This window comes from Pygocentrus nattereri, chromosome 30, assembly GCF_015220715.1.
Source record: "Pygocentrus nattereri isolate fPygNat1 chromosome 30, fPygNat1.pri, whole genome shotgun sequence".
NCBI lineage: Eukaryota > Metazoa > Chordata > Actinopteri > Characiformes > Serrasalmidae > Pygocentrus > Pygocentrus nattereri.
The window spans coordinates 17895691-17967779 of record NC_051240.1 but is presented as its reverse complement, the minus strand read 5'-3'; the positions used below and the strand labels follow the sequence as shown (position 1 = coordinate 17967779).

The window sequence follows — 72089 nt, the reverse complement described above, 5'->3', positions numbered from 1 at the left end:
GGCCTACTAATATAATAAAATGGAATGGATAGGTGGTGAATCAGCACAGAAGAAGACTGTACATACCAAAGATTTGAGTCACATGTCAACTATCACAAGACAACTATCTCGTGACTCTGTTTCGAGACTAAGGTCTTGTGGAACTTGAGCCTGAGAAGAAAAAAAACAAAACAGATTTACCCTTGTGTGGTGTTGATGTGTTTGCAACTCAGTGGTCTGGTGGACCCACCGCATTACTGGTTAAGTCCATACAGCCATAAGAAATATGTAAAAATTCCAGATGTTTAAAATATCTCAATTGGCCAGCGTGGGGTTCTCCTTTAGCAGCTGTAGCCAGTCAGCAGCCTGTCCATTTTGTCCACCCTCACACAGTTACACACTAATAGCTGGCCATGTAGGAGGAGAACAGAGTGAAGGACACAGCACCTCCACACTTTTACTCCCCATGGGTTCAGCCCAACACCACATGTGTAGTATAAATGTGTGGGGAGTGAACAGAGTGAAGACACAGAAAATGAGAAAAATGAGAAAAAGGCCACACAACACCACACAAGGGTCAAATCAGGACCACCAACATGATTACAGTAACATTATTGAGTTTGTCTGTCAGCTTTGCTAGGGTCATGTGCTGTTATTACTGCAAAGCTGTTCTCCAGCAGTTTGTGATTCAGATTTGGCTTCAAATGACCTTTATAGAAAAAACATCTATAAAGACTGAAGTGCTGTGTGCAGTAAAAGTGTGGAGTTTAAAGGGAAAGCGGCAAAACAACTTAAACCGGGTGGCAAGTAGTTAGTTTGGTTAGCAAGTATGACCGACAGTGCAAAACTGAAGTTTTGGTGAGTTACAGGTCACATTGCTTTTAAACGTACTACAGATTCAGCTGGACTAGCTGTTACACCACCTAGCTAGCAGAGTTGCTCTACAAGCTACAGACTAATAAACTGGTTTTCTTGTAAACACAGCATGTAGCGTTTCAGTTCTGTCCTTCAGACTGAAGGTTTTCCTAGAATGAAAGGCTTGAAGTCGTGTTAAACGTGCCAGGCCTTAGCCGTGTTTACTTCTGACGCTTCAAGACCTGCAGCTAATAATGAGACTAAACTAAAATTCTCTGTTAAAAACTCTACACTCAATTTGCACCCCAGCAGCTTGAGACTCAACCTGGATTCCAAAATTGACCTAATATTTAGTTTATCAAATCTCAGGGCCGATAACTTGATACGTGTAAAAAGATAACGATTGTACATTATTATTATCTAATAACTTCTTGGTCCAAAATCACTCAGCATTTTGAATAAAACATCTAAAAATTTATGTTGTGTATGCTCATCAAATAGCAAGAATAATTCAAAGGAAAAGTATGAGGTTATTCCACACTTTTGATTGACCCCTGTCTATATGAGGGCACTGACAGTAATGTGGCAGGGCTTCAATTTGGGAAACTCATCAGAGAATACTTCATTCCCTGGCCACTTTCTCAGAAACCCCAACACCCCTTGTACATTTCTAGAGCCAGTTTCAGGCCATAGAACCACTGTCTGGTTATTATTTTTCCATTTTGGACTCTCACACTGTCAGTGTCACTGCTGTGGTGAGAATGGTCCACCACCGATCTGATCAATGGCAGAGGGTGATTGACCAAATATACAGCAGCAATCTGTACATCAATATAAAGACCTATAAGGTAGGTGTTTCTAATAAAGTGGCCAGTAAGTGGAAGTACAAGGTGGGTGTTTCTAATAAAGCGGCCAGTAAGTGGAAGTAAAAGGTGGGTGTTTCTAATAAAGTGGCCAGTGAGTGAAAGTATAGGGTAGGTGTTTCTAATAAAGTGGCCAGTGAGTGGAAGTATAAGGTGGGTGTTTCTAATAAAGGACAGTACAAGCACAGAGCATTCTTACAAGAACCTGCCTGTCTGTCTGTCTCTTTCCTTTTCTTGCACTGTGTAAGCACAGTAGCAGTAAGGTGGCTCAAGCTGTGCTGATGTGTGGCTCTAATGATGAAGCGTTTACTAAACTAATTTAAATTATACAAACCAACCACCAGAGTGCAGTATTGCTTTAGATCTTGTGAAATGTACTGCAAGGAAAAGTCCCTGAGACTTGTTTCCATCTATGATTTCTGTTAGTAAGCGGTTGTTGAAGCTGTGCAGAAAAATAAAAGTTAATTCTATCAGCATATGTAGCTTAAAAGATCAGAGTTGATTAACAGAATAAAACCTAATCAAACCGGTACATTTTGTTCTCCAGACACTGATAATACCAGTTCTGTTTACTCATGTACTGCAGTTGTAGTTAGATCACATGCAGCTACCGCAACAATGTTGATGAATCGGTCCATTTCTGAGTATTTTTTAAATGATAAGACTTTTATTCATACTACAGTTTTACTCATTTCCATTTTATGCTCAATTCCTAATCATCCAGTTTTTGTTATGGTATCATTTTATGGTCAGAAGACTCCCAAAAAGAGAAGAATAGAGCCTAAAAACATTCACTTCCCATACTGATGGATGCTGGATGTACTAAGAAGTTGCGATGCAGTTCTACAGCACTGTGCAAAAGTAAGAGACCACTCCTCTTTTAATTTTTGGACAAAGCAGGCATTAAGAACAAGCTACACATTTTCCAAGAGATGATTAGACATAACATAATCCACTTGCATTAGGAAGAGGGAAGAATAGGAAAATAACTGAAAAAACAAAACCTTCTGAAACTGGAATTACAATGTTACTTATTTAAAAATATAGAGAAAACAGGAACTCCAAACACCACGCGAGACACAGGAGACCACCAAAACCGTCATCATCAGATAAACATTACATAAAGTCTTCATCTTTGAGAAGCAGGAGAAAATCTATATTCACTCTTGCTTCAGATCTGGAAAACTCCTTTTCTAAGGGCACAGCCAGGAATACTGAGCTGCTGGCTCATGTCTGCTGCTACTAGGTATTTCTGTTCATCCTTCCACTCTGAGAAGACCACATAATACAATGGGTCTGAAAGGATGTGTAGCTGTAAATAAGCCATTACTGAGAAAAGGACATAGACAAGAAAGAAGAACAGTTGCAAACAAACACAGACGTTCTCAGAACAATGGAGTTCAGACCAGCATCACTGAATGTGTGTGAGATCAACTGGATCAAGAAACTGTATCACTGCGCTGAGACACCGTTGCTAAGCAACGACTCTGACAGCTGTAGGAGACGCTCGAGTCATCTGAGCGTTTTCACTTCTTACTTTGCCACAAACAGAAAACGGACGCTGTTAAGATCACATCTGACCGACAGCCGATTTGGTCCGACTCTGAAGACGAGACGACGCTAAATTCCCAAACTGTCGTCACCACTGAGCAGCTTTTCAGTCGGCAGCTGTGACAGAAGAACAGCTGAACAACCTGGAATCAGCCAGAAATGAACCCAACACCATTCGCCAAACTAAACGGGCTGTAAGAAGCTTTACAGACCGGCTGGAACAAAACAACATTAATACTGATCTAGAAAATCTGACCACACTGAGCTGAACCTGATATTGGGTCAGTTTTACGGCTCAGTCCGATTTGTTCCGACTCTGAAGATCAGACACGTTTGGCGAATGGTGTTGGGTTAATTTCTGGCTGATTCCAGGTTGTTTAGCCAAATCACAGCCGTGATGTTATTTTGCGATAACACACTTCGTCTAGTGTTCTATTGCATTAAGTTGAGGTTCTGTGTAGTTATGCATTAAATATATGTTTTCACCCTTTTTTTCTAAAGGCTAAAAAGAAGAACTTGAGCTTCAAGGACTTTTTGACTGTAAACTAAGTAAAGGATCTGATTTTTGTGAAGTATTGTAAAAGGAATGCAGTCCTTGATGAGGAGTGTGTTTTTCTTCTCCAGTTGTTCTCAGCAGCTACTTACGGAGCCCCTATGGGGCCATGTTTAAAAAAAATCACATTGCATTCCCTCACAAAATATGCGGTCCCTCTCAAATGTTTTGTATTACGATGCAAATGGTTTGCATTCGTTTGCGAAAGCTGTGCTTTGCTTAAACTCAGAGATGGAGCAGCTGAATTTACGTTGATCTCGGACTGAAATGTACAGACATAGCGTCGCTTCTGAAAACCAATATTATTACGCGATAGGTGAGCACAACCTGAAACTGAGACCGAGTGTCCTCGTACAGTAAAAGCTACATTTACAGAGACTGTAGAGAGCAAAGCTGAACAAACTCAACCAAAGCGAAACTGGGAAAAGGAGCTTTTAACGTCAGCTAGGCTAAAAACAAAGCGCTAATGTAGGGAATGTCGTCGGGCACCTCTGGTCCTACGTCGGCTTGCTGTCTGACCAGCACATATTTTGCGAGGGAACCATTTTTTTTGTGAGGGAACGTGAAAGATTTGCGAGGGAACATAAAACATTTGCGAGGGAACGCAATACCACTAACTTTTTTTTTTACCACGGCCCCTTAGGGTCTCGGTAGCTACATTCACTTCGACGTGGCACTTTACTTCATTGAAAAATCTGACATCAATGTGGTTCTAGGCTTCTCCAGCCACCTTTGACTAATTCACCCAACCCCCCTCAAAAATTAGGCTTTTCCTGAAAATAATCTGTATATGTTCACACTAACTGGGAAAGGCAAACAGCCCTGAAAGATGCAGAGACGTGGGCCGAGTTTGAACGGGAGGTCTAAATGATGGGTCCCAACAGTGCGCAGCTCTCTCTAACGTCTGCATTTGTTCTCCTCCTCCTCCTCCTCCTCTCAGCCTGTAACTCCACCTGAACCTGTCACATTCACTTTCTCCACTGCCGCCGACTTAAACATCTCTGTCAGTCCCACCCTCGTCGCACCCCTGGAACGAATTGATGTTTTAAGGTAGATTTTAATGAATACGGCGAGTCGTATTCAGTCATATCTCTCAGATTCAATTTTTTCCCCTCTCTTTTCCATGGTGTGGAATCTGTTGGCAGATTCATTACCAGTTCATGCCCTTCCCCTCCCCCCAACTCCGCTCCCCCATCCTTCTCGCTGCTCCATTGCCACCCACGTTGCAGCTCCCCTCATCACCAGGGTCTTTGTCCCAGAGAGATGGAACTGTCCAGAACAATTACCTCAGGAGCTTTAACGACACACCGCACAGGCCTTTTAATCTTCTCATTGTTCCTCCAGGAGATACCATTAGGAGAGTTGACAAAGCTCAAAATATCTGTCACTACGACGAGCCTGAGGAAAAATAAACATTTTTTTGCCCCCTGCAGCCTTAAACATAGTTTTCTGCTTTCTTTTGTCCTTTCTTTTGGTCACACAGCGGTGGGAAAAAACAAAGTTAGCCTCATTTAATCTTCTCTTCTTCTCAGTTTCTCCAAAAAGTACCGTTAAAGGGTTGAAGCTCAAAATATCTGTCAAGATAAACTTTCTTTGTGCCCCCTACGCTCTTAAAAACTGCTTCACACGATTAAAAAAGGTAAAAAGGCTGAGTACGGTTCTCGGCTGGTCACATAACTTGTGATACAAAGGTGAATTTAAAAGCATTGTTTTAAATATGTCAAAGTTTGAAATGTGCTTGATTGAAATATTGAACCACCTTTGTGCAAAATGCACACAGTTCATTTAAAGCTTGCTTGGTGTTGGTGTTGCTGGGTGATGTAGTACCTAATATTAAATTCTCTTATATTTATATTCTATTTATAACTTATTTTGCTGACATGGTTTTATTACAGGACCCCACATACAATGAGTTACTGGTCTCAGATTGAAAAATAAAGCATAAGAAAGAGTCAGAGAACAAAAACGAGCGTCACTAATGTCTGAGGCTTTGCTTATGGATGGTGTTCAAATATTCATATATTTTTGTATTTAATATATAAACACTAAATTTATATTTTGTATTTAATATTTTGGTCTAAATACTTATATACTTTAAAATGTGGTGTAGTATGACCTCACGGTAAATTAGTTTCTGGTCTCAGGTGGGTTTTTCTGAAAGAATAATAAGTATAAATAGTGAAGAATTCGATTAAAAGTGCGTCACTGTGTTGACGTTTGAGATTCTGTTTGGGTAAAAAAAACAGTAAAATTACTGCATTACAATTAATAACAATGCATTACAATTAACAATAAAAGTATGTTTTTTCTTAATGATGGTAAAAAAAAACTGTAGAATTACATCATTTAGTTTATTAGAAATAAGGTGTTATTTCATTTTTTGTGAATTTACTGTCTACTTCTGTAGATTAACAGTAGCTGTGTTAAAATACAGTATATGTATGGTTTACATTGTTTACACTGCAGTGCTATTTCAAGACCCCACTCCAAACAAGTTATTGGTCTTAGATGTGCTTTGATGAAAGAATAACCTATCAATAAAACCATCAGCTAAAAAAAGAAGCGTGTCACAAAATCAGAGGCTTTGGTCGTGGATGGTGTTATTACAGTAATTCAGAGATAATTGTCATTTTTTATTAGCTTTGTCAGAGTTAACATGTTACTACATTATGATGTTAATGTGACAACCAGTAACTTACTAATGCCACATATTTTTAAATGCATTTTCCTGATTTGACCCTTCTAGCCATCCATAGTGTCAAGCTGAAGCCTCGGTGATCATGCACTATGGCTGTGACTCCACGGCTGTTTTTCTCCCTTTGAATAAGTTTTAATTTTCATTATAGTTTTCTTGATAAAACCTATTTTTAGCTGTTGTCATGCTGTGAATCTGTTTATCACTGAAGTACGCTGAGTGTAAAGTATGGGACGCACAGACTAGTGGACTCTAGATGGCGCTTTGAGCTGATCAAGTGATTATGATACTAACAACATGGGTGCTTTAGAGAGGACAACAAGTAAGGAGTCTGGTGATTTCTGGTTCCTGAAGGCTAGCAACGTCTACCAAAATGTGGAGGTTGGCTTCATTCTAACATTCATCTGCTGATCTACAGTGTTTCAAATATTCCGTTATCTCTCTTTTCCTTCTTTTGGGCTGCAGGAGCCTCTCCCAGTAGTCATTGGGCAGAAGGCAGGAAACACCCTGGAAAGGCAGACATATACATTTATATACACACACACACACACACACACACACACACACACACACACACACACACCTAGTTTAGCATGTCCAACTGGCCTGACTGCACGTCTTTGGACTGTGGGAGGAAACCCACACAGACACAGGGAGAACATGCAGACACCACACAGAGAGGACCCTGGTTACCCGGCTGGGGAATCGAACCCAGGACTTCTTGCTGTGAGGCGACAGCGCTTCGCATGTGTCATTGGAAAGGGGGCATAATGCCCTATAATCGTGTAAACTTTGAAGTTAGTTACCTTTATTTTTACTGTATTATGGTGTTCTAAATTAGTCTGGCTCTACCACAAATGAGCGTCTCGGCAAGGCGCCTAGGATGCATCTAAGTCGGGACCAATTTTGTGAGATTCCCGGTTCTGTAACACTGAGCCTAGCAATGAGATCCTCGTGGGAAAGGACATGTGATGCTCTACTGACCGGTGGAGTTCGTTGCAGCTTTGTTAAGTCAGATTTTTAGTCGCTTGTTGCAAAATATTCCCTTCGCCTGTGGTTTTTTCATGACATCATCAGTGATTAATCAACATCAACTTGACTTTCACCACATAACTGCCGACTTTTTAGTAATTTGCCAAACTACGCTGGACAGTGCTCACGGGAGAGAAACTAATAAAAACAATCGCAAAGTGGAAAATACAGTTTAGCCATAACATCATAGTGTGATGATCCCAGAGGAGCTGGAACATCCAGCCAATACTGCTTTGACTGGACATGATGAAAAACGGGAAACTGTGTTCAGCTTATTTTCATGTTCAACCTGCATTCACAGCAGTTTCCTGTTCAGATCAGGTGAACCCAGCATCCACACAATGGACATAATGTTACTGAATTACTCAAAGTAATAAATAGAGTCCAGTCAAGCTTATTTAGTCCACTCATAAAGATAGAACACGATGCACTGCCTTTTAAATGCAAACATCCTTCTGTAGGGTCAATTTTGAGCCAATTAGTAGTGAACAGTAACTAAGGAAATGTAATTGGTTTCTGTACTTCAGTATTTTTTGTGTATTTGTAGTTTACTGAAATATTTCCATTTTGGGCGATTTTTACTTTCACTACATTTTGCAAAATCTGTCATTTCTTCTGGTTTATGTGTGTATAAAAACATAAGAAGTCCAGATAAAAGAAGAGTGAAGCAAGAACACTTTTTAGGGTATCATGTTTCTTTTTTCTGAATTTCTACAAACACCATTTCATTTTATAGTAAATGAGTTTGGGCTGGTTTATGTTTATGAACAGACGCCTACAGATCAACATAGTAAAGGAGCTCATCTGTGATCCTGAGTTTAAAGCCAGTTTTTATTCAACTTAAACTTGGAACTAAGTTGTAAATAAATCTGAAACTGAAACTTTGCTTGTGTGTAAAAAGTGATTTCAGAGCCACTCGGTTCTCCCTGATGGAACCTGTTTACCTTCAGTGTTTTGTGCTTCTGATCATTTTAATAGACGTCAGCGTCACTAATTAATGACGTTCTATTAAAAGACTGGTTTACCAAGAGAGACGCTGGAGGACTTTCACCTGAAATGAGTTCATGAAGCCAGTCTGGTTATAAAAATGATAACAGGACATCAGAGCCAGAATTACTCTTTTAGTACTTTTACTTTATACTTAAGTACATTTGAAGGGAAATACTTTAGTACTTTTACTCAAGTGGAGGTCTAAAGGGAGGAACTTCTACTTTTACTGGAGTGATATTTTACCTTGGGGGTCTCTACTTTAACTCAGGTACATGGTTTGTGTACTTCGTCCACCACTGGAGCCAATTAAATATCATTAGTTGTGATGATCTACAAATAAAATGCGCTTTTTATTTTGACCCTTTGACAGCTTATATATATATTTTCAAATGTATATTCTATAGTGTTATTACAGGACTTCACAGCAAATTACTCTCTGGTATCAGACAGTTTTGGTGAAAGAACAAAGAAAGCAGTAGATAAAAAGAGCAGACTGCTGCTGCACTGAAGTTTGAGGCTTTGTTCCTGTTCTGAACAGTCAGGCCCAGCAGCCTCCAGCCCACAGACTGCCAGCTCCAGCCTCATTTGGATGGCACAGTTTGTCCTGAGGAGCTACCCAAGGGGTACAATTACCACACACCCATGCTCAGCCAAGCAGAGGAAATTACACTTTCTGGAATCGGGACCTTCAACCTGGGGACCTGCTGTTGGACCAGTGTCCCTCCAACAATTACGCCACCCCCTCCTCGCAGCCCTCTTTGGACCACCATTTCTGTTTATGAGTAGGCCCTCTGGAGGTCACACTGTGAGACGACGTCTGGACTTCGACTCAAAGGGCCCCTGGCTCTGTGTGCTGTCCCCAGAGCGGCCACTGGTTGACTGCTCTCAGACAAACAGAAGAAAAAAGCAGAAAGAAACGTCTGGATCAAAATGCTATGCAGTCTCATAAACAATATTACTTCCACCTTTATGTGGGGGAATAAATTCAACCTAAGAATGTAATACACAGATCGAACCTACTGAAATGGTTCAAAGTCTGAGCGGAAAGTACGGAAAACAAGCTGAATTGTGGACATAGAGTCAGTAGTGAAGCAGCTCATTTTAAACAGCAGTAAATGGGAACAAAGCAGTCTAGCAGTAACGCTAAAATCCTGTTGTGTTTGAAGGTGTAACGTCAGTGCCGCAGTATTTAACAGCGTAGGTTTAAGTTTTAATAACAGGTATTTAATAGTATTAAACTCGGTGACATAGCGCTGAAATGTCACAGGTCTTCTCATGGACATGCTAACAGAAATGAACATTATTGCACCAGATAAATAAAGGCTAACTGACAAAAGGTTTCCTGCGCCCTTAAAACTGGTACGAGTGGATCAGACACAGCAGTGCTGCTGGAGTTTTTAAACACTGTGTCCACTCACTGTCCACTCTATTAGACACTCCTACCTTGTCGGTCCACCTTGTAGATGTAAAGTCAGAGACGACAGCTCATCTGCTGCTGCGTAGTTTGTGATGGTCATCCTCTAGTCCTTCATCAGTGGTCACAGGACGCTGCCCACAGGACGCTGTCGGCTGGATATTTGTGGTTCTCAGTCCAGCAGTGACACTGAGGTGGTTAAAAACTCCAGCAGCACTGCTGTGTCTGATCCACTCAGACCAGCACAACACACACTAACACACCACCACCACGTCAGTGTTACTGCAGTGCTGAGAATGACCCACCACCCAAATAGTACCTGCTCTGTGAGGGTCCATGGGGGTCCTGACCACTGAAGAACAGGGTAACAGAGTATCAGAGAAACAGATGGAGTACAGTCTGTAACTGTAGAACTACAAGGTGCAGCTATACAGTAAGTGGAGCTGATGAAGTGGGCAATGAGCGTAGAAACAAGCAGGTGGTCAGAATGTTTTGTCGGATGGGTGTAAATGAATAATCAATGTGTTTTGGTACATAAACCAATGCAAATGTTAAGAATGGACCTCAGGGGAAATAAAATGCAACAATAATATATGAAACAGATTAGTGATCAATAAGTTCATTGACCAGATTCTGAAATGTTATGTGCTACAAAGCCTCTTAAACATCAGACCCACCCTAATGGGTGTACCATTTTGAGGGGAAAATGTCGTTGTTGTCCTTTGTCCTGTAATTTTCAGTCATACTAATCACTTCTTTTACTCCCTATTGCTTTATTTCTCTCTCTCTCTCTCTCTCTCTCTCTCTCTCTCTCTGCCCAGCTCTTTTCAGGTCTATAATGAGTTCTGTGATTGCCGTGCGCCCCTGTGCCCCATGCCTCCCCCACCCCGACTCCATGGCAGGTTAATGAATATTGGACAGATCAGCATGCTGCTGTTAAACACGTTACACACACTGAGCTGGTGAACGCAGCCCACATCCACCTCCAGCTCTCAGCCCACTGCTTTGGCATCAACCTGCATATCCAGGGGGCCTTAAACGATACACTGATCCACTCATCCATCTTAAAGAAATCCTCCATCATTTTTCAGCCTGATCTCTATCTGCTGCATCTGTGTTGTTACTGTCGATTAACACAGACAATCACTTGGTCACTCATTTCTGTTTTTACAAACGATCAGAATTAAAAATTCACTTTTAATAGTAGCTAATGGGCAGTTGCTAGATCCTTCGATGAATCATTATAGGCATTTAAAATACTAAAATACTAAAATAAAGGTCTTATGATGAAGCTTCTTATTAAGTTTTATCCAACCTTCAAACACCGAAGGAAACGGGTTGATCTACTGTTAGAAATCTGCAGATGTTTTTTCCACACCTTCAAAAGTTCAGTCTTAGATGTTGGTTGCATTTTCTGTTTCTCACAATCCAAATAATCCCAAACATATTCAATGATGTTGAGGTCTGGACTCTGGGGTCATCACTCCATTGTTCCGAGAACACCAGCAGCTTCTCCAGCATCGCCTCACCCACAAGCTTAGCATGGGCGCAGTCATGGGCTGGAGGTTAGGGAACCAGCCCTGTGACCGGAAGGTTGTGGGTTCGATCCCCTTGGCTGACAGCATGCCCTTCAGAGAGAGAGACACCTAACCCCGAATTCCTCCCTGGGTTCCGTGGATAGGGCTGCCCACCACTCTGGACAAGCGTGCTCACTGCCCCCTGGTGTGTGTGTTCACTTTGATTTGTAATGTCTCTTCCTTTCTATCCATTTCCTTTTCTCAGTGAGGCTTCTTGGAAGCTACACATCCTTTCAGACCCATAGTGTTGAGTTGCCTTCTCACAGTGGAAGGATGGACAGAAACACTTGACAGTTTTGGGGGTCTAGTAAACATTATTGAGCCCCGTTTTCTTTTATGTCTTTTTTTAAATCTAGTTTTGGAATTTTTTATGTTTTCACTTATTTTCATTGAACCATTTGATTGCGGAAGGACGGTCTACTTTGGACTCCAGGCTCCTGGATGGCTAAGGTACTCCCAGGGATTTAATTAATGACATCCTGATTATAGTTGCTATCCTTAGACAGAATTCAGCAACAGCCCAGTGGCTTCTAATACAAGCATGTCAATGAATTTTCTCTTATTGTCTTCAGTAATCAACAGTATCACACAGATGTGGCCGATGTGGAGCATTATTTTCATGCATTTGCCATTATGGCATTAGCATTGCAATCCCACTTGGACAATAAAGTTGAATTCTATTCTATTCTATTATGTAGATCATCATTCAATTTAATTCAGTTTTATGGTCAGAAAATGACAAAGCTTACTCTTTAGACTGTATAGTAGAACATTACTGAAGTGAAGTACAAACAAAGCAAGGTTGAATAGCAAATACACTATATGGACAAAAGTATTGAGACATCCCTCCTAATTCTTGAATTCAAAGCGGGGAGCAACTCCATATTAATGCCTATGGATTTAGAATGGGATTCACAAAAGCCCCCGTACATGTAATGTGTAGGTGTCCCAATACTTTTGTCCATTGTTTTTTTAACCTCATCTCTATCTGCTGCATATGGTTGCTATTTGTAGCATATGGGCGACTAACAATGACAGTGATTTCCAAACATTTCTGTGTACTTCATGAAAAAACAAAAAACTTGTTGAGTTGAGACACACATAGAAAACTATTTGGCTTATATATAATATACGACAAAAAAGTTTTTTATTTTTTCATTAAGTACAGTGAAATTTACATTTGTGGCAATTGGCAAATGCTCTTATTCAGAGTGGCATACAATTTGATTACAGAGATAGTTGAATGCAGCATTTGGAGTCTTGCCCAAGGACTCCTTCTGGCATAGCATGGGGTACTAGCCCAGGTAACTGAACCCCAGTCAAGGTAAAAAGATGTAAAATATGTCCCATAGTCAATCTTTAATTTTTAACGATTTAATATTTTTCTTAAGAACACATTTCTCTAGTTTGGCTCTGGTGTCTCAACGAGGCTTGTGACGTTCCTTGACAAGGACGCTGTGCCAAGAGATAACGACTTTTTTATGCCCATCTCCAATATATCCTACCAGGCCTGTGGTACAAGACTTGGAACTGGACTTTATCGTGAACTGGGCGAAAGGTGACCATTCCGGGAACCTTCAAGGCCTCGGGCTTGACTGATACCGGCTCTAGCTGACATCGTTAAGATGTGCATGAGGGACAATTACCTGTACGGGTCAGACAGACAGAGATTATATTGAAAAAGACTGGAGTATTTCTTTAATTATCCAGTAATGCATTACAAGGCAAACTGGCAGTTATAAAGCATACAATGTGAAATTATACAGGGAGATTCACTTGAAAGAGGTCCCAAAAATTCTGCTGTAACTACCGTTAGGATGAAGCAATCTGAACCAAAAAATTCTACATACCTTGACGTGTGTGTAATCAATTGCATTACATGCGATGCTGGAAGTGATCTCTGTTTTCTGCAAGGTACATGAAGCGATACGGAGGCAAATGGAGGTTAAACGTGACGGCTGGGGCAACACAGGGGCATCCCAGCTTGTTCAAAGCTCCATATACTGAGGAGCAAATTGCACATTGTTTTGTTGAGATTGCTTCACCCTAGCAAGAGTTATTACAGAACATTCGGGGCCTCTTTCGAGTGAATCTCCCTGTACAATGCTATGCAATGCTCTCTTTCTAAACTCCTTGTATCTCCTGTCGCTCTCTCTGCACCCACATAGCTCACCTAAGAGGTCATTGGCTCAGGGGCAAAATACCTTTCTGAGTCTCTTATCTGCACTGAGAGAGCACGGGCCTGGGCAGGAGCGTTGCTAGCTTTTCTTTATCAGCCTCTAAAAGTCCATCCGAATTTCATTAGATTACTGTGTACATTAGGGAGGGCAGGCTGATTATATTCCCCTAGTTTCTCCCACCTCTCTCACCTCCTCTTCCTTCATGATCGGAATAGGCTCTCCGTTTTCCTCCCCCTCGTTCTCCTGCTCGCACGCCTGCGTTTTCACGCTCTTCCCAGAGAAAACCATCAACACAGTGTACTGGAAGAGCAAGCGAGACGGAAAGAAAGATTAAATCCAACTTGCTTTCATCCATGGCTGCTTTCATGTCGTCTTTTTTTTCCCTTCCAAATACACAGAATTATCAGTGCTGCTACTGACGCAGTCTCCTCTAAGGAGCAGAGGAGGGAATGAGTGCTCTAACAGAAAGGCTGAAATGAGTGGAGTGAAAACTTAGGTTTCTAAATGACTACATGTCATTTGACTTTTGACATTTGACGTTTGGTCAAACCCTTAAACTCCAGGCTTATTATTCAGATATTAATCTTAAACCTGAGGAGTCACAGCGATAATAAAAGCATGATGAAATTTGACATCATTCCTTTTTTAGCTCATTGCAGCGAGCAGGGGAATTCTGTCAGAAGTGTGGATTTTAGACTTCTAATTGCTGCCACCCTCTGTTTATATGAGGAGATACTTTATTATGACTTCAATGTTAGTGTTGTGTCTTGTTTCACCGAAAGAAAAAACAGTTTTTGCCACGCTTATATAAAGTTCCTAAGAAGAGGCAGACATTAGAGAATATCTCACCAAGGCTGTCCCTATGATGTTTTATTGACGCTTACGTGCACTCATTAATCTGATCATAACCAGTTTTCTGCAGTTATCTGATGATTCAAACGGTCATGTAAACAGCACATTCTGATTTCTTAGATCAGAGTAAGGTCTAGAAACAGAGTGAAAGAGCTGGATTTCAGCTCAGTGGTCAGATTTCTCAGGGCATGTGAACTCTTACTCTGATTTCTTCCCAATTTCTCCATCTGCGCACGTGCGAAAACAGACTGAGGTACCAGAAATAAGCCAGCAGCGTCGCCGCGAGACGCTAAAACTAACTACATTCTTGACGAAATCAAGGATTTACATTTTCTTCATTTTCTAGATGATGTATGTTCATAGTTTCAGGTAAAGTGGTGCAATTTTTTTTTTGTTTGTATGTTTTGTAAAGAAAAAAAAGCACAAAGTTTGAGTTTTACATTATTTTACATCATGTCTTCTTCTGTGAATTTATTGGCTGGTTGCAAAGCAGAAATCCAACCACTGTCTGACTCATGTAGTTTCCCATTACCTGATTACTCAAGTTCATGTAAACATGTTGATCAGATTACTGACAAAATCTGATTTTCTGCAGCTATTGGATTATTAACACACCCAGATGTCACTGTGTCTTAAGACATCCCAAGACATGGTAATGGCTGGGTATGAACGCCCTCAATGTCTGAACACTGAATCAAATCAAATCAAATCAAATTTATTTGTAGCGCTTTTTACAACTGATGTGGTCACAAAGCAGCTTCACAGAAATCCAGTAAAGACAGAGTTTTAACAAGAAGGTAAAACCCCCAGGTGAGCAAGCCAGGAGCAACAGTGGCAAGGAGAACCTCCCTCAGAGCGAAAGAAAGCTTAGGAGGAACCAAGGCTCACCAGGGGGGACCCGTCCTCCTCTGGTCAGACTACCTACAAGTGATTATACTACTAATATTAATAGCAGTAGTATTAGTAGTAGGAAGTCCAAGAAAACATCAGTGTAGTTTTCCGGGCTGCTAGTCTAAGGCAGGTAGCGGTAGCTGGGGTGTAGGCAGCTGGTCTGAAGTGGATGGCAGGAGAGACACTGGAGCAACACAGTAAAACAGTTTTAGTTACTTTCATTTTCCCTTAGCTTTTCTGGTATCTATGGAATCTAAATTTGGAATTACAAAATTACAAATTCTGCTGATTTTCTTATTGAAGAATTCATTAAATTGGTTTGATTTCAAGAAATTTTGGGTTCACTGAAGGTAAATTTAAAACACAGATTACTGTTCTGATGATTTACAGTTAGAAGTTCATAGTACTTAAGGTACTCAAGATATTGACGCCATGAGGTTGCTTAATTTTTAGGTTAAAACGTCAATCATTTTTTACAGTGTAGAAAACAATGAGATCAGATGGAAAGACAGAGGACAGTTTAGCTGAACGCTGCTCAGATGTTTCTCCTGAGCAAAAGACGCCAGTAATCTAAGGTCTCCTCTTGAGTTCTGGTTAAGACCTGAAGGGGTTCTGAACACCACACTTTGTTTTTAGGGGGCCTATCCAATGGAAGTGGCCACATATAGAACCATCCTGTGAACAATTTCAAAAATTTCCTCAACTTTAATGACGAAGCCGCTTCCTGCATTATGACTAACCAACCAGGAAGCCACCAGCCCAGCCTCATTCTCCTTCACACCTGTGTGTTGTCAGCAGCCATTTTCCTGCATATATAAACCCACCTCTTTCACGTTGTTTCGGCAAAATCTCACCAGTTCTACTCTGTATATTCTCAGCTTTTTTCAGTGTTTTTCTTTATTAGCCAGAGTTTCTGTTATTCCCTTTTGGCTCTTTTGGTAGCCTGTTTGCTGAGTTTGTTTACTCTGCTTGTTTTTCCGAATTGCTGCCTTTTTGCTGTTGGGTTGGCTCACTAATGAGTCCTGCTGCACTGGTATCCAAGCTGCCTCCAGTGTGTGAGGAACTGTTGTTAACTGGTTAATTGGTTATTTGTTGATTGATGAGGGAGGAATTTAAAGATTTCTCAAAATTCTTACAAATTGTTGAAATGTAAACAGAGTCAGACTTTTTAACATGAAACGGTTCATTGCGGAGAAAATGATCGACTCGGACTTCTTTACAGTGGTGGTGATGGGAACCAGGCGTCTCATAGGCTGCAAAGCAAGTAGAGCCGTTCTATTTATTATCCAAAATGACCAGTGATTCTCCACATACTCAGAACTTGTACAGTGATAAATCTGAAAAAGAACAACTTCTTTCTCTATTTTGCCTAACAACACTGCATGCACCTGCCCACCATGGACTTCATATCAATCTCTTGTAACAGCTTCAGGGGGGGGGGATCTTTAAAAGACATTAAACAACGTGTTACATGCTAAGGCTTCAGTGCAAACCGGATGAGCTATTAATAAGTTATAGTATTGTGTAATAAATCTTTGGGGCTGCGAGTTAAAAACTTCAAATGTTTGGTTCCTATCACCACCACTGTACACAATACTGATTGAAATTTCTCTACAATGGAGCATTTCATATCAAAACACTCTGAATGGCTTTTTACATTTAAAATATTTCATTATACAGAACATTTAGTGGAACTCCCCCTCAATCATCCACATTTCCAGTAGAAACAATACTAAAGTGCAGTTTTTGTATGGCCTTAACACAAGCAATACAATGCAAATGGTATGTAATACTACTACTATCCTTGTTTCTGCGCTCATTGTCCATTTTATCAGCTCCACTTACTGTATAGCTGCACTCTGTAGTTCTACAGTTACAGACTGTAGTCCATCTGTTTCTCTGATACTCTGTTACCCTGTTCTTCAGTGGTCAGGACCCCCATGGACCCTCACAGAGCAGGTACTGTTTGGGTGGTGGATCATTCTCAGCACTGTAGTAACACAGACATGGTGGTGGTGTGTTAGTGTGTTGTGCTGGTACGAGTGGATCAGACACAGCAGTTCTGCTGGAGTTTTTAAACACAGTGTCCACTCACTGTCCACTCTATTAGACACTCCTACCTCGTCAGTCCACCTTGTAGATGTAAAGTCAGAGACAACAGCTCATCTGCTGCTGCACAGTTTGTGTTGGTCATCCTCTAGTCCTTCATCAGTGGTCACAGGATGCTACCCACGGATATACCATCACCACATCACATTACTGCAGTGCTGAGAATGATCTACCACCCAAATAGTCCCTGCTCTGTGAGGGTCAATGGGGGTCCTGAACAGGGTAAAAGGAGGTTAACAGAGTATCAGAGAAACAGATGGACTACAGTCTGTAACTGTAGAACTACAGAGTGCAGCTATACAGTAAGTGGAGAAGATAAAGTGGACAATGAGCGTAGAAACAAGGAGGTGGTATCTAATTATGCAATCATGTAACTGCATTTAAACATTATAGTAAAGTACTAACTGTTGAACATCGAATGGCTTAGTCTTATTATTCAGTAACTACTATAAATGATATACTAACTAATAGGTACGTTGTGTAGAGAGTGAGGAACTGAAATGTAGGCCCACAGGGTTTAAGAGATTAATGAAGGATCAGCCAAAGCTTAATATCCCTTTCATTGTTAACGACTGTTTTGTCATTTGGCACAAACTTGATCATCAAATCCTGTTTTAAACAGAAACTCTGATCGAGTCTCATCAGCACTTTCACTCTGAGGGGTCCCACAGAGAACCAGACTCTTTTATATTTGACCTCAATACGAACACAGGGTTTCAATAAAGCCCCCAAAACACAGAGACGGCATTAAAATGCTATTAACACGTCTCAAATTAAAATAATAAGAATAATATTAATAAATAAATAAACACCACCTCCACCTATAGAAAGAACATTCTCAGATATTCTTGGCTCGTCTTCTAATCTCCTGTGTTTGGAGCATGCGTGTGTGTGTGTGTGTGTGTGTGTTTTCTTTTTTTCTTTTTCATTAAATTTGTGTCAGGACTAATTTTGAGGCGAATGAATACAGATGTCAGGGTGCCATCGGATCCCGTGGCAGCCCCTCTTAAATGAGATAACAGGCTTTAGTGGAAGAATTAACACTATTGGAAAAAATGAGATTAGCTGAAAGGACGCGGGTTACGGCTGGAGCGGGGTTTGCTGCGCTGCGACCCGCGCTGCCAAAATCGCAAATCTATTTCCAAACGCTCCGTATTAATTATCAAACTAAAGCCGCTGTTGCATATTGACTCATCGGGCGCGCTCTTGTATTATCTCCCATTAAGCGGGGAGAAAGGGGAGATTATGTGGGCCTTCAGGGGCGTTTTTATGAATTCTGTGAGAGTGTTAAACCATGTCATGGACTTTGGAGGATCACGCCGGCATGCACCCCTGATGCGCCCTCTCTCCTCCTTGTGCTATAAAATGCATCTTTAAGCTGTAAATTTGATTATTTCTCAGTGCTGTTTTTCAATTAACAAGGAGGATATTGGCTCTGGATGTAAGAGACACCAAGTAAATGTGTGTGAGCGTATCGAGGGTATTTGTGTGAGCACTCGGTGAGAAGAAGGCATTCATAGCAGACCATGGCCGTAGATAAGGGGGTCTGGACTCTTCTATAAGGGTTCTTCAATGTATCATTCATGCCATTATAGATGCAACAAAAGCGTTCCTGACTCATTGACTCTAATGAGGAAAGGGACACAATGAACATATCGTGGTTAAACAAGACCTTTGGTTTTACATAGTATGGGCTATTGTGCATATAAGCATTAAGTGGATTATTTCAGCATAATTGCCTGAGACACTTTCGAAAGTTGTAAAATACGCAATATAATTTCATATAATGTTCAACATAAAATGATATGGTAACTGATCACATGGCCTTTCTTAACTTCGCCCAACTCAAATTTCTTAGTTGAGTCAATATTTCTCCCAGAAACCGTTTCTAGATGTGCATCTCAGTTAGATAAACTAAACTGAATGTGTTTTTATACTCTATTTCTCCTCTAGCCAGCGCTCCTTCTATCACATGGTCCCATCTGGCATGTTTCCCTCTTGGACCTCCGAATATGGACATCTGTGGGGTTGCTGGGATTCAAGCTTACAACCTCCTGACAGTTGCGTCACATGAGATGATGCCATGCTTTAAACTTAAAACAAGAAATATTTATAATACACTAACATGGTTTGCTATTCAGTGTCGACCAGAGGAATCTTGGTTCCTCTCAAGTTTCTTCCTCTTACTCTTAGGGAGTTTTTTAAACACACATTAGCCGTGCTTGAGAATAGCAGATATGTGATCTTTGTAGATGTCTAAATCAACAAAACATGTTATTTGACCGGGGTAAGACTTTTGCATATGACCTCACAGTTTACCGAACTGAATTACATTCTTTATTAACACTGTTAAAAAGTAGCATTGGAAAATTGTTCATTTTTAGAAATAAGGGTGACACTAAGGGTTACTGAGTGATCCCTTAGAACAGGGTGCTCAGTCCTGCTTAGTTTGATCAGGTACCAACGCTGACCTAACCCACCTGACCCAAGTAAAAGAGATCCTCAGGGTCTGAACATCAGAACCTGGTGTGCTGGATCTGAACTCGCCAGGGTAGTAGATCTCCAGGACCAGGTCTGAGCCCCTTTACCTTAGAACAGTGGTCACTAATGCTCCTCCTGGAGATCAACTTTCCTGAGTTTAGTTCCAACCTGCATCTAACATTATTGGAGAATCATGATTGGAACTGGTTTTTACAAGAAGATAGATCTCTTGGGACTTGTCCAGGGTGTATCCTGCCTTCCGCCCGAAGACTGCTGGGATAGGCTCCAGCACCCCCCCTGTGACCCTGACGGAGGAGCGGCTTAGAAAATGGATGGATGGATGGATGGATGGATGGATAGATCTCTTGGACCAGGGTTGATGACCACTACCTTAGAACAGTGTTTCTCAACCCTGGTTCTAGTGGTCCACTGTCCTGCACATTTTAGTGCTTGTCTTACCTTAAAAGAACCACTTTAACTCAATAATGAGCTTTTAATAAGCAGACTACTTGGATCGGGTGTGTTGGGAGGCAGGAAAACACTATATAAGTGCAGGGCAGTGTGCCTCCAGGACCAGGGGTGAGACACCAGTTTCCCAGATCCAGATTAATACTAGACAAAAAAGAATTTCCAAATGAGATCCACCATTTGCACTGCAGTTTAGACCAAGACTAGGTTTAATTCATGCACAGTAAACTGGACAATAATCTAAGGGTTCTTTACCAATTTAACAGCTCTTTCTAGAATTTAATGGTAGTGGATGGTAACAGGTACCAGAATGTAACTGCTGCTCAATTTAAGGTGAAATAGAAAATCTGAACAAAAAAGCTGCTGATAAGAACCCAATTTCAGCCTAGAAGAAATTAGCAACATTTTTCCTGGGCCTGTGGAGTTACCATTAGAAAGCAATATTGGCATACCTTTATCCGTATACTATCTTTCCAAAAGCACTCGCTCGTTTGATTTTATCATTGTATTTTTCAAATTCTTTAAAGTATAAAGTCACATGAGGCTGTATATCACAGAGATTTAACTTTGTGTTGCAGCTAGGACCTCTTAACCATGGGAAAATCACTGTAACACGCTGCCCCTCATGGCTCATTCCTTTAATATACTGAAAGGGACAAAACCGGCTTCCTTGGTGGCTACGACAATCAATTTGCATGTAGAACTGTGCGCCAACATAGTCAGTCCTAGATTTTACAACTATATGATTATAAAGGAGTTGCCTACTGTTTATTCAAGGCCTGTGTAGTGAGCGGCAACTTGCTCTACAGCAATGCGATGTTGATGATCCACAGAGCACATAGGGGCCTCTTCATAATCTCCCAGGTAATGATCCCCCCATCCCCACGCTGCTATTTCACACATGGATGCCGCCTGTGATGAGAAGACTGTGTCAGTATTGATAAATAATTATGAGCAATGAGACTTTCTTTCCTGTATTGGAACTCGGCTGAAATGACTTCATATAGTGAGCGGCGCCTGTCATGACAGCATCTTTCGTGCTTTCCGCGCAAATTATGCAGTGTGAAGTCATCTATGGCCGTCCGGTGCGCATCTGACTGGCCGTCCTATGCATTTCTCATCAGATGCGTTCAGGTATGCGCCTGGTGACAGCAGCACCAGTGCATACCTGTTGTAGAGAAATGAAAGAAAGAGAGAGAAAAACAAATACAGAGGAAAAACAAAACAGGTGCGCCTGAAAGAGAAATATGGACAGCGTTGTTTTCGTATGTCGCTGCTGTCGGAACGAAACCTCGCATCTCCGAAATGATAACTTTACAGGAGGAGGAAAAAACATACCTCACTTTTAATGTAAGTCAATGGAACCAGACTTTTTTCCCCCCCAAGTAATTTTGGATCATTTCTTTTGGTCCATTCATAATGAAATGTACACACAATGTATAAGACAACAAGCATTTTTAAATTATGTCAAAAACTGAAAAACGACAAAAAAGGAGATACATGGTTTGGTTCTGACAGCAGCGATATAATAGCATAATAGTCAACATAGGGCATAAAACAGATGCTTTTGGCTGCTGATAGTTCAATACAATACATGGTGGTGAAGTTATTTTCGCTGGAATTTTGTATGCATGTATGTGTAAAATATTCCCTCCCGGAATGAACAGAAATGTTCAGAAGATGCCCCATTCCCAAAAAAAGCACCCCTAGATGGTCATTGTGAGCAGAAAGGGAGCGACTTGAAGACAGGAGAGAAGGAGGTGCGAGAAAGTGAGAGAGAAAATGAGTAAAACAAAAAATAGTAAAGGGTAGGGAAAGAAAGGGAGAGGAAGGTGGTGTTAAAAAAAAAGCAAAAGCGAGAGAGGAGGAGGTTTAAAGAGAGGACAGAAAATAGAAGAGAGAGAGAGAGAGAGAGAGAGAGAGAGAAAGGGTGGAGGGAGGGTTGGGGGTGGGGGTAGGTGGCAAAATGAGACCAAATTTTCTTTGGCAATCTCGCCTCTCCTGCTGCAGGTGTGAGGCTATTTCACTAAAGCAGGCCAGACGCGAATGTCATTAGTTCCTAAGCCCCAGGTGAATTTGCCACTGTTCCACATGATTAACCCAGATAATTGTGTGTTGATAGCGAGCATGGTCGATGGAATACAATTTTCGGGCCGAGATTCCTAAACAAACAGCTCAGCAGAGGGCTGTGGGGAGCGAGGGTGTGTGCATGTGTGCGTTAGCTGTATGGTTAGCAGTGTAAGGGTGGTGACTTGGGATGCTGCTTGCGTCCTGCTGCCTCTGTTGTTGATGGTGTCATGCGTGGTCTGAAGCGACGGAGGAGGACCAGGCCGTTTTAGGAGGAGCAGTTGGCTGCAGCTCTTCAGCCACTTCAGGCCCCGTGGCTTCACACCGCAGCTTGGACGTCTGGTCTTTCACACGGTTTGTGGATCATTCTACAAAACTGGCTCAGAGATCAAACCAGATTACGGACTTTTAACTAACATTGATTCTAGACTAAAATCCTTTTGTTTCGAGTGACTTAATTATGTCTGAACATTCCATTTTGTTACTACCAACACCACCTTAAACCTACTGAAACTTTCCCAAATGTTTCCTTAGTGAGAGTTTTCGGGACGGACAACTGAGCAGAACTCAAAAATATAGCCGATACATGACTAGAAGACACAGCTGGACACAGAAATCATAAACGGTTTCATTAAAACATTAAAATTTACTTGATTGCAGAAAATACTTGTTTCACTGGGGACAATTCTGAATGTTCCACACTGAGTTTCAGACTTTGGGACATATTTACTTCAAAACAATGAGATCCAACTGCTCATCCTGTGGTAATGAGGGACAGGGATGCAGCCTCACTTCTTGCTCTAAATGACAGGGGTGTGGCTAAAATAAGGCTCCACCTATGTACTAAAACCTTTTGTAAGTCAGTAGTTACATGAAAACATGGGACAGCATTTTTTGGTAAATTATCATTATTTTTTAATTTACTTTTTTTCCCCAAAGATTTAATAAGTTTATTATTTTCTTATTAAATAGTTTAATAAATACCTATTTATTACTCTACAATACCTTTATTATGTAAACATGTTTAATTGCCTCAATATTTATTTCAGACATGTACGCCTCCCAAAGTGTAAAAATGCCAAGCTATCCGATAATATACATTACTGTGCAAAAGTCAGAGACCACCTGTCATTTCTTTAATTTCTAATCAAAGTGACCATTAGGTACAAATTATTCCTTTCTCCAGAAATATTACTGGATTATTTCTGAACATTATACCTGAGAATAGATAGATAATGCACTTGCACAGGGAAGAGCTAAGTCAAAGGAAAATGAGTGAAAATGCAGTAGTTTCCAAACTGGAATTCAAAACAGTTATTAAATTATTAATTATTAAAATATATTAAGAAATGGGACTCCTAACAACCATGCAAGACCACCACAACCCTTAGATCAACACAACTGTCACTATCAGATAACCAGTTCTTAAAACTTTCATCTTTGAGAGAGGAGAAAATCAAGCTCCACTCTTTCTCAGTTTTGAGAAAAATCCACAGGTACTTCTGTCTGTGAGAAGACAGCTCAACGGCATGGGTCTGAAAGGATATGTAGCTGTCAAGGCGCCTCACTGAGTAAAGGAAATAGATAAAAAAGAAAGAAGCTGCTGGTGTCCTCAGAAAAATGAAGTGACCACCTCAGAGTCCAGATGTCAACATCACTGAATATGTTTGGGGTTATTTGGATGGTGAGAAGCAGAAAAAGCAACCAACTTCTAAGACTGAACTTTGAAGGTGTGGAAAAATATCCCTGTAGATTTCTTTGAACAACTGAAAGTGAGTCTAAGGAATAATAAGCAACATCAAAAAGTATTTTTTTATACAATCTGATTTCTTCAAATGTCACATGTCACACAGCAACAGACAACACAGAACTTTTATGACATGCTTTTAAGAAAGAGTGAGCAGGATATTGCATCAATAAGAAGACCTCAAGTGACTTTTCACAAATACATATATATATATATATATATATATATATATATAAGTCTTAACAGCTAACGCTTTCAGTATTGTATCCACATTTTGTCTTTATTCTAGCTTCTGCTCTTTTTCACGAGACTTGATAAGACTTCAGATTCAAAGAAATCTGCAGTGATATTCTTCTCTAAAGTTCAGTCTTAGAAGTTGGTTGCATTTTCTACTTTACATGATGCAACTTATCCCAAACACATGCAGTGATGCTGGGGTGTTCAGTCCATTGTTCTGAGAACACCAGCAACGTCTTCGCTTTGTCTTTGTTTTACTTCTATTTCTATTTATTTTCTTAGCAACAGCTTCTTGAGAGCTACACGTCCTTTTCTCAGGTGTGAAGAGTGGAACTGGATTTTCTCCTCACTCAAAGATGAAAGACTCAAGCATCTGATGGCAACAGTTTTGACTGTCTACCAGGTCTTGCGTGGTTGTTAGGAGTCCCACTTTCTCTGTATCTTTTAATCCTTTTTTAAAGTCCACTTTCCCCTTCCTTATGCAATTTATTGAGAATTATTGCACAGCTAACCTCAGAAATGTGTCTTGATGAACTGAACAGCCAATTTGTCTGGAAATTAAATACATGATGGACTTTTGTGTATTATTTTACGGCACTCAAAAATGTGTGAAATTCTAAGAAAACTTTTTGATGAATTGGCCAATAGGAATTACTCAGAATTACTGAATTTAAATGTATTTCCATTCTCCTATAGTTATTATTTTGTCTTATTTTATTGATATTTACTTACATCAACAGACATTCCCTGTAGTTTTTGTACAGGGCAAATTAAAAAAGAAATAAAAAAATGAAACCCTAACCTAAACCTGAGGCTCTGTTTCAGATAAACGCTTGTGCACTCTGTCTGCGCCGAGATTTATGTTTTAAGGGACCGGATGGGAACTACTTATGGTTTCATCATCGTAAGAGAGCAATCCAGCCATCATGAACCGGTGCTCTAGCAATTTGAACCTGGCAGAAGCCATGAATGGTGACACAGTAATGGTAGCAATTTAAATTTCCCTCAGAAATTCATCAGAAGGTGCAGTTCAAGGGTCATAGATTATTAGTGGTGTGCTGTTCATGCATCACTGATGCTGCACTGGATTGACAGTTATGGACTGCAGGGAGCAGAAATCTCTTAGTGGGTCAGAAAAAAAGGACTGTGATTGGATAAAATAACGATTGTTAGAGATTTTATTAAACCGACTTTTGATTGATTTTTGATTTCTGTCTTAATATTTAGGTAAAACGGTGATTTTTCAGCAGTTTAGCATTTCAGTCATTGAGTATTAACAAAGTCACTCAGAATGATCTAATGTGAAATGGTGCACTGCACCACCGACATTAGGGGTATAGACTGTTACAGAAACTCACCAACTCTGGTGTCTAGAGGTGTCTAGAGTGTTAGAAACCAGGGGTCACGACGACCACAACACAAATAAAGCCACTTTATTTATTATATAATTCCAATAGTGAGCAAGTGTTTCTTCTGGGTTCCAAATGTGATGCTGATAATAGTTAAATAGTGCTACATCTGGAAAAAAAATCAGTTTTATGTGAGGACTATTTTGCCCTACAGGAGCAAACATGTACCTGGCAAAATTACATGTTTCGTTAATTTTTTTTTCGTGAAAATAAGCGAACACCTCATCTACATTGATCTACCCTCCTTCTATACATTTCAATGTTTATTTATTTATTATAATATTTATTTGCAGAACTTAATACATTGGAAAACAAATAGAAAAATTGTGACCTGAGCAAAAGTTATGAAATGTGGCTTGTGGACAAGCTATAAAACTGTTGTATTTATGTTTTTTGATGTGTGTTAACTTATTTTCACACAGCATTTGTTTTTCCAAACCCAGGACCGCTTGCTCTGCGGGTTCGCTGTGCTTGGTCAAATGTAAAAGCTGTTTTTTAGCCTGTGCGTGATCCAGAGAACCGATCTCTGGTCCTCCTGAAATTGGTGGTCTGGGGTTCACAGGCAAACTCTGGTCTGTTTTGCTGCATGTGTGGAAGCTATCATCTCTCTGAGCTGTTTGGGGAGTTGCATGATTGGTCTATTTTTATATTTTTTAAGTATTTTTTAAGTTCTGTGATGATGGTGAAATGTCACGTATCCAAAAAACGCTGTTCTTTACTGTTTGTATCCAAGGAAAACTATAAAAAGCAAATGGAAGAAGCTAGTTCAGATCATTTTGCAAACCTATGCACAAATAAGTGACATACGGAATTGATCGACAGTTCGGATGGAATTCATGTGTGTAAAAGCAAACCAGCAACAGTGAGCCACCACCGAACGAGCCCACAATGGGTCCTGGGTGTGGACTCAAATATTCAGGACAAGTAGAAATTCAGTCCAGACCATTGGGGGCGCTGACTCTGAGAACTTCGGCTGGAGTCCTGGACAGCTTATGCCACTAGCTAAAAGGCCAGACCCCCTCATAGCTGTGGTAGGACTCATGTAGGACTGAGGAACTGGGAGGAGATGGGGTGGCGGTGGGTATTGCGAACCTTTTGACACGGGACGGAAGGTGAGGAGGTGAATTTACAGGCTGTTAGATTGGAAGAAGGAGGGGTTTCAGCAATGTTCCTCCACCCAAACTTCAGTTATAACAAAACTACGTTCATGTTACTGATTCTTACATATGACTGTACCTCTTCGGCATTAAATGATTTTAAAAATGACGTTTTAGGCCAAAACTTATCTTTATCTAAACCAATGTATCAGACACCAGGGAATGCATTTACGTGAAGTAGCTTTTGGAAGCCACCACTAACTCTGACCTTCTTCTAAGTTAAGTTTCTCTAGAATGGAGCATTTCTCATCTAACCACTCTGAATGACTTTGTTTACGTCTAAACAATTTAATTATAATGTCATGCTCTAATTTTGTGGAATTCCCTCTAGAAGACTACAGGAAATAAACGCCATCTTTATTAGTTCTGTAGAAAAAAAATCATCAATAAAGATTGACTGGTTTCAGAAAGATGTGCTACATTGATTTGGTCACATACATCTGTTTACCATCATTACCCCAAGAGACAATTACACACTTAAAACTTTGTGAAGAAACTTTGCCCTTGCGCTCGTTATTACTGAAACGACAATGGAAATTTGGAATTCAACTGAACTTGTAAGAACAAGTCATTAATAACGCTCTCTCCAAATACATATTCATGGTCAAATCAAGGCAAAATGATTCTTGCATCATTTCACTCAGTCTACACACAAGCGGCAACGCCCGGCCCCGAACCAAACAAGAGCGTAGTTGCCTTCAGCGCTTGATATTTGCATATCATTTTAATATGACCATTTTTATTGCACTTTTGGATTTTCAAGCGGAGTTCTGAACACTGCTGCCTCCACGGCTGAGCAAAGTTCCGGATGGCGATATTAGAGGTAGACAACCGGAGTACACAACCGGAGTGAGCCACGCGCATTTTAGAAAAAAAAACACACTTTGCATTCCCGCAAGGTGTTACTTCACCTGTGGATGCCGGGGGCTTTTAGGAGGTGCTACTGCTACCTTCACGTCAAACATCCTGTTTCTCAGAGATGCTCAGGGATGCAGTGTGAAAGGATGCAAATCTTTACAAACAGAGGTTTTCACTAAAACAGGCACCAATCACACTTAGGCTACACAAACTTGTGTCAATGAATCACACATTTTATAATAATGTTCCACATGTAATTAATGCTAAAGAAATCTGACAATAAAGACCCATCAGTTGAATTTTCAACTGACGCTAGTCTTTTATGCATATAAAAACTACTTCAGTGTCCACTGTGAAGCAGACATTAACAAAATACTTCCCTGCACAGCAAGGCTGAAAACAGCTCTCTTATTACAGTAGATGGCCAACACTTACAAGAGTGGCAGTGACTGATATCCACTGATCTTCTTCCATGCTAGTCTCTAAACCTGAAGGGTTGGCCTTGCCCACTTGTCCATCTATGGCACGCTGTTTTTAGTGAAAGGGAGATTCATTTGGTGGACGTACTCACTTCATGCCCAATAAACAAACAGGTCACTGCAAATGTAATAGCCTTTAACTGTGTTACATTGTGTTTGTTGATAAGCAGAAGGTGGATTTTTGATCATGCCTTAGTCATGCTGTCTTCTTACTGACGTCAGGCCAAGAACATTTACATTTATGGCATTTGGCTGACGCTCTTATCCAGAGCGACTTACAATTTGATCATTTTACACAGGGAGGCCAAGGTGGTGTTTGGAGTCTTGCCCAAGGACACTTATTGGTATAGTGTAGGGTGCTTGCCCTGGTCGGGGATTGAACCCCAGTCTACAGCGTAGAAGGCAAAGGTGTTAACCTCTACACTAACCAACCACCACCTAGAACACATTCAATGAAACTACACAGTGACAACAATTAGGTCAGAGCTTTATAAAGGATACAGAGAGATAATAGGGCAAAAATGCAGTGACAGTGAAAAAGAAACAGCATTACTGGTGGTAAATCCAACACTGCCCTCTTAGTGGAAAAAAAAATGAATTTGACCATTACATTGTGTGAACATTTCATTACAAGTGAGCCAGAAGAAACAGACCAAAACTAACTTGAAATAAAATCTCTTTAAGTTAAATTTGCCTTAGGGCCAAGTTACCATTTCAGAAATGTGAGATTTTGCGTTTAGAGTGACTATACAGAGTCCAGCTCTCACTGACAGTCCTCTCCATTGTTCCCATATTGCAAACTATCAAAAAGTTGAGAGAACTCCTCCTACATTCACTAAAGTTTGCCTGTCTAGCACAATTTCAACATAATCTGATCAACCAATTTGAGGTTTGAGTTAAAGGTAAAATGATCACATAAATATCATTAAAACTTTCATAACTCAACTGCAAGGTTAAGCACAGTTCTCACAGGAACATACCTATATTTTATATTCCCAGCGTCCTATTTTTCAGGGCTCTATCTAATCTACGTTGAACACAACAAGCTTTATTTTATCGTTTTAAAATATAAGTTATGGATGAAATGTATGTCGCAATCATTGGGCAAGCCCTACTTATTAAGTCTCTGCTTATATTGAGTCAATACCTCACCAGGTCACTTGAGCTAGTACTCTGATGGAATGGCCCTTAAGATGGCATCATGGATGTTCTCAAAGATTTCATTGTTAGCACAACTGCCAACTTTGGTAAAGCTTTGCAATATTATTATTATTATTATTATTATTATTAATATTCTGTTCACTGTACAACTAGAGTGTGTTTACATAAGGACGTCTATTTGGAAGCAGCATGACCAAAATCCAATTTCAATTATTGACTGAACATATAATATGAAATATATCAGAGGTGAAGACTTTTGTCAGATTTTTCATGTTGAGGATACATGATTGAGGCAACATTGGGCTGAAACCTGGGATCATAGGATCATTAGAAAATGATCAAGAAACACAGAGCCCTGGGAATCCTATGTAACTTGAGCTGTTTTGGAGCAATAATGTGGACCGCCTGGGGGTCTTCAGCAACTGGTCTGCACTAAAGGATGACACAGCGCTATTCTGGATAGTTCTGGCCCAATTTAACCCCTGCCCACAATCAAGTCCAGACTTACAAACCACGTGAGACTCCTCAGTGTCCATAATGGTTCCAAAGCTGAAATTTGTGGTTATCAAAGAACAGGCGAGCTCCCATGACGCAGTCAATTTCTCGCAGGTTTCTGAGTATTTGCTCGTCGGCTGAGGTGCTCTTTTTCGGCTCGGCGCAACACAGAGACAGATGAAAGCTCATTAGGCGTTGTGGTGAGGAGAGGCGAGGAGAGGAAGCGATCGAGGGAAGCGGGGAGCAGGGGCGGCTAATTGGGGTGTGTGATTACACCGGCTGCTGTTAGTGGGAATTAGGCAACAACAGACAGACCCCAGCAGCACGGCTCATCACCACAGAGAAGAGAGAGCGGGTGGCAACGCTGATATTGCTCTAATTACACTGCACACCTTCACTCTTGTAGCACTGCACGTTACATGAGGCACATACACAGATACACAGCGCAGACACAAAAACGCTACCCAACATAACACCATACACACTATAACACATTTACACTCATACATGGAAAATGCACAAAACCATGAGCACACAGGACCTTTACACAGGTGCATTACTGCTTTCATGATCACAATTGACTATTGTGTGATAGCAAATTAGTCTACAATAAAGGCTACATTATGTGACAAGACTCAAATCTTATACTAGATGTTTAATATTTATTATCACCGCCAATTTACTGTATTCATAAGAACTTAAATCTTGTGTACATATAGCAAATTTCTCTTCATCTTTTTTAAAATTATTGAAGTGTTTATTCTTTTACATAAATGGTTGCAACTGCAACAACTGCAATTTCCCTCTGGGATCAATAAAGGATTCTGATTCTGATTGATTCTGATCTTTGTTGACATCTAACCACCCAAACCCCCTACAAAACCTTTTAACACGGCTCCCATGAAATGGTTTGTTGTAGAAAACCTACTTACTGACCCTGATTTCCTTGCAGTGATGATAATGTAAACCAGGACTTGCAATGTTTTATGTACTATTTCTTTTTTTTCTAACATTGTTCCACTTTTATTACATATGACTAGTATCTGGGGCAGTCGTGGGCTGGAGGTTAGGGATCCAGCCTTGTGACCGGAAGGTCGCCGGTTCGATCCCCAGAGCCGACAGCACATGACTGAGGTGTCCTTGAGCAAGACACCTAACCCCCAACTGCTCCCCGGGCGCTGCGGATTGGGCTGCCCACCGCTCCGGGCAAGTGTGCTCACTGCCCCCTAGTGTGTGTGTGCTCACTAGAGTGTATGTGGTGTTTCACTTCACAGATGGGTTAAATGCGGAGGTGAAATTTCCCCGTTGTGGGACTAATAAGGGTCACTTAATCTTAATGACAGTGGTAGGGATGTCCCTATGCTGAGAGCAGCCAATACAAAATTTAGTTAGCATTGTTATGGCATGGGCATTGCTATGCAGCTAGCCACTGTTCATCAGTTGTGGTAGCCACTCATAATAGCAAGGCAATATAATGAGTTGAGTTGAAAATGTAATAAAAGTTACATTTGGTACCAGTCATTAGAGCAGAAATGAGAGATTAAACATTAAGGACCACAGCAGCCAGAGGACTTCAACACCATTCAGTCTGGAAAGGACAAAAACTGCTCCTTCAGTCCAGAGAAGTTCAAGAGAGAAACATGGCTAACTGTGAGTGTAGCTAAAAAAACATTCTTCTGCTTTTCTTCCCAGCACTTGCTATGCTGTCACTTGAATTCATTCATGGATTGGTGGACTTTTTGGAAAGGTTTTTGACAAATTTGCCCAGATGAAAGACCATCATGGATCTTTTCTTTTCGAGTAGTGAACGTCACTGGTGAGTCATTTTGCATTATTACAAGCTGTGCTACCCCTAATGCCTGGAAAGCGATGTGTTTCTTCGAAATGTTGCTTTGGACATGTGGCTGCAGACCACAATGATCTGTCAATCAACGGTAAGTTCTGAACTGGAAGGGTGTTCAAACTTTCGCATATGCCAGAATTACTCTTTAATTTTTTCTGTTAGTAAAGTATTAGTGCATTAGCATTGGCAGAAAAATGTGTGTGTATTTATTTTCACTTTAAAAATCAATAAAACATGTCAACTAACTATAGATGTGCTGTGCTACAGATGAACAGTTGAGCTACAGTTGTACAGCTACAGCAATACTGCTTACTGTAGTGATACTACTACAGACACAACATTGATACAGCTCCAGATGTCCATCAGTGTCACTTCTATAGATCTGAAGATCAATACCATTACCCCCCTAAGAGTGTGCTGAATAGGCCATCTGAGCACACCCCTCCTTCTTACCCAGTGGATTAGTGAATGAGCTCAGCCAGGAGTTTCCATCTCTGGCTGAGCATCACAGTGAACCATTGATTTACACTTTATTTAAGGTCACTCTCCTCTTCAGCGAAGCTCCGTCTATTTGATTTCCCTGAACAAAAAGCTGAAAGAGAAAGGGCCAGAAGAATTAGGAGGGACTTGACATGAAGGACAATACGAAAACGAAGCTTTGATTTTGCGTCAGCAGTAATCTACGCTAATATGAGGTCATCACACCAAAAGACTCCTCTGCTTTTACAGAAGGTTGTTATCCATCACCATAATAAAGACTCAAAAGAGACACTGAAAGATCTTCCTTGAGATGACTTCAGAGACTCAGACCTCATGTCCTTCGGTTGAAAAGAAAAAAATAATAGTACTATATTTTGGTCACATAAAAGAGTCAAATCGGTTCCTTTAAGCACTACCAGCTTTGACTTTTGACAAAATTACAGAAACTTTTTTAAAGGAAATATTTAACTAATAGAGCTCCCAATTAGACTTGAGAAAGGAGCGGAGATGTCAGCAATAGCTTCTTTTTGTTTACCAGCACTGTCTGAGAGGTCAGAGGTGATTTAGCAAGTCTTTATTTTATGTATCTGTACATTTATTTTACAAGCTAACTTTGTACCAAGTCCTGTGAAGTAGGATGGTCATGATCATGAAATGTTAGAAGATTAACTGCCACATAAATAATAGTGCTTAACGTTTTTTTTGGTTTGTTTTTCTGTTCTGTTCTGCTTACAACTATTAAAATGTAAGCCTAAAGTGGCCATATTGGTTGATTATTCTTCTTGCTTCCTAGCTGTAAATAATTAATAGCTCCCAACTGATGACAGAGACGACTGAAGCTCAAACAAACCGACATTTCTGCCGTTTGTTTGTTAAACATCATCTGTTGTGTCAACAGCTAGAAAGCAAGACCGCCAACCAGACAATTTGGCTACTTTAGGTTATACTGTTTATTGTATTGTACAATAATTTCCAATCATTTCTCTCTGACGATCATTTGAGCTTCTGTGACCTGAAGGTCAAGTGTAAGACAACCATCCAATCTTGCCCTCAAACACCTAAACACCTCAAAAGAAACAAAACAGACGTTTGGAAGTAGCTTGAACCCCAAAACCTTGCATTATTTTGTAATGCAATTAAGTGACCCTTATTAATCCCACAACAGGGAAATTTTACCTCATTTTGACCCATCCATGCAGTGAAACACCACATACACACTAGTGAATACACACATTAGGTGGCAGTGAGCACACTTGCCCAGAGCGGTGGGCAGCCCTATCCATGGAGCCCAGGTGTCTTGCTCAAGGGTATTTCAGTCAGGTACTGTTGGCTCAGGGGATTGAACCGGTGAGATTTCCAGTCACACGACTGGTTCCCTAACCTCCAGCCCATGACTGGCCCCAGTTGCACACAATGAAAAATAAAGAAAACATCAACTGTTAAATCAATACTTTTTTAATTGCCAGTTAAAATTTCATGACTGTAACAGGCCTAACAATAGCAGTCAGATCATTTCAGACCCATGTTATGTCTCAATAAGTGCGTTTGCCTCGACCCAACAGATGAAAGCCCACCCATATTACTTTGTTTTTTGCATAAATATAGGATTGTGAAACTTAACAAGTGTCGAAAAGAACTGCCGTCAGCTTAAATAATTGCGATTGAGCAATAATTGTGGCAGGCCTACTGTGAAGGCTTTGTGTGACTAGAGATTTTGTTGTATTTTTAAGACATAATACAAGATAATCAGATATAAGAGAAGACAATGACCTTGTACACTAGACATTTGATCTGATTCACCTGAAGCAACAAAGCAAAAACGAAGAACAACAGGCAGATACGCTTTTAACCCTGGTGTGGTGTTTAAATGAATACAGCCATAAGAATGTATGTAAAAATACCAGATGTTTAAAATATCACAAGTGACCAGTGTGGGGTTCTCCTTTAGCAGCTGTAGCCAGTCAGCAGCCTCACACACACACTAATAGCAGGCCATGTAGGAGGAGCCTACATGCACCTCCACACTTTTGCTCCTCATGGGTTCAGCCCAACACCATGTGTAATATAAACAGTGTAAAGACACTGAAAATGGCTTATTTTATATGTTCTTTGCAGAAAATGAGCAAAGATCAAGAAATCTGAGGTTGAAATGGTAATAAATCACATGATTTGTTTTATTTTGTTAAACATCGAAAATGGGTCCCACAGACGGGTTAAGCAAGCATAAATGACTAATGACTGAAGAGAAATAAGAAGGTGTCAAATCTTTGGACCAAAACTGGTGCCTTATGAGAATGGGGCTGATGACAGAAGACAGGAAAAGAAACTCCTTTGTTGAGAACTGCCATCAGTGGAGTGTCTAAAAGTGGTCCAAATGTTTTATTGGTTAACTTGCGAGTACAGTGGAGTAGGACAAAGTTGCTACTGTACACTGTCTGGGAGTCTGACTACAGTCGTACAACTCCTTCACAGAAGAGTTGTTAAAAAATGGGTCTTGGCTAATATGAAAAGCTCTCCACGCGAGGAGAAGAGATGTGAAGAGCTTTCAAACGGACACGTGGAGTGGGCTATTCAGCCGCTTTGGTTCTTCGCGTGCGCTGCTGCTTCTCGCAAGGGGCGTCACCATCAAAGCTACAGGTGCTGCGCGAGCGGTGCACATCAAAGGGCGCGGCGCGTCCTAATGAAACGGCGTCGTTATGATACGCGCCTTTGAAGCGCCTCCTCTGGAAAGCGCGTGACAAAAGCTCAATTAACAGACATCAGAAGCGCTGAGCTGTTTTGTCTCGCGTCCGCCCCTGAACCTTTGCTGTCAGCCGATGTTATTCTTAATCAAGACGAAAGTGGCAGCGCGACGAGAGCCAGATGAGAGCAAACACTGGGTGGTTAGGCTTGCGCTTTTGTGGAATGGACAGCAGAGCGGCGGTGGGATTTGAGGACTCACCAAGAACTGAGGTTTAATCTAATGCACTGAGTTGTTAGACTAGTCTTACACCCTTAACAAAGAGGGTTCTTTAGTCAAGGGAATTGTTCTATGTAGAACCATTTCATGTTTAAATGATTCTATGCATGCTGAAACATGGATGGAGAATGTGTTGTATATGGTTCTACATAGAACCTTTTTAAAAATGGTTCTATATAGTACCAACAATGCTTCTTCTATTGTTTGACACCAGTGTTTTAACAATAGAAGAACCTTTTTTGGTGTTATAATTTTCAAAAAGATTCTAGAGTAGTCCAGAGAGGCCATAAGGTAGTTATAATTTTCTGGATTGTTATTTTGAGATAGAGTTAATTATCTTGTTATCTCAAGATAACAAAATTGATACCTTGAAATAACAAATTACCTATCTTGTTATCTCAAGATAATAAAACGTGTTATCCTGAGATGAGTTACGTATTTTGTGATCTCAAGATAACAAGGTTGGAATCTTGATATAATGAGTTACACGTCTCGTTATTGCAAGATAACAAAATTGTTATCTTGAAATAATAAATTACTCATCTTGTTATCTCAAGATAACAATCCAAAAACGACAGCAACAGCTCATGGCCTCTCTGGACTTCCATAAGATGTTATACAGAACCACAGAACTCATTCTTCAACCGTCTGCACCATTTCACTAGGCAAAGAACAATTTAAGCAAGATATGGTTCTACATAAAGTGTATGGTTCTAAATAGAACCTTTCCAACTAAGAAACCCTTAAAGAACCGTCCTCTTCAAGAGTGTCAGACGTTCTGAGACGTACCAAAAACTCGGGGTATACCACATTCTAATACGAATTCTAGGTATGAACGGGTTCTTTGACTTACAAGCTGAAAGCATGTCGATGTTAACTGTCCTTAAACTTCACGTCAAAGCAACAAGATCTGTCTTTTTCTGAGAGCATCATATCCGTCTAGTATTTCTCTCATGAACTGGAATGAGATTCACGATTGACAAGCCCTACATGTGCTTCTCCCCGAACATGCTAAACCTTACTCAGCATGTTCTCCTATCATAGTCAGCTTCATGGTTATTGACCTCCAACCTTGTGGTATGCTGAAAGAAAAGGCTTCTTCTGGCCTGCCTTCCAGTCTGTTTGCATGGCTGTGGTGTTTACGTGTTCTGGTAGACTTGCTGACCTTAAAATGAAATATTCTGCAGTTCTCAAAGCGTTGTCCTTTGAGAAATGTCTAATCACCTTCTTTACTGTGCATTGGGTGGGGGTGGTCCTCTATTAGGCAGGTTAACTATAGTTATGGTTGTTTTTATTTATGTTTTATTTATGAAGGTCAACACACTTTTGTCTCATTTCATTGTGGATTCAAAGTTTCCTCTTATATTGTGAGCATGAGGTTGAGCTAATTAACAAGAAGAACATGTTAATGAACTTTTTTCCTCCATTGTAACTCATCCACTTCAACAAAAAAAAAAAAAAAAAATATATATATATATATATATGGGAATGGTCTTGAACCAGGGTTGGGATCCACTGTTTTAAACCTACATTTAAATATGTAGTATCATTTGTATTGTATATTCCATCTGGTGGATCACAGCAAAATGGGTTTTATGTCTTGCCTTGTCTCAGTTTTCCTGCCACTGTTGCCTTCAACTTGCTTATTAAGTGTTTTGGACGTTGCTTCCTTGAAAGTTTCTTTGAGACTTGTGTCCATTTGGAAAAAGCCTTAAATAATACATGTTTAAACTAAAGTCTTGAGAAGTCTTAGGACAGTGATGTAAGAAACCAGACGGCCGTAACCAAGCCAGAGCAATCACAACACCAAACTGAACACAAAATCCAGAGACGGAATTTTGAGGGCTGAATGAAGCCGCTCAATTGTTGACTACTGGAGTCCTTGCAACCACTAGATGTCGCTAAAAGATAAGAGTGAATGTCCCTCTCACATCCCGATCTCACAGCCCACGAGGTCCACATGCAAACCTGTGTTCAACCCTTATTCAGAACAAGCACTTTAATATTACCCACAGAAGACGAGCGATTGATGCTCATTTCTCACGAAATAAAACGGACCCGTCTTTATTTTAGTCGCGTTTTACATGTGATTTCAGTAAAAGCGTGACCTGTATAACTGTGTATAATCTGCAATAGTCAAGACTTTCAAACCTCATCAGACGCCCCCTGGTGAACAGAGTGTACAACAGCAGCTAAATTTAAAGCAGTTTCACACCTGCTTTCGACACACATACACCCTTTACTGTGTGTAACCTTTTGTAAAATCTCCATATGTTGGGTAAAGCTACTGTTAAATTCCTATTCAGATTCCTATTATCTCATAGGCTCAGCAGGTTTCACATATGGACAAAACCACAGGGGATATTTAGAGATCTGACATCTGTTTAAAAAAAAAAAGAAAGAAAGAAAAAAAAACTTCGGGGACTGTTATCACACTGAACATCAGAATATGGATCAATCATTATCATATCATATCAATCATATCAATGCAGTTTCCTATACTCCTTAAACTTCTCCTAAATCTTTCTTTTTGTAGAAGATATGCATTACATGTTAAGTATATATACACTATACACACATACGTGTGTGTGTGTGTGTGTGTGTGTGTGTGTGTATATATATATACACATATATACTGCTGCTGTCGGATCAAAACCTCATGTCCAAACTGGCAACTTTACAGGAGAAGGAAAAAACCTACTTTACTTTTAATGTAAGTCAATGGAACCAGACATTTTTCATCATTTTGGCTTGTTTCTTTTGGTTCATTCATCATGAAATTTACAAACAATGTAAAGGCTGACAGATGTTTCCAAAATATTTTTAAAAAATTAAAAATTGAGGTTTTGTTCCGACAGCAGCAATATATATGCATATTATATATATATATGTTTCATTTTCTGCTGTTAACTGGGGCCAATGCCAGCACACTATGTTGACTTTGTTATCTGGAGCCACAGTGAGAAGAAAAATGTGCTATTCTGTTTGGCCCTGTTACCAGGCTGACCTTGTAGTCTAGTATAACTGGAGTTAAGATCATTTTCCATACTTCATGTAACAATAAGACAAGCAGCTCTGCATTCATTTAAGAAACCCAGGATTTGGAATTTATCTGCAAATCTATCCAATAAATGTAAACATGCATTATTATGAACAGTGTGCACCAACTTTCTATAATCTAGTGAACACTGTATTGCATAGCTTACTAACTCAACCTTTTGCTAATTTCATATTTCAATGAAATCGCCTTCCAGTAACAGAACATTTGAATATTATGTTAATGTTTCGCTCATTGTATTTTCAATGACATTTTGTTTTTCATGAAATTAGTAGCTGTAAGATGATAATGAATAATCAGCAGCCAGTGTAAATATCATGATTTCCATCATAGGTTATTGCTGCATATGAAGTTGGCGTGTGGTCCCCCAAGAATGTGATGTGTTGAATCTTAAGCAGCCCATGCAGTGAACACATGGAAATGATTCTGGCCACTTCAGCAAGACACTCACTTTTCAGATCTTCATAATAGAAATTATGAGAATGGCAATTGGTTCTGGTTACAGTTTGCATTCTAGTTTTCTTTTATGTAGGACTGCAAATAAATTGTAGTTTTTGTCCCCCTTTTTTTCATCTATATGTAAAGGGTCAGTATAAGTGTTGTGGAAAATCATATAGATATTCCATAAAATAATGCTCCTTCACTCTCCAGAGTTCCGGTAATTCATGTCATTAAAAACAGGAACAAGAGTAAAAACAAAGTGAGCTTCAAAACTTAAACAAGCTGGAATAAATGTAGGACTGAAAACAGAACGTCTGGCTTTCCTAAGGAATGACTCTCTTCACGCAGCAGCTAACAGTTAGTGTCTTTAGCATTGGATCTATGAGATAAGATAATATTAACATAAGGCAATACTTCTATAAGATTCACCTGCAGCCCAGTTGGTCAGATTTTGAAGAAAGGTGCAACAACAGGACGCCAGTGAATTCCAAACCTCCTGTTGTGTCCCTGAACAAGGCTTTCAGTGAGCAGCTGGGATGGCAGAGCCACTAAACATACAGCAAATAGACAGAAACGAATAGACTTGCATTCAATGCTTTACAATTTTGATCAAAAACGATATTTAAGTTAAGCTGGCAATTACTGAAAAAGCGAAACCTGATTTTATTACAGACACCGTCGCCGGTTCTTAACTAACTACTATTATGTGATTTATTACTGGTTATAACATAAAACTAGAAAGCCTTATAGTTTTCTTCTTTTGCCCTAGGATAATTTTATTAATTTATTTTAAGTACTCACCGTAAAGGATATCTGATCTGGCTAAATCTGAACATTCAAGAGCATCAGGGCAGAGAATTGTCTTTAGTAACAAGCCACAGCTTTGTTTTAAGAGGCCTGGCTCTGTGTTCTTTTTACCTGCTGCCAAATGACTTCCATTTGCATGTCATTCACCGTTCCTACTTTCATCTAAAATAACACTTCTTGCGTAATATTCTGATGAGCGGCAGTGGTAATGCTTAATGATGAGGCGAAGCTGTCGTGCATCTGGCAGCGATCCTCTCCTCCACCACCCCCCCCACCCGCCTTTCTCAGCAGCAGCCGGTTTAGTAAAAACGCGGAGGGTGATGTCCAGTCGTTAGATGGACGCTGGGGCTTTTGATTTTTAATTGTCATTGTAATCCTCTCCACTCGAGGACTGGAAATGCTCTGTTTGAAATCCGGGCCGAAGACAGGAGTGGGGGGGTGTGGGATCTAGGGGTGGAGGGGGATGCATTCAGCTTGCCCCACTTCACGGCGGCGATGCATTAAAAGGTTTAATCCAACTGAAATGTAAATCACAGTTCTTGAAAACAAATTAGGCCCAAAGATAACAGGATGGCGCTCCATCAATAACCCATCGGGCTTGTCCAAGGTGGCCCCAGACTGCTCTGCTGCACTTGGGGCCTGAAATTACGGCAGGCCTTATTGGCGTGGGTAATGTTAGACCGTCAGGTGGACTGATTACAAGGTTATAGTAAACAGCAGCGTCGAAGTGAGCTGCACAAATCGAGGGGAGAATCACCATCACAATCACCAAGCTGTTCAAACAGACGCGCCCGCCTGTCACTCTTACCATCACTCCTCATAATTGTGCATTCAGCTGCAGTGATTTTGGCCAGGCCTTAACTTCCATGTCTTGTGTCTTTACCTTGTGAAAGAACAGGGTAATCGTAGACTAGTACAGCACACGAACACACAACATGACCTCTTGTTGGAGTGGGCTGGTTTATTTTTGGCAGAATGGCAGCTGTAGGCTGGGGTTTACATTCTGCTACAGTCTGTTGCAACTGCACCCATTTTCAAGAAATTAGATAGCGCACCTAGCATATTAACTGACTGTACAGTGAGGTCCAAAAGTCTGACATCACACTAAAAATCCACATATATTTTTTAAAATTTAAACTTTTTATTTACAATTCTGTAAAATTTTGAAAAATTCAGTCAAATGAAGGAGAAATATTCAAGATCACGCACAAAATCTCAGCCCCTCTACTAAAGCAGAGTTCGGACAAATCTCCAACTCGGTGGATCTTATCTACTCATCTATTGCCATTGCCAGCTCAAGCGCAAACTGCCATTAAAGCAAAAGGGGGATGTACAAACCGCTAAGACTTTCTGAAAGTCACGTAAAAATTTCAAAGACTCTACTGCCACTCAAACTGTCATGTTGAGAATGTCATTTGTAATTAAAACCTTGTATTAAATTAGAAAGAAATACAAACAGAAGCATTTGTGCTAGTGGTCTCAGATTTATGGGTCCCACTGTAAAAGCTTTTGGTAACACTTGAATTTGAAGGCTACCTGAATAAGGATTATATAAAACTTGAGTAAGTATTGAATTATGTATTTAGTGCAAGATAAAAAGGATGTCCTATGAAGTAAATATAGTAACCCTGGCATGTTAAGAGGCTGTCAAAAGGGTGATGGGCTAGATAGATTCATTCTGTAACACCTTAAAAACTACTTTTGTACTTAGTATTTACAGCTAATATAGTACTTTTAATTAGGTCTCTGAATAAGCCATGCGTAATAAGGTCCATCATTTGAGGAAGATGCTTCATAAGAGTGTTTACAAATGAATCAAAAAGTCCAGGACTTATGTAATTTACTACATGAAGATCTCATGCTATTTTGCGATTAATGACATAAGCTGGTCAATCTTTCTTTGCGGCGTTTATGTCCTAATTCTTCTCTCACCACTGAAAGTTTACACATATTCTTGTAAACTGTTTCTTTCAGTCCAGTCTGGTTATAAACCCTGTTTAAACAGAGATGTAAAAAGCATACTGTGGTTAGAGTTGGCATCAGATATCACGGCTGCATTTCAAATCTACTCTAGACGCACATTTGAGCACTCGGCTATCTGTGTATCTCTGTGTTCTATCAGTGTTGAGTCTCAGGTCAGTGAGCAGGATGCAGATGGACAGGTCAGCTCGTGACCCGGTCTCTCTCGTTCTCTCCTTCTCCCTCTGTCTCTTTTTTTCCTTTCAAAAATCCCCAAAGGTGCTATTACTCACCTCAATCAGCCCCTTGTTTGGCCCACTTTGCCTCAATTAAAGAGAGTTGGAGTTACAAATTCGTTACAAATTAAGCTCGTCAGGATCCTGAAATGCTGAGCTGACGACCACAAAGGGGGCAAGACCATTTCGGAGCGAGCATTTCTGAACTTGCCCTAGCGCCCTTGGCTCTGGGGGCCCCAGTGCCAGTGATACTCGGAGGTCCGAGAGAAGAGGCCGTCTTTCAGAGCCTCTCCCCTGCATTAAGGAACAATCCTGGTCATTGTTGGCTTTGGAAAGTGATGGGGTTGCAAATGGGATCCTCCAGGAGGAAACAAAGATGGTGGGATCGATTTAGTGCAACCGGAGCTCAGGCCAGGTGCCCCTCTTCGACTCTTTAATTGATCTCATTTGTTACTTATACCTCCCGATCAGGCCACTATCGCTGCCGGACCCGTCCCTGGCCGGGCCCCGTCGTGTCACCGTGACGACAGGGGCCACGGGACACTCCGTTGGGGGGGGGGGGCGCAAGTCACCCAGGCGAGCCAGCTATGCTACTCTTACGGGCTTCATTTTCAGCCGCATCAACGGCTGCCCTGAAACAGGACGCCCCCAAATATCCCAATTACACCAGCACTTCATGTCCTTTTGTAACTGGATTTCTCTCATTCTCTCCCTCCTGAGCACAAAGGAGATGATTGTCCCACACAGGTCGGCTCAAATAGGCATGTCTGTTTTACAGGAAGCAGGAGGATCGCATGTGAGGATAATTACCTCGAGCTTTTAATGGCCCCCAGTAGAGGCCAATAATAGGCCCAGAGTTATGTAAACTGTCATTTATACAGCTGCCTCTGTGCTGTCCTCTCTTGGCTTGCACTTAAGATCTGATTCGGCAGCCACTGCTGCCGAGACATATGCGGTCCAGTCATTATCTTTAATGTACTACACACTGTAAAATGGTTCACCACATATCATTAGCCAGTCACCGAGTCTTGTATAGTGTAGCGCATTGCATTTCAGTGTATGCATATAATGTCTGCCTAAGCGCAGGTGCAGACTCATTAATGTATATCCAGCCTAATTGCAAAAGTAAATAGTTTCATCATTTCATTATCAAAACATCTCGGGGGTTTTAAACTTGGTCTGCACGTGTTTGTGCGTATGCATAATGTATTTTGAGCATATTTATGCTTGTAACTGATTATTAGGCATGCTAACAACTTTATGCACGCTGTAAAAAATGGTTCATGCGGTTACAAGTAAATTAGCTTTAATCACAGTTAATAGATAACTGGAATGAACAATTCCTCCAATCAATATAAACAAATGAATTGCTTGTTACTATGTGAAGTGATTTTTTTTTAGGTTGAAAAAAGCAGCTTTTACAGCGTACACTTCCTGTCACACAGCCCTAAATTTAGCAGTTTCTTATGTCAAATATGGTGCCACAATTGTCGGCAAACAACTTGGACGTAAAAAACATATTACCACTGCCTGCATTGTCATCACATTTTTCCTTTCAAATCTCTCAGCTGGAAATCTGTCTAATGATTTAACCCACACTGCCCTTTTTGCTGGACTTGATCAACAAAAAAAAGTGATGCGGTTTATTGCAGGACATGACTAAGGCTAAGATACCGACTGTTGCCATAAATCCTAAATACGTGTGACTGTAGTCTGACTAGTGCACTGTGGGGTATGTCACTCTCAGCCAAAGTCACTGAGGTTGCGATGCACTGCAGTGGCTCTCCTGGGTATGTCATACTTTTTTGTCTGGGTTTGTCCATCTTTGTCTATTTCTTCCGAATTCCCCCATCAGTGTCTTCAAAGTTGGCATGAGGCTGTGCTCCTCCTCGCCCGAAGCTCGGCCACGCACTTGAGTTGGCTGTCAGAGTCAGAGACGGTGGCTTCGACAAACCCAATTAGCGAAATTCTCTCTGATTCCAAAAACGAATCACATTTTTAGTTTGCCCCCGTCCGTCATCTGCCAATTTCCCTGGAAGTTAAAGTGCCACCAATTACTGCCCAGCGGCACCAGCCCTGGCATGGACGTGCTGTGTTCCAGGCACTGGTGTGGCGCGATTCCGAAGCATGGTCTTTGTCAGCGGCAACGAGAATGAAATTAGACTAATAGGAAGCTTGTTTCCAGCCACTGATTAAAAGGCCTGTGAGCTCCTCAGGCATCGCCCGCATCCATGTCCGAACGTCCTGAGAGAGCGAGAGCGAGAGAGGGAGTCAGACTGCTCCTGTAATGTCATTTCGGACATCAGCACGTCTGTCTCCTCAGGGTTATCTTTCCTCAGCCTCACTTGTTTTTTCCCCGTAATGCGGGCACCGAAGTCTCTCCTTCCTTTGGGGTGCTAATTAAGGGAAGCGTCCAAAATTAATCAGCAAATTCACTAGGGCGAAGGGCGATCTGTCTGAAGGCCCCGCAAACAAAAGTGCGCTCGCACCGGGCACAAAGGAGCCTTCGGCTATGGAGCGAGAGGAAAACAAGTGCACAGACGGCGATCTGACACAAAAATTCATATAAGTATAAAATTTTACACTCATTTTCAGTGTCAGCTTGTCACATTGAATTATAAAGGTTGATTTGCTTGTTCCGCTAAGTGAGATCATGGGAGCTCGGTCATCTGAATAGCATCATATGGTCAACGTCTCCAGCATGGGAGCTGGGGCTAGCCGTGGCAAAGCGCAACGCTGCAGAAGCTGAACAGACGCTGTGAAATCCCAGGAAAAAAAAAAAGAAACTGTAAAATCTGGGGACATTTCACAGTCTGACTGGGCCTTGTGTTAACATCACTTGCTCACCCAGACCCTGTCATCCTGTTCCCCAATCTCACCTCCTCTTCAGGAGGAGATGAAGCATCCTCCAGAAGACGCCAGCACTTCAACCACTTTGTCAGCTCCAGATAAAATCACTTATATAACTCCAGCTTTTCTTGTTAAGCGTATCTATGTCTGTGTCTCTTTTTCCCTCTCTCTCTGTCTTGTTTTAAGCACTCGCTAATTAGAGCAGAGCCTGGAGGCTATTTGTGACCTTTCCGTATGGAAATGCAGCAAGGCCCTCTTTGCGTGGAGTCTGCCGAGAAGCTGTGAAAGGCCCTGCGTCGCACCTCTCTGGGCATGTTTGGCACTTTTGCCACTGATATGACTGCGTGAGGTGTTTGGCGGGTGATGGCAGCAGATTGATTTTTGACAGGTGTGACTGTAGAGGCCACTGCAACACGCAGCAACTGTCAGCTGTCACTCATCCTCGTCTTTGCTTTCTGCTGCAAGGCTTGGCGAGGCCGTCCTTGACTTTGGCAAGCCTAGGCGCACGCCAGAGAGGACCTTCGGAGAGGCCAGAGTGCTCAAGGGTTAATGTACCAATAGAAGATTGCCGTCATAGTCTACAACAGCATTTGTTTCACAATGCTTAGCAAAATATGAAATGTTACATGTTACAGAAAGTTCATTTTCTATAATATACGTTCATGGCGAAAGATGCCACAGCATGAACTAACAGATGGGACATTGTGTGGCTTAAATATAAGCTTAGCAACTGATACTGTTCTCACAAGGCAAAAAGAAGGGCCTGGATTGTAGCTTTTATGAATGGGTTTTCATTCTGCACATACAAATTCAGTGTGTCTGAATGTCTGTGGCCTGTAGTTAAATAAATAAATAAATAAACAAACAGAAACATTCAAATCACACTGTATCTCAGCATATTTGTTATGCACACTTGCCAAGAAAACGGTGGTCTCGAGGGACCATAATTTTCACTTTGTGTAATACTGATAAAGTCGCTAATTTGGGCTGTCCCGCTGCAACATCGCAGCTGAGCATGCAAACAAAAGACGGCACTGCATCTTAGTATTCCTGTGCATTAAAACGAACCTCATTCATCAGCTGCAAAGAGTGGGGGGGGTACACAAAACCTCTGATGCATCAAAACACTCCGCATGAATGGAGCAGTGCCTTTCAGAGGGGTTCTTCTCTTTGCCTGTAGAATGCGGAGGTCCAGGCCACAGAGGCCGAGGAGAAGAGAGAGCGCTCTGACCCACAGGCTGGTAAACAAAGATGATGGCACTCTGAAAGCGATGGCGATGGAGTCTCACTTCTCTCGTATCACAATGGAGCTCTGAGGTGGAGTTACGCTTCGGCTTAGTTTTATGTTTCACAAAGTCAAGGCAGAAAAAGGACGTAAAAAGTTGGACAGTGTTTTTTTTCCAACACCGATTTGAACTATTCTTGCTATTCTAATAACCACAGTTTGAAATAAAGTGTTTAAATGCCCAAATCATTAAATATATTTATCAGAAATATTAACCATACACTTATAATATTGCATGCACCTAGCATAAGTGGTGATCAGTCACTGAAAGATTGATTGGATTTTGTGCTTTACCATCTCTGGGTAAGAGTTATTTTTTATGCACAGTATCACCCTTTATTTATTTAATTTTTAATTAAATCAACCATTAATTAAAAGTTTTTTTTTCATTTTCAACTTCTGGAAAACAGGAGAAAATTACACTAAAGCCTCAACAACTAAGTATACTTTTTTTCAGTATTTAGTATTTAGTGTGTCCACGCTTTGCTTATATTGCAGCTTCCATTTTTTCGGGAGACTTATTTTTAGTTTTACAAAGAAATATACAGGGATATTTTTCCACACCTCCAACTTTTAGTCTCACAAGCTGGTTACATGTTGTGCTACTCATGATCCAAGTAATCCCAAACACATTCAGTGATGCTGAGGTCTGGACTGGTTCTGAAAACACCAGCAGCTTCTTTATTCGATTTTTGTTCTTTTTTAGTCTATTTCCTCATCTCGCTAACAGTTTCTTGATTCTTTCAGACCCATAGCGCTGAGCTTTCTTCTTACAGTGGTGGGACATACAGAAACACCTGTGGATTTTTTAGATTTTTGATTTTTTCCTATTTGTGAAAGACGAAAGCTTTAAGTACTGGTTATCTTATGGTGACGGTTTTGATGTCTACCCGGTTTCACACAGTTGTTAGGAGTTTTCTTGTAGCTACAACTTTTAATAATTTTTTGAAAAAGTGGTTTCAATATTTATTTTCTTCATTTATTTTCTTTTGTTTTTTCACAACCATATGACAGCTGATGATCTTACATCTAATCTCAGAAATATCTCCTAAAATATTAATAGCTTGAATGTAATGATTAAATAAAGGGTGCCCTGACTTTTGCACAGTACTGTATCCTCCTGAATAGATTTATTAAATATGAGACTTAATATCAGCCATGACATTCTGTCTTATCTAAAATAAAAAAATAAATAAAAATTTATTTATATTCCAAATTAAACATGCTTTATTCTAAATAAACAAACATTATTTTCAAGCTTGGATATCCAATAAAATTGAATAAAAATGACAATTCCTAATTTCAGTTGCATGCCAGTGATTTCTGATGGCAAAAGGAAAATGCATCTGTGACAGACAGATGATATTATATTAGAGTATTTGTTTGCATTTTTATCTGGCTTTCCTTAATTCGACATGTATTTGCTAACAGACATAAGAGAAAAGCTGCTTCAAACTTTCTTGAATTTCACTCCAGATTTTCGTGGTAGGAGGACCTTCACGTCAGAAGTTTGTGCTTCTTCATAACGACCTGCTATTTTCCACGGAAAATATTTAGTAGTAGATGGTCTACTGTCATATTAATTCTAGCTCATGTTTTTGGGTGCATCTGAAAGAGCACGGACTTGGACAACGCTCCTGATTTGCCCAGAGACTGCATTTTACATACTGCTAAATTACACCCGGTGTTGATTTGACTTGCCTGTAAATATGAATCTTAATATTCTGAATGTATAATTTCCGATGCGGGCCTCAACCCACAGAGACATTTAAAGAGATTTTATCCGTATTAATATACATTTTTAAAAAGCAGTAAATTAGTACATCAGTGAAAGAGATGAATGGCAATTTGCATATTCCGAACTCTAAAGTGCTCTCATAATTAGCTAAAATCGAACGTGCTTTAATTTGGCAGGATAATTAACGTGCTGTGCCAAAATAAGTTTCAGAAATTGATTGACCCTTGCTGAGGCAAAAGGCAGCCGAAGTGCTTTATGTGTTTTTAAATAGGAGATGGAGGGAGAGCTGGAATGACGGGCGACGTGGGGGGACACGAATGACCCTATGGAGTCAGACGGCTGCTCGGCCTTGCATATGTAGCGGTTGTGTGACTGGCATAATGTATGAATAACGTCCGTGAGCGGCCTGCGCCTGCTCCGGCTCGCCGAAGGAGAAGTGCCTTCCTGGGGTGGCTTGCGGCTCTCTGGAGATTTCCCCGTGTGAAAGCTTGTAAGTGTGTAATTACTGATCGGCGCTCTCACGCTGTTCTGTTTGCGGTGAGAGGAGACCTCAGTCAGGGAGGCGAAATGAAAGGCAACTCTGTTAGCGAGTTTGCGTGTGTCGTAGGCGCATACATTTGCCCTTGACTGCTGCTTGTAGCAGGGAGTTACCTTTCCACGGCAGTGTGGGGTTTCTTTTCATGGCCTCTAAATGTCACTTGTTTGTTGCTTTGCAGCAGCTGCCCTCCAGAAGCCCCCCCTCTCCACTCCTCTCTCTCGTTCTATCTCTCACTTCTCCCTCTTTCTATCTGCTGGCTGCTCTAGCGCGAGGTCCTCGCGTTACCCACAGGCCTTTGAGCCTGCGTCCCTTGGGCGGGAAAAGGGCTAGATTCTGGATTGTGGGTGGCACTGTGCCCTCTTGACTGACCACCTACATCTCCTCTCTCGCTGCGCTGTCTGCATCCAGGGCAAACATTCCTCTGGCCCGCTGATGCAGAGTGACCGCTGAGCGCTGAGCGCGGAGCCCCCCCCCACTCCCCCCTCCGGACGTAGGGCATGTCAGGGTAAAGCCACACACAAAAAACGCAGAGAAAGAGAGAGAGAGAGACAGAAAGAGAGCATATAGACCTTCTCTATCAGATTACTCCCTCTTTCTACCCCTTTAAATGATACTTTAACACTATCTAGCTTTGACATTACAGGTAACGTATCCGTTATACCTGACACTCTCTCACAGGCATGCTCCCCTCTGAGGAGAACAGACAGGGATTCTGTTAATTAAGTGTAACCTTTTCTTCCTTCAGACCCACCTTGAGGTTTTTGCTCCTTTTAGTAAATGAGGGCTTGTGACGACTCAAAGCTCATCAACACTCTTTAAAGTTCATGTCCAGAAAATCTGCATAGAAATTCAAGCCGTTCCTTAAAAAAAAACTAACAAAAAAAAAACAACAGGCTTTCAGTTTTGTGTTATAATAAAATTTTAAGAAATAAAATTAGTAAGAATTTTAAATTCAAAACCCTTAATTATGGCTTAATTATTACAAATTCATAAACGGTGCAAATATAACAATAATAATAATAATGATAGTCCATGAAAATGTAATTATAAACTGGAAATTTGTGGGCAAATTTTTGGACTTCGTTTTAAGGGCCCTTTAATTTATTATAATAAACTCTGTCATCACATGTTTACTGTTAAAGAGATCTGCAGCGTTATTGAAATGACTGAAGAGAAATTTTATGGCAATTAACGAAAGCAACAGTCGATTCAGCTGGTCAGTAACTAAAACACGGAACAAATTGACGTTTGTTCTAAATTAGACATGGCTGTACTCTGGCAAATATCCTGTCACCCTGAAAAATATTTCACTCCTTTGCCTGCGTGCGGATAGAAGCCTTGCGTTAGCCAGAAAGTGTTAATTAACGAAAGACAAGCTTTTTGCCAATTAAGTGCACATTTTTTTTGTGTGCGTACCCCCTCACCCTGTTAATCATCTCTGTTCCTAGGCTCATTGTGTTGCCTTTCATTGTGGCTCTGGGTTTTTTGTGGGCCTTTCGGAAGAGGGGAGGGTGGGGAGGGAGAGCAGAGGGGAGAAAGGTTGAAATAATTTGTTTAATTTGGAGCTGCTCAGTGTCTGGGCAGGTGAGGGCTGGTGGGTGTGAGCGCTGCGGGGGATCATGGGATAGTAGAGACGGGGTCAAGCTGCCCGACTCACCCTTCGCTTCTCCAACTGCAAAAGCACCATGACCCCAACCACAACACCCCCCCGCTGAACCCCCAACCCCCCAACCCCACCCTCCAGTGCCCTGCGACACAAAACCAGCCGCTAATTATCTCTGAATAGCAATTTTATTGAGCCCTAATTTGTGGTAATGGATTGTGATAGGTTGTGAGAAGAAGAAAGAGAGAGGCCATGGAAGGGGTTTTGGGGGGGGTGTTTGGGGGGGATGTGTAGTTTGTAGCCGATTAATGTTAAAGATGATAGGGGTCTCGTATTTGACCTAAAAGAGAAAAATCTACGTAGTGAAGGATGCACCATTTTCTATCTGCAAAAACAGAGTTTTTCCTAAACGCTGCAAACATCTGCATAGAAACCTGCTTCAATCTTCAGTTTAAACAAGGAAGACAGACATGAACTCAAAACGTACTTATAATACAAGCCAATGGTCAGTCGATTCAGCACAAGCACATTTGCCTTTATTTGTATGTGTTATTTATTTTAAATACAAAGAAATGTGCTAAACGTTCAAGCACCACAGATGAGGCAGGCAATTTGGTTGCCAATGCTGCAGTATATATGTTAAAGGGGAATTCCACAGATTTCCGCATTAATAGATCATTAAGACGTAAGGAAACTACTACAGATTGGTGTGATGTGAAATGAGACGTTTTAGAGAAACTTAACAAATCGTCAGAACTCTTCACAGCGGTGGTGACAGGAAACTAGACCTCTGAAGTGTTTAACCCCTTTAACTGTCAGGCTTATTACATACTAAGGCTTATTATTCAGAACCTACAGGGACTTCAGTGCAACCTGGCTGAGCTGTTCTAAGATATTATAAAAGAAGTGTGTAATAAAGCCGCCCTGGCCATTTAATGGGTTAAAGCCTGTGCCGCTCACAAAGTCATTACATGATGAATAAACTGGCTTGTGCCAAAGAAAAAGTCTTGAGATGAAGTTTTGGTCTAAAACACATTTTTAAAACTACATTCGAGGCTAAGGGCTATATGCATGGCATTGTGAGGCAAAAAAGCGCCCAAAGAATTTTTCCCCCCAAAATTACCAGTATTTTACCATCATCAACAAAACTCAGAAGGCGTGTTGGTTCACTAGTTGTGTTGGATAGTAAATAAAATGGGTTGCACTGTAGATATGACGACGTCTGGTTCCTATCACCACCACTGTAAACTACTCTGAATGACCGTTTACATCTCAAAGACTGAATTACAGAGAATTTTTGGAAAATCTATGAATAAAACTAACAATTTCCAATGGAAATGGAAACAGCAGAAATGGAAGTGCTTTAAAACTCAGATTAATATAAAAATAACTAAAGCAAATACAAGGAAAAATGGTCCGAAGCAGCAGCCAAACATCTAACAAACTAACAGATACTAACAAACATTTAATTTTCCATTGTATTTCCGCTATTCCTGTTAAGGAAAGGCTTGCTCTTTGAGGCTAGTCAGTTTAAGCAGTTCCGTGTATAAGATATACCACATAACCTTTACAACTATAGCATCAGCAGAGTGAAAAAATATAAAACGAATAAAACAAACAGAAGTATCCCTTAATGCGCCCGCGCGATTTCCATAGATACCACAGTTTTCTTTTCACAGCATCCGGAATAACTGTGCCTCCCTGCCTGACACCTTTGCTAGGCTTTTTTCCACAGTGGTTGGGCATGCATCCTGTGTTTGCTCAGGATTTCAGCAGCGTGGACACCCATCGCAATGTGCGGCTTTAGAGATTTTAAAGGAAGTGGAGAGGCTGCGAATGCCCCCCCCCACACTTCCAAAGCCTCCCTCAGCCTGTCCACCTCAATCAGACATCAGCCGCTTCAGCTGAGCTCCGCTTAGCTAAAATACCTGATTACGATTCACCAATACAATTCAAATATGATACCCAGGCTTAAGGCTAATGCCACAGTAACAATATCATTTATTTTTCTGCCTGTACTCTTTATCCATCTCTTACTGGGCACTAAGCCTGTAAACCCTTTGCCAAACAGATAAAGATCCGCTAACCAGGCTGCATTGTTTTTATGTTTCTACAGCTGTGACAATGGAATCGAATACATTGTTTTAATATCTTTTTTCCTTTCTAATAAGGTGGTTTTTCTTACCTACAGACTGACACAACAAAATAACAGAGCAAACAGAGCTTTTTAGTAATTAAATCCAAATATTTCGAGCGAACTACTTGTTTACAGTGAGTAATTATGCATGCAAATGAACAAAAAAACGGAAGCGTATAACAATGTAAATTTTGTTTGGTTTGACGTTTTGCGCTTGTGACAATGATGCATTAAAATGTTATGCCAAACGCTTAGGCAGTTTATTCAGATTTCACAAATATATTCATCAAGTCTTACATTTAAAGAAGAGCGGCTGGCATTTACATTTTAAGTTCTGCAAATGCATTAAGTAGAACTAATGAATAATGCTTTTTATTAATGACGGTACATAATAACACGGTCCTCAGGGCAAGGGTAATATTTCAGAAGGGTTACAGTCTAGTGACTGATTTCTGAAAAAGTTAAGTGATTTTCATATTTTGACAAGGAAGAGAAGAAAGGAGGGGAATCGTTTTAATATTTGTAAGGTCAGATTTTTTAAAGTTGGTCGCATGACATTATTAAACAGTTGCTCTTTTTGTTGTAGTGATAGTCAAACACGCAGCTGTACAGTTGATTTCGGAGTGGAAAGAGTTTTTTTCCCCCCAAACCATTTTTTTAATAGACCGCACTTGAAATGGAACAAATCACAGAAACCGAACATTATAAAATTTTCTCAAAACTAAATTCAAAAAGTATTTGCACATTTCACAAAAGCCCAGGTTCGCTACGAGAGACTGAACCCCTTGAAGTGCAGGCTTTTTATTCAGTCACTAATCTTATGATTTATGACTCAGTAAGTAGGAATGATTCATTAACTACTAAGAAACGAATATGTAAATTATGTAGTTATGAGAAGGAGGAACAGTTTCTTTTTTTTTTTAAGCATAAAAGGATTGCAAAGTGTCCGTCTGTGGACAGTAGATTATACTTTGATTGTCCACTTATCTAAATCATTGCAGAACAACACACAGCATTCAAGCAAGCAGCAGATGTTTCCTAGACTACCTGCTGATACTGGGACAGTTTTTTCTGACTAAAATTCCTGTTACTGAATTATTATGTTATTAATATTGTTAGCACAGCTGACCCCAGAACAGTTTCAGCCCCACCCAGTATAATAACAATAGTCAGAAACTGCACTCGAGGAGCAGCGACGGTAAACCTGCACTGATCCAGCCTCAGCATTCTGCTTGGATTCGAACCATGTTCATTAGCAATTCAACTCCTTATTTTTGTTTGGTTTCCCCTCTGGCTGCTAATTAATGCTTAATCGAAACTGCTGAACTGAGCTCATAGAAAATTCATGAATATTGAAATAAGCCCTAACAATTTTTGGGGGGGTTTCTCTGGTGCAGTTTCTTTCCTGTAACTGTCAGAGGACTGACTCAGTGTTTCGGTCTCTGGCTTTCGTCTCTCTCTGACACCGTGGTGCTAATGTATCTGCCCTAAGAGACGCAAAGATCAGCGAAAGAGAACAGCCATCAAAAGCTCCTTGCCACAGTTTCGGAATAATAGCTATTTGATCGTGACTGCAGGTGCAGACTTTCCTGAAATGGGCCTCATACGGTGGAGATGTGACTTTTTAAGTACATTATGATTATGCAGAATGACTTCTTATCCAGTGAAATCGCTCCCTCATTGAACCCCGGCATAGAATTACATCATTCAAAGAAATAAAGTATGTTTCATAATGTCAATATTATTGTCAGGACTCTGGGAACTACCAGCCGTCGAGAGGGAGACAGAGAACAAGAGAGAAAGGGGAAGACAAAACTACTCGGACCCCTCCATGAATTTTTCCCTTTGAGAAGTTCGCTTCCTCTTTCTTTCTCTACGCCTTTTAATGGAAGATGATTATTAATGTTCCCTTGGAGGAGGAGCTGTCATGTTTCTCCGTGGTGAACATGTGAGGAGGTGGAAAATGAATTTAAAATATACAGTAAACTGCACTCTTTACCATATTTTATTAGAAAACAATTCGCTTGAAATGGATTTATTCAGAGGCTAAATATTTCATTTTATTATTATTCAAGCAACCGGAGAACAAAATTTTTGCGCGATCCCGACACTTCATTTAAATAACATCCGACGACAATGCGCATCATACAATCTTTTTGAAGAACAAACATATGTCTATTTTTATTCGCTGACAAAATCGGGAGTGGCACGGAGGGCGTTCGGCTTTAAATCTCAGTGACAATTGCTCTAAAGTTACTCAAATTCGACCTGACTCGTGACAAGAGGGCGTAATTCCTAAAACAGAACATGCCTATCAGTGCAGGCCCCATTTGCATAATGAGGAGCCTTGCGTTTCCACCAGCAATGCTTTTGACATCCGCAACTCGGAGCTGCGCTCCAGCAAAAGTGAGAAACGTCGATAGGCATAAGGGGGAGAGAGCAGTGAGGGCAGCCAGAGCCAGGCGGGCGAGAGGAGGGCAAAGTCGCACACATGCAGCAGAGAGGGCAGTGACTTTGGCAGAGGGGTTCGCTGGAGCAAGGAGAAGTGGCGAACGTGCACCACCGCAGGAAAGGCGTTTTTGGACTTTTACTGACAGCCTGACAAAAAATGACTGCACTGACGTTAATTCCATGTAGCTCTTTTGCTCTAATTGTTGATTCAATTTGCTAATTAGTAATTTGATTTAAGTGGCAGCCACATCATGTGTTCAGGACATGGTGGTGGGGTGGGGTGGGGTGGGGGGTTGTTGGGGGGGAGCGAAGGACAGAGGTGCCGTGATGGCTTGTCATGCAAGGGGTAGCTGAGTTATGAATATTGTATGAGAGTTCAGTCCTAATTGTTTCTGATTTGTTTATTTTTCAACATGGCGCACGGCAAAACACACTCCAGCGGTCCGAGGCTACGAACACACACACACACGCGCGCGCACATGTACATCCCCCCCACAACCACATTTTACAAGTGGCATTCAAAGCATCCATCAAAGAAAAGACAGGGGGATCACTAGAAGTTCTAGCAGCTCTCAGACAGAAGCACTTCTGTACGGGCAGCGCTCTTCAAATTCCAGCATGTTGAGAACCACCTGAGCACAAAAGCAAACACGTCAGCTCTGAGATGAAGAACTCTGACCTGTTGCAGTTTGGCTCGCATTTCCAAAATGTTGGAGAGAGAACTGGAATGTTCTGTTGGTAGACAGATTAGACACTTTGATTTGGATAAATCTTATAAAGAAATGAAAGACTTTAGAATAAAACATACAAGCTGTAGACTTGCACTAAACCAAATACTGTCACCATCATTTCAAAACCATGTATCTGTTCTTTAATCTTTTTTCTTTCTAAATAATTTGAGCGGATACCCTTCAAGTTGTGTGAACAACGGATGGAAATACTTCACATTTTTTGTTTTTCAGTGTAGTTACTGTTTTGGAGATACTTTTTTTTTAGGACAGCGATGATACACACACACACTACTGTGTTCTAGCAACACAAACATATCAGCTATTATCAATAACCGAGCAGATCAGCACAAATTGTATGTCTTTTGTTAACCATCTACTAACAGGTTGAAACAGATTCCATGTAAACTTTAAAACTTTGAAAAAATGCCATATTGCTCTTATTATAAATAAAAGATATTACAAGAAGTTTTCAGGTTGATTATAATTTTTTGCTTATGAATAAATCCCCCAATCTTGGCTATGTAGTTCTGATACTGTTGAAACACCTCAACATTGAAACGGTATGGGCTAGATGATGCTAAACTTGTTGAACACTGGAAGTGAGCGCCATTCAACAGAGCTAAGATCACTGAAAAGAGCATCATTGTTCGTAGTTACTCACAAAGTGTAGTGTCACTTTCCCAGATGAATGAAACCATTGCATCAAGTTGCATCCCACGCTCTTCGCAGACGGGACGTCTTTGTCCTTCCCGAAACAGAAATGATCAGCTGTCGATCTGAAACTGCCAAATCTAGGATTCCTCTCGAGCGTCTGTAAGGGACGGTGCGATGTTCCTCCTGGCATGGACACAAACTTTGAAAAGACCTGTAGGTGCGCTATTTACGCCCTTATATTCCCAGAGCCTCAGTCTGGACTTGCAAATGATACAGTGATATTTAACTGCATTGACATTTTCAGATGTAGATACATAAATATATTGCATAGCTCTGTGGTGCCGGGCGACGGTCAAACGGCTCTAATTAAATTATATAATGGTATTTTCCTTCAAATCCACTGTGGGTCAGTGTATCTTGCTATGGCAGTAGTGAATAAATATGGTCATGTATTCATTTATTAATTCATACATCTGAGTAGATGATTAGTCGGGTGCGCTCATGTATTCATTTATTAATTTATACTTCTGGGTCATTCTTTCTTTTAAATGTGGGGTTTATCCAAGGCAAACCTTCAGACATGTGTAGAAAATATGAAACGTAGTGCATTAGAAGAACATAACACTGCTAAAAAAAAAAAATAAATGAAATAAAAAGAAAGTGAATACCCCACATCCACTATTGCTTTGAACAACTTTCTTCCTAATTTACAGTAACTTCATAGAAATATTTCTTGTTTTCGACCTGAATGTTAAAACGCAGAGAGTACACAGGCCTCGCCCAACGGCCCACAGCCTGAGGTGCTCTACTTTGAGGCTCTTTATATTTGTATTGATAAATAAACATTATTTAAAACATCTGTCAAGCCCTGTTAAATATCCTCCTGGTTCAGTGGCTTTCGGGAACCCTGGGCGCGGAATATTTAATTATTGTACTAACTGAATAATCAAAAAGTCAATTTCCAAACTGCCGCATGCCCATGTTCAGACAATTGCATTCGCAATATCTGTGTACGTAATCTCTTTCTGCGTCCCCCTCCTACAGTATTACCAGGAGACAAGAGAGTGAATTTACATACTGTAGCAGAGTCACCAAACAAGCCTGCATCGCCCGCTTCCACTCGTCCATATTAATCACCGGCTTTAACTACAGTTCCTAACCCAGCGATAGATTAAACAACTGGACAGTAAAGTAGACCCAATTGATCCTGTTGTGTCCATGAAAATGAGCTGGTCGATAGCTAATCATTATTCTGCTGTAAATAGGTGAACATTTCAGGCATCTCATTTAACTGCCACACATTACACTTCTACTATCTTCAGCGTAGTAGGCATTGGTGGATTTATGAGGAAGTGAGTTTACATTACTGTGTGTGGATTTATAATGAAATGCAGACATAATCTCAATGATGTTTGAAAAATTTAGACCTGAGAGGTGAATCTATTCATTTTGATTAGATTTGATCATATTTACTGTAAAATAAGTATGGCAATAATTATAAATTGAATGCAGTACATTATTGTTATTTACAATAAAAAAAATAATACTAGGACAAATTGCATTTAATTATAATTATTATAATTATTGATAGATATTTTATTTTATTATACATTTTATAACAAAAAGACAGACACACACACACACACACACATATGTTATTGCTATAATTATTTATTTTTATTATTATTGCTTTATTTTTATTAATAAATCTGTTTTTTTTTACTGAAGTTTTCATCAAGTTTTACTGCACCATTAATTGTATTATTACATGATGAAATTACAATAAAGTATCTTATTGCTTTTTTGTTGTTCACATTAGTAAAACATTCATGAAATATTAATAAGTATGTTTTCCATGTTCAAGTGCTTAGAGTAGTTTTGGGGCAAGTTTGGTGAAGCAATTTTACTATTAAATAAATTTGTTGCAAAGTAATTATATTAGCAATGCAAAAATCTCTGGGACCTTCCGAATTCACATTGTTACGACAGACCAAATCAGCACATTTGTGACTAAAATACAAATACATATGACTAGAAAACAGATTTTAAAAATATGAAATATGAATGGTCCTCTCCGTCTATGATTCAAACGCACGTCTCCGTGCGGCAAGTCAACTGTTTTAGGTAGTGAGCTGGAACCTGTGTGTGTGTGTGTGTGTGTGTGTGTGTGTGTGTGTGTGTGTTTGGCAGGCAGTACCAGACCAGGTCAAAGCAGCTTAGTTCCAAGCCGTTGGGTGACCTGCCCGAATGCCATGCTTGCCTGCTCCCACTGACCCGCATGATTTCATTACTGAGAGGTGAGGGGCACGCGCACACGCACACACACACACACACACACACACACACACACACACAAATATTAATACATAAACACAAAGACGCACTGCACGCCACTCTACCGCAAGCCCTCAGCTCCCGTAAAGAAGGGGTCACAAACGTTCAGGCATGCATGGCCCCCAAACACCCAATCAACTGCTAATACAGACATATTGCTCTGACCATACGCAGTAAGCATGCATGCTAATATACATACACACCATCATGCATACAGTACACTGTAATACTTATACTTTGGAAATAATGCCAATATTTCTGAGGTGAGCTAACAGAATCATCAGATAAATAGTACTTAAAGTTGTCCTCTTTGAGAGAGATGAGAAAAACAAGCTGAGAAAAACAAAGACTTTACAAAACTACTATAAACGACTATAAAACGACTATAAAAGGATGTGTAGTTCTCAAGATACCGTTACTGAGAAAATAAAACAGAAGGACATCTGCAAATCAAACAAAGAAGCTGCTGGTGTTCTCAGAGACCCCGAAGTCCAGACCTCAACTTTACTGAGCATGTTTGAGATTAACCGGATCGTAAGAAGCAGAAAATGTTCTAAAAGTGAACTTTAAAGGCTGAGCAACTTCTCTGTAAGCAGGTTTCCTGAAAAGAATGTAAGCTGTAATAAAGGAAAAGCGTGGACACCCTAAAGACCAAAACATTTCATATTAAGTTTTGCTTTGATTTTATATTAAATACATGTTTTCTGGTTTTTGAAGGGTGGTGTCTGATTTTTGCACAGTGCTGTATGTGTGGGACTCCACACTGAAATACACTGAATTTACATGTCGCAAATGCATGTACAGTTTTACTGGGCCATATGACGACATCAACATGGTGATTTATCCTTAGTATGATAAATTACATCACAGTATGATTTTCTGAGCATACTGTGGACGTCATGTCATTACTACTTAAACAACACTGAACGTCTGCATGTTTCCTTACAAAATAATAATGATTAGTTATGTTTATCTGAATTTAGTGCAGCTCAGAATGTAAAACAGGACATAAAAATCACTGTGTTCATTATTTTTAACAGTAGTTTCTAAATGTGGTGCTACTAGTCTGTTTTTTTGTCTATCCCAACTCATTATGTATCTCGAAAATGTCTTGTAGCATCATCATGTTATGCTTTTTGCCATATTGTTCAAACCTACATAATTTCCACAAGAATAAAATATTATCTCTTTTAAAACTAAACCTGATTTTTTTTTAAAAAAGGAAACTTTTCTTAACTTTTATTAAAAGTCACTATATTGAGTCATTTTATATTAGTCCACTTCTATCGGTCGACTCATCATTAAATTTTATTTAATATGTGTACATAATGTAAAGTTGGCATTTTAGAACAAGGTTTTTATGACAGCGAGGATATGCTGCATCAACACATTTGTTGCCAAAAGTAAGTCAACTGAAAGACAAACCCGAGTTGATGTTGTATTCATGTGGAACTGACGCACACAGTTGAAGGAAGTTAATTAAATGTGTTTCTTATTGCACCAGAGTCTTACACATCACTGTAAATTGTATCCATGCATCAAATATTAAATCTAATTCAACCTGTTATAGTAACCGTCATATTCAGTTCCTTGCTCCGTTTCAGCAGATATACTCACTGTACTGTATGTTCAAGGCAGTAGGGGTCAAACCAGCTTATGCAGCGGCGGTCACTAGATGGCGCTGCAGGTTTGTGGTGTGTATCTGCATGGGGGGAGTGGAGGCAGGACCGCAGCTCATCCCGCTTTCTCCTACGCACCCTGATACACTGACACAGGGCAAACACAGTCAAAAGAAAAGAGAAGTATCGTCATCATCCTCTGTTCACTTGCACAGCGATCAAAGTGGGTAACGAAACTGTCCTGAAGTTATTTCTACACAGCTCAGCTCACTTTCTCTCATTTGTTAGGTGTCTGTTTCTAGGCGAACCCTGTGGATCCTGTAGACTGGTATATATGTGTGTACAGTAAATGAGAGTCTATCCCTAGTACTCAATTTGTGATAAAGTGATGATAAACTTGCATTAAAGTTTTACTCATTTTTCACATCTGATTTACACAGAAACAGGCAACGCTTGTGAGAATTATAGCCAGTGTTATCACCCTCAACTGGCCCAAACAATCTTAAAGGTTATGCACTCATGATGGAGGGGCACAGAAAAAGTAAAGTACATTTTAAGATGAGCTGACAGAATGACTGGACTGTTCCCATAAACAGAATCAGACAGAATGAGCATATGTGAGTTTTATATACACCATTAACCACAATCCAACACCTATCACAGCACACAGGACAGGCACAGAGCCAACAAAATTTAAATAAATGAATAGATTTAAGTCATTTTGGACCATTTTCTATTGGTCCATTCTTATGAAATGTACACACAATGCAACAAATCAAAGACCTGAACAATTTATGGAAATATCTAATTGTGATTTTTCTGGGCTATATTTTTCTCAAAATGCCTAACTACATTTTTTAAGCCCAATGACTGCAATTTTAAAATAATTGTGATTATTTTCTATAATTCAAGGTCCAAGCCTGTTTATCAGCCAAAAACACCAGCATATAATTTTTTTTCTGGCTTATGGTTTGTTACAGCGAACGCAGTGTGCTAGATAGTTTTGGTTGTATTGTGTTGTAGACACCAGGCAAGTGTACAGTCGCTTCTGACTGGTTTAACCCATCTACAGACAATTCACAAGTGCTGCGTTATTAGGTTAAAGCTCCTTAATTAAAAGTTGTAAGCTATTATTAAAATTACATCTCTTGCAATTTGGACAAAGGGACGAAGGTAGGTGAGGTGCACAAATCAAAAGTCAGAAAAACCTATAAATGATAAGACTTTGAAAGCCAAAAAGTTTTTTCTTTAGGTCAAAAAGCCACACTTTCAACTTAACAAAGCCATCCATTCACTATAGAGTGAGTGATGCACCTTCTCTCTTTACTAACACTTGCGGTTTGAAAATTGCTCTGTTGCAAACTGTAATTTTACTATAAAAATGATTAATTATTCAGCCCTAAGTGTAAGGGACCTGAAATAGGACTTTGACACTGAAAGCCAGGCTAGAGTAATAATTGTGGTGGCTGAATGTAAAACAGGCCATAAAAGGGCTACAAATTCACAATACTGACCATTGCATTATTCTCCTTCTCACCAACAACAAAAAACGCTGCATGCAAGGGTGATATATGATTCTAATATAAATGCATTTAATGTAACTTAAAAATAAAACCAAAAGACTTCCTATAGACTATTTTCCCATGTGACACCCTTCCCTTAACTTTCTTGTACCTTTTGAGTTGCATGAAAATGAGAAAGCTAATGAAGAGTTATATGATGTCTCTCAGAGCGATTCCAGCTAGGGGTGGGGGACCCACAGCTGCCACTTATAAATTCTTTTAAAAAGGGAGACTTTTTTTAATCTGACAGAATAATGTATTAATTATTATTCATTATCGATAATAAATAATATGCAAAAATAAATAAATAAAAATATATTTGATAAGACTTTTGCTCGTATCACCCATCCCTGTCCGTCAGACACTCAAAGACGGGCGGAAGATCTTAGTCCTGATTACAGTAAGTGCATGAGCTGTGTATGAATTGGTGTGTGTGTGGTGGTGTTGTTGGGGTGGGGTGGGGGGTTTGGGGGTGGGGGGTGAGCATTAACACAGGCTGTGTACAGTGCAGCTGCCCACTTCAGCGCCACCTGACACAAAGCCTCCCTCTCTCTTTCTCTCTTCCACCCTTGTTCTTTATCCCCTCCTTCTCCCTCTCTCTTTCACTTCCCCCCTCTCTCTCCATCTCTGGTCTTTAAGGGGTCGACAGTTTCTGAAAAGAAGCGGTAACACTCGCTGTCCTTCTGATTTTTGTCTCACGGTCAGAAGAAAAACGCTGAAAGAAAACCCCACACGCACAAAAAGGACGTTATAATATCCGTCAGCGAACAGGTACAAGAATACACTATTACTGTGCACAAGACCTCTCAAACTACCCCCCATTTAATCATTCATTCATTCTGCTGCACCCCTGCCTCCCCCCCACCCCCATTTTCCAGCCCCCCTTCTCCTTCTGTACTGCTACAATTCTCAGCTCACACTTTGTGCATGAAATGCATTGTGAAAAACGGAAGACTGGAGGGAAATTGAGTCTAACAAATAGCTTGAAAGGAAAAACACGGCATATCAAACTCAGCCCAGCGAAGACAGACAAAACGCTGCCGTTTCCTTCCAACTTCTGATGTCGATATGCAACAAACTAGTGCGCTGACGCCGGCGGAATGAGAAAGCGACAGAATCGGCCCCTCGTTTTGTTGTGCTGTCACTCTAACTAGAATGGGAAAAGTTGGCATGCCAGTGTTTGGCTAGGTGAAGGGAAAAGAGAAGCTTGTTTGATTATCAGCCTCTGAGAAATGTCAGTCCTGTAAGGATGCAATGTAACCCTGTAAACTCTAAAGCCTCCTTTTCAGTCCCAACTTTAAAGCCTCACTCTAATAACCACATAATTTACAGTAGCTACCGAATAAGAAGTCTGAAATCTAATAATACTAAGCCTAGAGTTCAGCTGGTTAAAGAAGGTCAGAATTAAGGGTGGGCGAAATGGAAAAAAACAACATGAAATCTGAAAACATTTTTGTTATATCATGCAATACGATATCTAGTTTTTTGAGGCTTATATTGTAAAGAACAAAAGGCACCAGCACAGCAATTGCAAAAAAAAAAATTAAACCACTACTGAAATTAAATGAATAAAATTAGACAATTAAAAAAGACAAATACACTGTAAGTAAGTAGCATTAGAGGAGCACCTAGTATGGGTTTTATGGCCGATTCCGATTTTTTAACAGCTAAATTAACCAATGGCTGATCATTTTGGCTGTTTCTCATTATCCTTTCATTTAAAGCTTTTCTGAAGCTCAAAATGTGAAGCGCACTACTATATTTCCACTACCTTCTATTAGCTATAGCTGCAACATAAATAACATTATTTGCTTTTTAAAACACAAAACAGACATTTTCAGTTCAGAAATGAAAATAAGTGCAAACAAAGTGCTACATGGAAAGTAAGAGGCACCTAGATATTTATGCAAAGAGTTATGCAACGATATTTTGAAATAATGTTATTACCTGGCTCATGTTATTCACATAGAAAATTGCAACACAGATTGGTCTAAAATCAAAAGTAATAAATTAGCAGATCTCCAATCGTGCTGTCCTTTTCAGTGCATGATGGTTGTTGTTTACAGACTCTCTGTCATTGATCTAAGTCATTTTAATTTTACATGGAGTTCAGTAATCTTAAAGTAGCATTGATGTTATCCACAGTACTCAAAGAAAACTGTATCATGATGTAATTTACAACAGAAACAATAACAAAAGCACATAATGTTGCCAGCCATATTGCTCACTACTACAGAAGCAGTTCACTGTATTGCCTGTCAGTCATGATCTAATTCTCTATGGCAAGTCCTATGGTCATTCCACGGTTATTCTCCATCCAGTTCACTCCACAGTAAACACTATGCAGTGAATAGTGAATGAGTTAATAAGACCACAGCATTCATTAGTTCTCCTTTCAACTGTAACAGCATTACAGGAAGGTTATCGCTGAGAGAAAGGTGTCAGTTTTACACAGATAATAGTCTTTTGGTTCTGTTTTGAAGTCACATTAAATGGATTTGTGCTACAAGCACAACAAAGCACCTCCGAGTGCCGCATTTTCGCTGTTGTTGTTTGTCTCTGTTAGAGGGAGAATAGCGTTGTGGTCAGTATTGTGAATTTGCAGCCCTTTTATGGCCTGTTTTTACATCCAGCGCCATCACGATTATTACTCTAGCCTGGCTGTCACCATCAAAGCGCTATCTCAGGTCCCTTGGAGTGTATGTGAGCGTGTGTGTGCGGGGCTCTGTGTGTCCACATCATTGATATTCGGCTAGTAAAGCAGCAACCTTTCCACACAGATCAGGAGAATACTAATGCCCTGTCTCTCTGTTGTTTTAAAACAACTAAATTACAGAAGCCATCCTCAGCGAGTGTGGAAATGACATAACATGCACACAATCACTTTCCCAGGTCCTGAACGTTGAGAGAGAGAGAGAGAGAGAGAGAGAGAGAGAGAGAGAGAGAGAGAGAGAGAGAGAGAGAGAGAGATGGTAATGACACGCCATTATTCAGAATGCACCACACACACACACACTTTCAAGAGAGGACAGAGATAATGTAACTCAGATATTACAAAGAGTTGTTTCAAGTGCAACTGTGGAATTTTCCCTTATATATATATATATATATATATATATATATATATATATATATATATATATACACACACACACACACACACACACACACACACACACACACACACACACACACTCCTTTAATAAAGAAAACAAATGCGTTTCTTTCATTCGAGTATCGCCTTATTTTCTTGAGGAGACGCTACACGGGAATATTCACTTATTGAATCAGTTTTTTGTAGCTCTGGTGTTTCTGGAAATAAGGCATGACTGTGCACTACAATCCCCTTTCATCACCATCACTTTTGTTGTCCACCAATTTAATTATTTGTCAGTCGGTCAATGTATTATTTTTATTCTTGACGAACCGTGTTTTCGTTTTATGATGTAACTAATGTAATGTAATCTGAATGCTGCTGCTTCACCTGTATCAAAACGTTGAAGCATAATTGCAAATGAATATTTGTGCTAAATATTTGTATATTTATCCCCCAGACATACCCCTTCAAATGGTTTAAAGCTATCATTTTCAATTATCAGGGTTAGGAAACTATTTGTGTTTTAGCTGTCTATTTGATTGAATACTGTCACAGCGTGTTTATTATTTTCAATCTAATTTTGTTTGTTGATTATAGAACAGATTTGCTGAATTATTGTGCATACGAGAATCACAAGTTTATATACGAGTTTATATGTACAAATTTTAAACATTGCTAAGTTAGGAATCCTAATTACAACGTTAACAAATTAGTTGCTGGCTTGCAAACCAATGTGCTGTGAAATTAGAGGCTAACTGATAACAACGGCGATCAAAAGTGCTGTTAATTTTGGGGGAAAAAAGTAAAAAAAAAAGAAACTGGCAATTTAGATACACAAATTTGTCTTAGCCTTCAGCCAAAAAAAGCAACATAAGGGTGTCCTACAAGAATTGCCTACTGGCTGTGACGGGGGTCCCTGGTGGCTGCGGAGGCCCTAAAGCAGCTGCTTATGTCGCTTATTAGGTAAAGTCAGCACTGCCTTCACCAATCACAGGCCTTTTCAGACGAAGACACTAAAATGTCTAAAATGCAACACATCAAACCTATTTCGCTCTACTAATGCAACAGGTCTCCAGGATGTAGAATGAACTGGGCTAAACAACAACAGTGCAGCAGGCTAATCCTCTATCAGTGCCCTAGTTCAACAGCAACAACACTATTTGAGCCCATTACTGTGTGTTTTGATGATAGACATAAACAAATACATCTCCATTACCCATGAAGAAAATGGCTTGTGTAGAGGTTTTGCTCCACTGCTCCATTTACAGTCCAAATAGTGTAGTTTTATAGCATAAAAACACAGTAATGTCTTTAAAATATTAATCTTACCACATAGGCTGACTTTCCATTTTCATTTCTGTTATTCTTCATATTTTAACCATAAACGTAGTGATAACGTCTCGCCGAAAGGCTTTTAAAGGTGTTTTTTTTACCTCACCAGTCGGTAAACGTTAGCTTAGCTTAGGCGGCCTGAGGTAAAATCAGCGGCGCGCGCCATGCTAACCGGCAACAAACCAGTTTCCAGATTTTCCGCAGAACATATCGTGATTCTACACATAAATGATCAGTTTATTCGCTGTAGTGTTTGTGTGATACTACATTTTGGGGAGTGATCTTCGTTTCCTACCTCTACTCAGCCCTTTCAGGCTGTTTTTGTTGTTTTGGTGGCACTTTCTAACTTGCTGCTCTCTTCTGTTCTTGCCCGCGTCTGTCGAGAGTTCTGAAAGCAACGCATTATGGGAATTGTAGTCTTTTGATAAATGTATTCAGGGCAAGTTGCGTTGATACGCGTCGCTTTGAAACTACAAGGGAAAAAAGCGAGTAGGCTAAGGGTCGAGAACGAACCCGTATTCTATCGTTTTTATTTTCCACTTTTGACAGTGGTTTGAAATACCAAAAAGGCCGTAATTCATTTTGTACAGAGCAATTTCGCAGCCTCTTTTTATCATGAAAATTAAACAGACTGTTTTTGTTACTGAGCCCTTTTTCAAGAGTGATTTATGTAAATTTACTTTGTTGTGATTGGCTGCCCATTTAAAAAAATATGCAGATCAGCCCTAAACACTCTTTATAACCTTAACATGAATGTGCAGGGCTAAGCTACTCTGGGCTTAAATAGCAGGCATATGGAAACACATCGGTTTTTGTGACTTCACAAAAACAGTGAATTCAGAATGGACTGTTTGCAGCTTTGTTGTTTGTTTTTTTGTGCAGACTGTGGGGATAGAAATTCAGTTTTCTAGAGGTTTTTCTGCATCGTATTTAGAAGCATGCAAATTTCAGTATTTTACTTATAATGGGTATATAGTAACCACCCTGTTGTTGCCAGACTGAGTGGGAATCAACCAGGTCTTTGCTGTTTGGGCTGAAGGAAAGTGAGAGATTTTTGTTGTCTGTGGTGAAAAAGGAGTCTGATGTCCAGTTTATCCTAACTGAGTGTAACTGAATATAACTACAATACAAACTCCATAGATAAAGCTGTGAAGACTGTATATATATATATACATTTCTGTTAATATCAATCTGTAGGCCTACCTTTAAAGGGCCAATAGCCTACATTTTCTTTCTTGTCCACTTACGATATTTGATAGATAGATAGATAAGTCTACAAGTCTACAAGTCGACAAGGCAACAACATGCAGTTAGCATCTACCAGAAATGCAAATAGCAGCAATAGTGCAAAATGGGCAGTGCAAGTGTGCAATAGCAGACATAAATATGATGATCTATGAAACATATAACTATATGAACAATATATATATATATATATATATATATATATATATATATATATATATATATTGTGTGTGTGTGATATATGGAAATAAGTTGGCCATTCAAAAAGCAGTCTGGGCCTAAAAGACTCCTTCAACTCCATCACAAACAAGGTACATCTCTGCAGGTTGAATAGGTGGATATATATTAATGATTTGGCTTTCATGACATCACAAAAACCAATTCATAAAGAGTTGTTTGTGCAGCTCAGCTTCCACCTAAACGATGCATGGATGTCTACATGCTTTAAAGCGCATTTACCAACTGCATCTTTTTTAAAAGCAGGTCTCAACAATACGTCTCCTTTAATTGAAAAAGCTCAGTTTGAAATTAGTGCTAAACTCTGAATACATTATCTGTACATGTTGCTATTTGAGCACGACTATACGAGTATCCATGTGAGTCTGCCCCCGTGGAGAAGGTGGAGGCGGCCCGCCTGCCGTCTGAAGCTGCGACCTCCTGGCCCTCTCTCCCCACAACAGAGAGCATCCTGGGTAATGAATTGCCCCACTCCTGCTTATTAACCTCTGCTAATGAAATCGTCAGGACACTATTGTTCCTCTAATGAACCTTCAATGACAGGACAGAGCTCCATCTTTGTCCTTCGACACCACAGCTAAATTAGAATTCTATTCTTCCCTCTCTTTCTTTCTCTCTTTCTGGAGGGGTGTAGGGGATGGCGGTGTCCTGGCAGTGCTTCCGCGTGCGCTGAAGGGCGGGCGGGCGACGGGCAGCTTCGATGGCCTGTGGGTTAGCCGTGGCCAACAGCAGCCTTGCATTAGCCGTGATTAGCACCTCCAGTGTGGAGCCGTGCTGCTAATTACTTGCTCGGCTCTGGTTCACTGAGATTTAAGTACCAGCGCCATCCCATTATCTGCAGTCCCTGAAGTCTGGCCCCGCCACGCTGCACCGTAGAGCTCACCACAGGGTTATCGATAAGAGCCGCCCTGCCTAGGCTTATGTGGGGCTTACACACATACACACTTGCGCCCACACTTCTTCCGCTAACTCTCCTCATCGGCGTGTACTTACGCACATACATACTTCCTTTGCTAACCCTCTTCACCAGTGAGTACTCACATTTACCCACACATACACTCTGAAGAGCCTGTATGTATGTGTGTGTGTGTGAGTGTGTGTGCGTGTATGTGTTTGTAAATTTCTAGGACAAAAATGTCTAGACTTTGCAGGAACATTAGATAAAAATAGAGATATACATATAAAACACTGAAAAAAACACATAGTACTCTACAAAATCAGAGACCACCCTTCATTTTTAAAATTTCCAGTCAAAACAGCTTTTATTACAAGTTGTTCTTTTTTTTTTTCAGATGTTCTGAGGAAATTAGATATAATAGAATCCACCGGCATAAGGAAAAAAATAGGAGCTTAAACCTGGACTTCAAAAATGCAATAAAAATGTTTAGTACACTGCTGTTTAGCAAAAACCTTTATTTCTGTTTTTTTTAACTTTTTTGCACACTTTGAAAAATGTACTGTTCGCAACTCTTCGCATTGTGTTAAAATTTCATGATGATCCGATGAGTAGAAAGGGTAGAATATTACTTTTACATTAAACTTCAGTACAAGTTAAGAATATTTCTCCTTCTCCTGATATGACGTTTTATTCCAACTGCAATGATATAGGCCTAAAGAAAAAATGGACCTCCCAACAACCATGCAAGACCTGGTCGACACCAAAACGGCCCCTATCAGATAAGCAGCACTTAAAGCTTTCATCTCTGAGAGAGAGGAGAAAATCAAGCTGCTTCAGATCTGAAAACATCCACAGGTGCTTCTCTCCATCCTTCCACTCTGAGAAGACCACTCAGCGCTGTGGGTCTGAAAGGACGTGTAGCTGTCAAGAAGAACCTCATTGAGAAAAGGAGACGGACAAAAAAGAAGACAGTTTGAAAATCAAAGAAGCTGGTGGTGTCATAGCAATGGAGAGGTCACTCAAGAGTCCAGACGTCAACATCACTAAATGTGTTTGGGATTATTTGGTTTGTGAGAAGCAGCAGGTGTTACCAACTTCGAAGATGATATCCCTGCAGATTTATTTGAAAAACTAAAAATAAACCCCCCCAAAAGAATGAAAGCTGTAATAAAAGCAAAGGGTGGATGCACTAAATACTGAAAAGAAAAATTATATTATATTTGGCTGTTAAATATAATAAAATGTTGACCCACATGATAAATTAAATTTCTTTCTGTAAAACATTTGCTTCCTGCTTTTTCCCTGACACTGTATAATGAGTAATGGGTATAAAGGAGTGTAATATGCTACTCCAAGTTCCACAAGTGAGAACAGACAAAACATCCATTCACATATTAATGCTCAATTACTCTTTACTTGCTGAATTTAGTATATTAGAAAAAAATTAAACATTAAATTTGGCCCAAGCAAACGTTATATCACATTATATTTCCTAATATATATATATATATATATATATATATATATATATATATATATATATACACACACATATATCGTTGCTGTCGGAAGAAAACCTTGTATCTCCATTTTTGCCATTTTTCAGTTTTTGACATAATTTGAAAGTGTCTGTTACTCTTTACATTGTTTGTAAATTTTATGATGAATGGCCTAAAACAAATGACCCAAAATGACATGGGAAAAATGTCTGGTTCCATTGACTTACGTTGAAAGTAAAGTATGTTTTTTATATATATACACATTGCTGGAAGAAAACCTTGTATCTCCATTTTTGATGTTTTTCAGTTTTTAACATAATTTGAAAGTACCTGTTGCCTATTAGATTGTGTGTAAATTTCATGATGATCAGACTAAAAGAAATGACCCAAAATTACTTCCATTGACTTCCATTGACTTCCATTGAAGGCAAAGTAGGTTTTTTCCTTCTCCTGTAAAGTTACCATTTTGGAGAAGATACAAGGTTTTCTTCTGACAGCGATACGTATGTATATACATATATATATATATAGTATAATCAATTCTCCATGTGCAATTCATGTAAAATATTCTTACAGTGCACATATCTTTTTACTTTTTTATATGTAATTGTTTATGTTGTTCATTTCTGTGAATAGAGTTTATGTGAAGGATAGAGTTTGTGTATTTTTTCTATCTTTAGTATTTTACATCACTGCTGTTGGAAGAAAACCTTGTATCTCCAAAATTGTAATTTTACAGGAGAAGCACAAACACACTTTACTCTTAACGTAAGTCAGGTTCAGTCTAAGTCAGTTCTGGCCTAGTTTTAGCTTGAGCAGGGTACCAAAAATAAAAGGGGTTGTTAAAAAATGAGGGGTCTGGACGACTGTTAAATGGGAGGGATTGTTGCGGGGGGGTGGTGGCTGAATTGGATGGGGAGATTTTGGAGGGAGTCTCCAGCCTCTTGGAGTTCTCATGTAAACCCCCATGTGTGCGGAGGCCCCACTCTGCCGTTCACCCCACAGCTACTAATTACAATTCACATGTCACACGCTTGCCGGATAATGGCAGTCAGGAAACGGGATTGGAATATTCCAGAAAGCCTGCGGGGGTGTCAGCACTGCGGTGAGGAAAGTGTGTCTGTTTCTCTTGGAGAGCGCGCGGCAGAGGGGTGAGAGTTATCGCTATATTTGGCATCTCTGCGTGCGCCCGTGCCCTCTCTGTATATCTATCCCTGCCATCCATCCCCCTCTCCTGGCACTGTGATGGCTGTCTGCTGGGCTGGAGATGGAAGGGCATCTGCTGGGTGAGGCTGGCACACATGGGTACAAAGGGTGGTGGCCTGGCCCGGCCCGGTCCAACAACATGACATCTTCTGGAATGAAACCGCACCCCCTCTCCTTCTCACCCTCTTCCATCTCTCTTTCTCGCTTCAGACCCAGCCTCAGTCCTTCACTCTGTTCTGTCTTCAGAATTCCTCAAAAATTCCATTACGGACTATCTCAAATGAAACGGAATGGTTTTTGTAAACCCTTAGCATTGTTTTGGTGTAAACTTCATCAATATATTACCAAACACTAAATAAAATAGAAATTTATGATGAGCAAACAGGAATAAATTAGGATTTAAAAAATAACTAAACTAAAGCCCTATTTGTGCTGGGTTAGTTTCCCATAGCAGGTCCACTAATGTACCCTGGAAGACGTCTGATTCACACAGGCTTATGTATCTTGTGTAATTTCCCCAAATTACCCCAGATAGTCCAGGTCAAAACATCAAAGCCTGGATGTTAATTACTCAAACAAGCAAACAACCAAAACTAACTCCCAGTTAACACTAGACAGAATAGCTTTAGGCTAGTAAAATCAGGTTATTCAACTCAACAGATGCAGCCCAACAGCATAGAAATCAGACATTTATTTCACGTTCCTATCAGGCCTTCGGTGAAAATATATCGATTAGACCAGTTCTGGTCTGAACTTGAGGATAAAGGAACTATGCCAAGTAAAGCTCCATTGTAGCTGTACGTCTTATTGTCCAGTCTCCAGAAAATAGAGGTGCTGATATCTGTTATCAGGTTTTGTTATTATCACCATTTTATCACTGTGAGGTAGATTCAAACAAGAATTACTGCAATTACTGAGGGAGCTCGGCATTAATATCACAGATAGTATCACATTGGTAATTGCTCAGTTTACAGCACCACCCCAGATACAATTAATGTACCTCAAAGAAAACTACAAAAAAAAGAAATTGAATTAAAACACACAAAAATGAATCTACCATTACTAAAGGCAGATAATCTATCTATCTATCTATCTATCTATCTATCTATCTATCTATCTATCTATCTATCTATCTATCTATTGGCCTTTGTTTCTTCTACAGACCTAGCTATAAATATATAGATATTTAT

The 72089-nt window shown here is 40.1% G+C and overlaps 1 long non-coding RNA gene across 1 annotated transcript; it reads right to left on the bottom strand.

The window, feature by feature from the left end:
- Window positions 1–54823: 54823 nt before the first annotated feature.
- Window positions 54824–66194, bottom strand: LOC108437845. The gene is made up of 4 exons (XR_001858647.2): window positions 66110–66194; window positions 59822–59970; window positions 55878–56053; window positions 54824–55117 (listed from the first exon to the last, which is right to left on the bottom strand). It is a non-coding gene; the product is annotated as an uncharacterized LOC108437845 (long non-coding RNA).
- Between the last annotated feature and the right edge of the window lie 5895 nt (window positions 66195–72089).